This window comes from Neofelis nebulosa, chromosome 11 (assembly GCF_028018385.1).
Source record: "Neofelis nebulosa isolate mNeoNeb1 chromosome 11, mNeoNeb1.pri, whole genome shotgun sequence".
In the NCBI taxonomy this organism is placed as follows: Eukaryota; Metazoa; Chordata; class Mammalia; order Carnivora; family Felidae; genus Neofelis; species Neofelis nebulosa.
Window position 1 is genome coordinate 84,801,951 of NC_080792.1, and position 65,412 is coordinate 84,867,362.

Sequence of the window (65,412 nt, forward strand, 5' to 3'; positions counted from 1 at the left end):
CCTCATCCTCTCTGCCTTCCTACTGCCCGGAATGAGGATGTAATGGCCGGCCCCCCAGCATCCATCTGGGACTGTGAGGTGACCACGGCAACGGGATCCATTCACAGCTGAACCAAAAGCAAAGGAGCCTGGGTCTCTGACACCACCGAGACACTACACCAGCCCTTTTAAGTGAAAGAGAAATAAACTTCTATTTTGGTTAAGCCGCTTATTTCTGTGTTTTCTGAATTGCGACGCGGAACCTGATCCTAACTGATACACTCGTGTGCGTTTATTCATTCTGAAACGAACCAGCAACAACAAAAGAATGGAACTGAGTGTGTAATTCCGGGTTGGATCCTCCTTACCCTTCTGCACGGGACGCCGAGTGGCCAGTCTGCCCCAGAAAGCCCGAGAGGAGCCGGACTTTGAGATTAGGAATAAGTGGGGTCTACATCCTCGTGAGAACAGGCGCCCTACGAGAGCACTGTGAAAGCCCAGGTGTCCTGGAGGGAGTGGCTGCCCCTCTCTGGGCCTCGCCAACCTCCTGGTTCTCCCGGCAGCTAACAGTCCTGCCGGGCCTTCCAGGAAAGGTGGGCATGAGGCTCTAAGTCAGAGTGATGCTGGCTGCAGGTCCCGGGGGTGTATGGAAAATTAGGCAACCGTCTTCTTACAGGCTGGCGGCGTCTCTGGGTTCCACCAGCCCCAACACCACTCACACCGGCTACTTCCAAAAGAGACTCCTACCCTCTGATTTAAAACACCCTCCCAGGGCGCCTGGGTGGCGCAGTCGGTTAAGCGTCCGACTTCAGCCAGGTCACAATCTCGCGGTCCGTGAGTTCGAGCCCCGCGTCAGGCTCTGGGCTGATGGCTCGGAGCCTGGAGCCTGTTTCCGATTCTGTGTCTCCCTCTCTCTCTGCCCCTCCCCCGTTCATGCTCTGTCTCTCTCTGTCCCAAAAATAAATAAAAAACGTTGAAAAAAAAAATTTAAAACACCCTCCCAGCCTCACCAAACGCTGCCCCCCAACGTCATCAATATCACAGTGGGTTAGGCTTTGCTCTTCCCGTAAAGGCAGGTGGGATGAACCCCCACGCCCAGGAAGGAGAATGAAAAGTGCACCCAAAGACAGGCGGAGAGCGAAAGACAAACTGCCCAGACTGGCCTCATTTTTGCCAAGGGCCAACCGCAGGTCGGGCTCAAACCCAGGCAGCTCGAAGCAAGTGAGTGCAACTCGTGAGACGTGTGCTGTGTAGGCCATCAGTCAGGGCCCTTTCTGTCCCAAGTGACAGACATTGCAGGCCATAAAGGGGAATGCACTGGCTTGCATAAATGAACAGTCCATGGATGGCTCCCAGTTCCCTCCTAAAGTCCTGACCAGACACTCTGACTGGACAGCGTGGCTCCTGGGCCCAACGGGAACCAATCACTGTGGCCAGGGGACAAACAAGCCTCCAACTGGCTCAGGCTGGGGTCACGGGCTCCTCCGGACTCAGGGCAGTCACTTTCCTGCAGGACTTATCAGAGACTTTCCATGAAGACGTGGGCAAAGACACGTGGTGTTTCCTAAATTGCTTTGAATCTGGCCGAACGATCAGGAGATCTGTTGTACCGGGACCGTGGTTAGATGGGCTTGAGCAGCGGCTGCCTCCCTGAGACAGACCACAAGTTCTCGGTTTGCTCCAATCCCCACCATTCCCTAATGTATAGCCCCCAGCCCGCCTCCCTGTAGACACTGAAGTTTGAAATCTGCTTGTGGTTGGATAAGTCCCAAATGCAAAGATGTGAAGCACACTATGAGAGAAATCAAATAGCCTTCAAACATTTTTTTAATGTTTATTTTTGAGAGAGAGAGAGAGAGAGAGAGAGTGAGTGGGGCGGGGGCAGAGAGAGGGGGAGACACAGAATGGAAGCAGGCTCCAGGCTCTGAGCTGTCGGCACAGAGCCCGACGCGGGGCTCGAACTCACGAACCGTGAGATCGTGACCTGAGCCGAAGTCGGCCGCTCGACAACCCACTGAGCCACCCAGGTGGCCCTCAAATGGCCTTCAACTAACGGCAACACTCCCTCATAAATACCTGAGTGTGCGCCCTCGCCCACGTGCACACACACGTGGACCCAAACACGCAGGGGCACGCAGACGACCTGGGACACAGAGCCAGCCTGAGCCGTCACGTCCCCAGCACGGGGGTCAGGTCTTGCCCTGCAGGTGCTGGGGCACGTGCCCCGCCCTGCATGGGCTCCCGCTGGGGCTGGAGGAGGGGGATGTGTGTCTGCATGTATGACTCCGGTCCCCCCCTCCTCACATCCCGCCTCGTCTGGGTTCCAAGCCCCTGTGTCACCCCGGATTAAGGCTGGAACAAAGGACCGGATGGAGGGGAGGCATCGGGAAGCAGGGTGCCTGAGTCAGGCCGGCCAGGGGGCAGAGGAAGCCTCAGCTACTAGAACACATAGGGGGCCAAAGGGGCCCTGTGCCCCGCGCGGGGGCCCCGGTGGCGGCGGGGAGGCTGCGTGTACCCAGGGCAGGTACGCTCACCTGGCGGTGGCCCCGTTTGCTGCGCTCTCTGCACAGCCCTGGACAAACAAAACACAGAGAAGCTCTCGCTGCCAGGACCCTCCTCCAGGCTCCCCGTCTCCCCCCCGCAGCGGTCCGCGAGGGCACAGACAGATGGTGAGAGTCCCCGTGCCCGGTGCCCGTCCTGCTACACCCCCTCCCTGCGCCTCCACCCTGCCCTTGGCATTCCTGGGGTGTCAACCAGGAAGGGCTAAAGTAAGGTCGCTGCCGGGCGTTATCTGAGCGGGGCCACGGGCCCCTCGGCGTCTTATCTCTGGCTCGCCAGGACCGGTAGGTGAGCAAACAGCAGCTGACGAGTCTCCCAGGGGTGCGGCCGCGGCCCAGGCCTGACTGGGAGACGGGGCACCTGGGACTGAGGTGCGCCCTGCCCCTCGCCTGGACCAGCACGGGGCGGGGGGGTGGGGGGAGAGCATCGCTGGCTGAAGCAATCCCGTGGGGCTTCTGGGAGGAGGCTGCCCTGCCGATGCGCTTTGAAAGCACGTAGGATTTAGAAGCGCGGAGAAGCGTGGGAGCAGGAGCAGTCACACACACGCGCCTCGGGGGGTTACGCAGCGGGGTTCTGGTCGGGGTTCTGGTGTGGCCTGGAGGAAGCGCTCAACTCCTCTGTGTCTCAGTTTCCTCGTTCGCAAAAATGAAGGTAATGGTATCTACCCACGTGGGTGATCGCGGGATTCAATGACTGCTAAGGCCCATTTGCACACAGTAAGTACTCAGGACACGAATAAACTCTGGCCCCCGTGCACCCTCGTTGCTGGGGAGCACGCTCAGGAGGTAGTAAGAACCAACATTGATTGAAATAGGCCAGGCCCATAGCAAGAATCCGCAAACCACCCATTTTACAGATTAGGACGCTGAGGCTCTGAAGCCTGGCAGTGCTTGCTCAATGAGGAGGAACAGGGCCGGGCTCGGTTCTGGCTGAATCCGCAGCCGGGGCTCTCCGCGCCCCCTCTGTTCCGGGGAGCTCACACCGTAGGGTTCCCAGGAAACACCGCAGGGCCCAGTGGCTTCTGGAGGGGCAACTCTGGCAATCGAGGCCAACGTCAGGGTCAAAGAGAAAATGGGACACAGGCAGAGGGAGGTCACGGCAGGTCTCAAATTCTCTTGCGGGAAGGAGGAGGTTCCTGGAAGGGGGAAGCGCTCGGGGAAAGGAAAAGAGGCGGGAAGCCAGCACACTGGTGCAGGCTTTGAAGCCCAGAGAAGGGAGGGCACTTGCCCAAGCACACACAGCCCTCCTGAGGCAGCAGGGGGGACTCCGTGGGAGGGGAGCCAGGGGCTGTTGCCAGCTGGACCCCACACCCTCGGAGCCTTGTTTCCAGCAGGGTCGTGAGGGTGGGATAGGGCTTCCCGATTCCAAGACCTCATGGGCTCCGGCCATCTCTGGGACCTCAGCACCCCTAACTGGGGTGAAGGCCCCTGAGGGGCAGAGCCCAGGGAGGCTGGAGGGGCGGGTCCCGGCCTTCCCAGCCCAGAGCCAGGCTTCCCCATCAGAGACGCTTTGCTGCCCCCTGGTGGCTCCAAAAGATTCTAATTTCCCTTCCTAAGGGATGCTTCCCACAGGTCAGATCAGCACCCACCCTCCTTGTGACCCGCAGGTGTATCCGAACCAACCTGGAGGTCCTCCCTCCTTCCCCAATGTCCCGCCACCACCGACCTGCACACAAAGGTGTCATATTGAAAATCACAGGGTTTGAGCCTGGCTGGGCCACACTCCAGCTATGACCTTGAGTGGGTTCGGTCACCTTCCTGTGCCTCAGTTTCCCCATCTTTAGAACGGGGGTGATAATAATGGTTTCTGCTTCATAAGGACCTTTGTGAACATTAAAGAAGCAAATGCATAGAGAGCACTTGGTAAAGGGACGTCTGGGTGGCTCAGTCAGCTGAGCGTCTGCCTTCGGCTCAGGTCATGGTCTCACAATCCGTGGGTTCGAGCCCCGCGTCGGGCTCTGTGCTGACAGCTCAGGGCCTGGAGCTCCCTTCGGATTCTGGGTCTCCCTCTCTCTCTCTGCCTCTCACTCACTCACACTCTGTCTCTGTCCCTCAAAAATGAATAAAGGTTAAAACTTTTTGTTTTTTTTAACAAAAAGCACTCGGTAAAGACTGGTGATATTGTCCTTGCCTACCCAGGCCTGAGGTCCCCCTCCTCCCGAGCGGGTCCCCCAGGGAGGAAAGCCCTGAGGGGGTTCCGCATGACGGGATTCCCTTAGAGACCCAAGTTTTGCTTCCTTGCTATCATCACCATGTGATGTAGAAAGAGGCGCCTCACCGCAGAGCCAGCCTCGAGGAGAGACCGGACCAGCTGGAATCACAAATTCGACTCAGAAAGGGTTTATTGGCCAGGGCTGCGGGGAGTCACAGGGAGCAGGAGGGCTTCCTGTAGGAGGCGGCTGCGCCATCCACGAGCCCAGAGGCCCCTCGGCCACCTGCGGGTGTGTCCGTCCGGAGGAGGGGCCCTCAGCTCTGACCCAGCTGGGCTTTCAGGGCCTGCAGCTCTTGACTGTTGATGTTGTTGCCTCCACACACAATGACCACGACCGAGGCCAGGGAGGAGCTCAGGCGGCCCTCAGCCTGGAGCCTCCCCAGGAGGCCTGAGTAGATGACAGCCAGAGCTGCCCCGCAGGCAGGCTCCACCAACATGCGCTCGTCGTCTGCCCGGAGGAGGGGACGGGGGTGGATGAGAAGAGAGAAAGGGAGGAGGAACCAGTCAGTGCTCAGTAGGCTCTGGGCACTGCAAATCCATGAAGCCAGCCAGCCAGCCATCTCGCAATCCATCATTTGGCTGACCCCCTCTCCATCCATCAATCTGACCATCTATCCATCCATCCATCCACCTTTCATCTATCTATCCATCCATCCATCCCTCTATCCATCATGGGACTGTCTGTCTGTCCATCCATCAGCGTGTCCATCAATCAACGGATCCATCTATCTATCCATCCATTCATCCATCATCCCCTATCCATCACGGGACTGTCTGTCTGTCCATCCATTAGTGTATCTATCAATCAATGTATCCATCCATCCATCCGTCCGTCCATCTATCCATCCATGCATTCATCCATCCATCCCCTATCCATCATTGGACTGTCTGTCCATCCGTCAATGTGTCCATTAATCAACGTGTCCATCCATCCATCTATCCACCCACCCACCCATCCATCCATTATCTACCTTTCCACTCACTCATACATTCACCCATTCATTCAACAAATATTTATTGAGTGCCCACTCCCTGCCAGGCCCTATGCTAGGAAGGCTCTGGGGACACAACAGTACACAGGACACAGCAGGCCCCACCCTCACGGGGGCTACATCTAGTGCCGTGGATGAATAAGGACCAGGCAGGTATGAACAGACAAACTGATTCCTGGGACGTCTCTAACCCCGGCAGGATGTGGGTGGGAGACCGGAGGAGGCTGCCCGGAGCAGGTGCCATGATGACTGAGTAGCCCTGAGTCACACGAAATCGACAGGGGCCAGGGATGGGGGGCCGGAAGGAAGAAGGTACACATGGAAGCCTGGAGGCTAGAGACGGCCCGGCACACGCCCCTTCCGTGCACTCAACGTGCAGTTATTTGGTAAACACCGCATGCCCAGCCCCGTGGCAGGCACTGAGGATACAGACAAGAGAGAACACGCTACCTCTAGGGGCCCAGGGACCTCATGAGTCTCCGAGCCTGGGGAGGGAGGGCAAGGCTCACTCACCCAGGAACTTCTGCACAGCACTCACGGCCTGGGCATCGTCCACTACCTCAGAGAAGATCTCCAGCTCCTTCGTGCACTCCAGGGCCCTCCTGGCCACAGTCTTGGCACCCAGGCTCTTGGCCACACTGCAGGAGGGGGCAGGCAGGACAGGGAGCGCAGGGGTGTGGGGAAGAGCTGGTGAATCCTCGGACCCCCGCCTTCTCGGACCCAGCCCTCCAAGCCCCAGGGCCCCCTCCCATCCAGCCATGAGCCGCGGCTCAGCCCTGTAAGAGGCTAGCACAGCACTGGCCCAGAGGACGTGGTCAACGATCGGGTGTCCCACGAATGGTGGACAAATGCACCTCACTCCCTCCCACTCGATAACCATGAGTGTGCCCTTCCTTTGCACGGACCCCAGAAACCCAAGCACAGAAATGGGTTGTGTTTTTTTTTTGCATCTTATTCATTAATAACTATTTATCATGTCTGCACAACTAATACTTGCTGAGTATGTGCAGGGTGATAGATGCATTTTCTCTTTCAATTCTCATGATCCCCCCTTGAGTTAGAAATTTATGAACTCTTGGGGCGCCTGGGGGGCTCAGTCGGTTGAGCGTCCGCCTTCGGCTCGGGTCATGATCTCACGGCTTGTGAGTTCGAGCCCCGCGTCAGGCTCTGTGCTGCCAGCTCGGAGCCTGGAGCCCGCTTCAGATTCCGTGTCTCCCACTCTCTCTGCCCCTTCCCCTCTTGCACTCAGTCTCTTGCTCGCAAAAATAAATAAACATTAAAAAAAATTTTTTTTTAAAGAAAGAAATTTATGAACTCCCTTTTACAGAGAGGAAATTGAGGCTCAGGGGGAATAAGTAACTGATTCCAGGACACGCAGTGAGTCAGTAGTAGAACGTGGATTCAAATCCAGGCAGTCTGGCTCCAAGGTCCTTGCTTCTTATCTCTGTGCTTGGGATCACCTACCTGCTGGCACTTTCTGGAGCTGGGCAGTTTGCCTCAGGCCCAGGAGAGACTTTGCCGAGTCCATCACAGCTGGCTCTGCGTCCCGAGGGGCCCAGAGCATAGATTCGGGAGCCAGGCTGCCTGGTTTGAAACCTTGGCTCTGAGCTAGCAGTGTGACCTTGGGAAAGTCACTTCACCTCTCTGAGCCTCAGTATCCTCAATCTGAAAAATGCAGATAATCATGAGATTGTCCTGGGGACGGACTTCGAACATTTCAAGGGCCTAAAAGATTTGAGAGCCTGGCATTTCACTAAATGTGAGTTCTACAGAAGGCTTAGTGGTGGTTATTATCATCGCCATTGCCAAGAATAAAGCCAACAGCAACAAGAGAGAAACAGTCTCACAACTACAAAGACCCACTAGTGGTTGCCAGCGGGGAGGGGGCTGGGGGGATGGGCGATATAGGTGAAGAAGAGGAAGAGGTACAAACTTCCAGTTATGAAATTAACCAGCCAAGGGGATGAAAAGGACAGCATGGGGAACCGAGTCAACGATATGGTAATAGCTTTGTGTGGTGACAGATGGCGACAAAACTCATGGCGGCCAGCGCAGCGTAATGTATAGGCTTCCCGGGTCGCTATGAGGTACACCGGAAATGAATAGAGTATTATAGGTCAACTATATACTGGGTGGCAACTGCCTGGCTGAGCCACGGAGGATTTCATCAATGCAAGAAGGGCTGGTATTTCAGGTGGAAAGGACAAGAAAGGCTCAGAGATTAGAGGCACAAATAATTTCCAGGAAAAAAGCAGTACAGAGATGCTGGAGGGTGGGTGGGGCCAGAAAGGAGGAGAGATGGTAACCAGAAAGACAAGAAGGAGACTCATATATCCGCATAGAATTCTCTTTTTTTTTTTTAATTTAATTTAATTTTTTTAATGTTTATTTATTCTTGAGGGAGAGATCACAAGCCAGGGAGGGACAGAGGGAGAGGGAGACACAGAATCTGAAGCGGGCTCCAGGCTCCGAGCTGTCAGTCAACACAGAGCCCAATGCAGGACTCGAACTCATGAACTGTGAGATCCTGACCTGAGCTGAAGTCGGACATTTAACTGACTGACCCACCCAGGCATTCCTAATTTATTTTTTTTAATATGTTTTGTTTATTTATTTTTGAGAGAAAGAGAGAGAGAGAAGCAGGCTCCATGCTGTGCCAACAGCTCAGATCCTGAAGTGAGGCTCGAACTCACGGACCATGAGATCATGACCTGAGCCAAAGTCAGATGTTTAACTGACCGAGCCACATAGGTGCCCCCAGATAGAGTTCTTGAGGTAAGGACTGAGTTGTTTCTCTAACTGGCCACCCAGAACCTTACACAATAGGTGCTTAATACAGATGACTTAGGGGGCGCCTGGGTGGCTCAGTCAGTTAAGTGTCTGACTCTTGATCCCAGCTCAGGTCATGATCTCACAGTTCATGAATTCAAGCCCTGCATCGGGCTCTATGCTGAGGTGCAGAGCCTGTTTGGGATTCTCTCTCTCTCCTTCTCTCTGACCTTCCCCAGCTTGTGCTCGCTCTCGCTCTCGCTCTCTCTCACTCTTCCTCTCAAAATAAATAAATTTTATATATAAATAAATTATATATATATACATATATATGTACAAATACATATGCATATACAAATTCACTCATTCGTTTCACAAACATTTGTTGAGCACCTACTGTATATGCCAGGCACATTTTACTTGTGTGTAACTATGCATGCACAAGGGGAAAACAAAGACTAGGAAAATGTAGCCCATTGTTCATCTTTGGATGGTGGGATTGAAGGTGCCGTTTTGTTTTCTGTTGCTTATTGCTTGCCTACATTTTCTACCTTACCTGCAACACATTTAACTTCCTTTTTAACGGTACATACCAATGAAACTTGTTTTATTAATTCGTGAAACTTAAACAGATCATATCCTTCATCTACTTGTTTGGCATCACCTTCTAAGTGAGATCCACATTTCCATGGTCGGGGTCCCCAGGTGAAGTAGAACCTCTTGTGTACACCCTGCCTCCACCGGTTGGGACTGAGAAGCCCAGTGACACTAACACCCCCATCCTTCAGCCCCCCCCAAATGCCCCCAGCCCACACCTACCTGGTGATGTCTGGCAGTGTGACTAGCTTGCCTGCCTTGATGGCTGCATTGAAACAGTGTGCCCCTTGGGTCTCTGCTGTGATGATGGGCACACGTTGCCAGCCCACCTCTATGAGGCCAGCTGCCACGCCAGCTAGGAGCCCTCCACCGCCTACTGCCAGCACCAGGGCCCCCGGTGGGGTCCCCAGTGCTGCCTTCAGCTCTCGCACCAGGCTGGCATGGCCTTCCCTGGGGGAAGGAGGAAGCAGGTTGAGCAAGGTCCCCCCACATATACACAAACTCTCCTCCATTCCCAAAGGCTCACATATACACAAACTCTCCTCATCACCACCCCAATCCCCACCCGCATCAAGGGGAGAGGAGACCCAGGAACACTTAGTTCACTCAGCTTTCATTCATTCAATGTATTCATTCACTCATTCTTTCCAGGCACGTTCTCAGACACTGTCCTGTTTAATCCCCTCCACAACCTTGGAAATGGGTAGTTAGTGTGTGCTTAAGAGGAGACCAGCATGTCACTTGGAACCAGCTGACTCAAGTTCTGGGCCTGGGACCCCATGTCTTGGCCACGTACTAGCTGTGTGATCTCAGGCAAGTTCCTTGACCCCTCTGTGCCTGTGAAATGGGCATAAAACACTCACCTCTAGGGCTTTGGGGAGGATCAAATGGATTAAATGCATCCCAAAGTGCACGCCATAAACAGGATTTGTTATTAACATGTCCATTTTATACATGTGGAAACTGAGGCATGGGGTGGTGAGATACTTTGCCAAGTCCCACAACTCACAAGTGGCAGAAGCAGGGCCTGAACCCCAGTGTGCCTGGCTTCCAAGCATCTTCTCCTTTCTAGGCCTCAGTTTTCCCTTCTGTACATTGGGAGGACGCCAACGCAACGAGGGTCTGGGCTCTCAGCTCTATGAGGGAGGGACAGCAACCTTACCAGATCAGGGGGTGGTCAAACGGAGGGACGTTCACCCAACCGTCCCTCTTGGCCAACTCTCGCGCCTTCAGACTGGCCTCGTCCCAGACCTAAAGAGAAACCGAGGGTCTCAGAAGGCCCAGGCGTCAGACCGCTCGGAGGCTGGAGCAGAGCCTGAGGTCTCCTGGATGGCCCCAGTCCCGTGCTGGGGGACGCAGAGAAAGCAAAGAAATGGTCTCTGTCCACAAGGAATTTCTAATCTAACCGAAGAGATGGGCCTCATTCTCTTGAGTTATTGAAACAAAAATGAGATTCAAAACCATGTGGCCCTTGACTCACCTGGAGCAGCTGCCTCCTCACAGGCTTTCCTGCCTCCTGTCCGTTGCCCGAGTAAGGGTCCCATCGTGTCCCTCCCCTGCTCAAAATCCTGTCATGGCTCCCCATTGCCCTCAGATGAAAACCTGTGCTAGCCCCACCCGCAAGCTGCCCTGCTGCTGAGGAGGCCATCCCCACCCCCACTCTCGGGCCTCACCTGTCATCCCCCCCGCCCCCAGGGGAATGGAATGCACCAATGCTCATCCCCATCCATGCCTTTCCCTCGCTCTTTCTTCTGCCCACGACCCCCTCTGCCCTTTCTCCAATGGGAGGACTTGTATTCCCCTCTCAAGACCCAACCCAGGGGACCCTTCTTGGGGAGACTTTCCTGGGTCATCTCCCCAAATCTGAGGCACAGCCGGGCGGTAGTTTGGACCACTGCCCAGTTCCTTCCCTCCATTACATTCACACACCATGCCTTTTGCCACGTGACCACTGTTCTTCCCACTAGAGAGGGCAGAGGACATTCTCCACCACCAATTGATGTAGGTCCCAGTGTGGAACTTGCTTTGGCCAATGCCATGTGACAGAAGCGACAGCACAACAGTTCTGAGCCACGGCCTTGAGAGGCACTCTGCTCTCACTCTTCCTGACATTCACCTTGAGAAGAACAAGTCCCAGGTGGCCACTGGTCAAGACGGATGAGGGGCACGCGTGCACAGCTTAATCCCGTCTGCAGCCTGAAGCAGAGCCACCCTGGCCCACGCACAGGCCCATGAGCAAGACAGATCATGTTTCTCATAAGCCCCTGATACGTGGGGGCTGCTTGTTACACAGCATTATCCAGCAGCAATCACTGATTAAAACAATATACCTTCTCTGTTCTTCCTCAGGGCCCTGTGCTGCCCATCACAACACTTATCACATTCTCTTGTCACCATCTGCTTATCTGTGTGTCCCCCCAACATCAGGGAGTTTTGCAAGAGTAGAGACCGTGGCTTACTATCTCTATATCACTGGCTCTAACATACTACAGGCACATAGTAGAAGTTCAATGAATATTGGATGGATGGATGGATGGATGGATGGGAGGGAGGGAGAGAGGAAGGAAGGAAGGAGTAGAAAGGAGGGAGAAAGGAAGGGACAAAGGGAGGGAAGGTGATGAGGGATGGATGGATAAATGGATGGATGGATGGATGGATGGATGGGAGGGAGGGAGGGAGGGAGGAAGGAAGGAAGGAAGGAAGGAAGGAAGGAAGGAGTAGGAAGGAGGGAGAAAGGAAGGGACAAAGGGAGGGAAGGTGATGAGAGATGGATGGATAAATGGATGGATGGATGGATGGATGGGTGGATGGATGGGAGGGGGGAAGGAAGGAAGGAAGGAAGGAGTAGGAAGGAGGGAGAAAGGAAGGGACAAAGGGAGGGAAGGTGATGAGGGATGGATGGATAAATGGATGGATGGATGGATGGATGGGAGGGAGGAAGGAAGGAAGGAAGAAAGGAATAGAAAGGAGGGAGAAAGGAAGGGACAAAGGGAGGGAAGGTGATGAGGGATGGATGGATAAATGGATGGATGGATGGACGGATGGATGGGAGGGAGGGAGGAAGGAAGGAAGGAAGGAGTAGAAAGGAGGGAGAAAGGAAGGGACAAAGGGAGGAAAGGTGATGAGGGATGGATGGATAAATGGATGGATGGATGGATGGATGGATGGATGGATGGGAGGGAGGGAGGGAGAGAGGAAGGAAGGAAGGAGTAGAAAGGAGGGAGAAAGGAAGGGACAAAGGGAGGGAAGGTGATGAGGGATGGATGGATAAATGGATGGATGGATGGATGGATGGATGGATGGATGGGAGGGAGGGAGGGAGAGAGGAAGGAAGGAAGGAAGGAGTAGAAAGGAGGGAGAAAGGAAGGGACAAAGGGAGGGAAGGTGATGAGGGATGGATGGATAAATGGATGGATGGATGGATGGATGGATGGGAGGGAGGGAGGGAGGGAGGAAGGAAGGAAGGAAGGAAGGAAGGAGTAGGAAGGAGGGAGAAAGGAAGGGACAAAGGGAGGGAAGGTGATGAGAGATGGATGGATAAATGGATGGATGGATGGATGGATGGGTGGATGGATGGGAGGGGGGAAGGAAGGAAGGAAGGAAGGAGTAGGAAGGAGGGAGAAAGGAAGGGACAAAGGGAGGGAAGGTGATGAGGGATGGATGGATAAATGGATGGATGGATGGATGGATGGATGGATGGATGGATGGGAGGGAGGGAGGGAGAGAGGAAGGAAGGAAGGAAGGAGTAGAAAGGAGGGAGAAAGGAAGGGACAAAGGGAGGAAAGGTGATGAGGGATGGATGGATAAATGGATGGATGGATGGACGGATGGATGGGAGGGAGGGAGGAAGGAAGGAAGGAAGGAGTAGGAAGGAGGGAGAAAGGAAGGGACAAAGGGAGGGAAGGTGATGAGGGATGGATGGATAAATGGATGGATGGATGGATGGATGGATGGGAGGGAGGGAGGGAGAGAGGAAGGAAGGAAGGAGTAGAAAGGAGGGAGAAAGGAAGGGACAAAGGGAGGGAAGGTGATGAGGGATGGATGGATAAATGGATGGATGGATGGATGGATGGATGGATGGATGGGAGGGAGGGAGGGAGAGAGGAAGGAAGGAAGGAAGGAGTAGAAAGGAGGGAGAAAGGAAGGGACAAAGGGAGGGAAGGTGATGAGGGATGGATGGATAAATGGGTGGATGGATGGATGGATGGATGGATGGGAGGGAGGGAGGGAGAGAGGAAGGAAGGAAGGAAGGAGTAGAAAGGAGGGAGAAAGGAAGGGACAAAGGGAGGGAAGGTGATGAGGGATGGATGGATAAATGGATGGATGGATGGATGGATGGATGGATGGATGGATGGGAGGGAGGGAGGGAAAGAGGGTAATGGATGGGAGGATGGTTGAACGGATGAATAAATGGAAGAAAGAAGGAAGAAAGGAAGGAAGGAAACTGGACACTGAATATTTGGACACCAGGTCTCAGGTACCATGGTATGGTTTTTAGTTTTAATTCTGATGCTTTAAAAAATTCTCTTTTCCAAGGATGCTTTTTTTCCTTCTTTCCAGGAAGGTAGAAGGATTACACAGTTGCATCTCTGTTTCTTCAGTAACGAGATGAGCCAGCGATATCCTTGACGGCGGGCCCCTCTCTCACTGGGGTGGTCTCAGAATGAGAAATGATGCCACCGTGATCTTTCTCTACGCTTTTTGTCTCATCAAATGCCAACAATTTTCGGACGAATAAGGCCAAGTGTCAGTGAGGATGTGAGGACACGGGCACACTCCTGGCCCATTAGCTTCCTGTTTCTCCTGGGCCCACGCAGGGCAAGTAGGGGTAGGTAGAGGCGGGAAGCGCTAGCCCTCAATATACATCATGCCTCGCTCCCGCCCCTTGGCTCAGCCATCCTAAGAGAAGGCTGGGCTCCAGGCCAGCCTTTAAAAGTGTGTATGGATGGCGGGGGGGGGGGGGGGCAGATACCTTCTCTTAGGGGTGAGTGGAGGGTAAAGGGGGACAGCCCACTCCAGCCGGCTTCTCCTTCCTGGGGTCCTTACCTTTCCAGCCAGCTGGACTTCAGCCCCCTCCCCCTGCAGCCTCCTCACCACGTGCAGGGAGGTGCCCTCAGGGAGCACAATGGTGGCAGGGACGCCCAGCTTCCGAGCGGCATAAGCAGCAGCAAAGCCTGCGTTGCCCCCTGTGGAAGAATTGGAAGGGTGGTCAGCGTGGTGTTGGCTCGGTAACACACTCTCCCCCCTCCCCGCTACTTCCCTTTGTGAGCCACTCCTTCCCCACGCTCGTATGCCCCACCTTCTGTGCTCTTTCTGGTCCCAGAGGTGGATATGTGACCTAGAATGAGTCAATCAGAGAACTCAGTCCCCCAACCTGTGACTGTTTCAGGGATGAGAACATGACCCAAGACGGGTGCAAAAGACCACTTCATGGATTGAGGAGAACCAGCCAGAAGGGGTGCTCCCTTTTCACTAGGGCTGATAGGATGACAGGAGGCAAGCCTGGAACTCCTGATGGCCATCTTGCTGCTCTGAGGTCTGCGTGAGATTAAAGCTAGTACAGAGGAAAGACAAGCCAAGAGAAGGAGAAATACAAAGGGGAGCTCCTGGATCCAGCTGTACCTGAAAGCCACTTATCCCAAGAATTTTCCATTCTTGGAACCTGTAGCTTAAGCCTGTATAAATTGGGTTTTGGTCACTTCTGCCACGAGTCCTGAATGACGGGAAGAGGGCGGGCAGAGGACAGTGGCCACCTGACCATGACCTTGATGAGGCGGGACCTTCGGGAGGAGGCTGATCCCCGGACATCTACTGCTGCTGCTCCAGCTCTTCCTCCCCCCCACCCAGAGCTGAGGACCCAGCCCTGACGGTCACCTGAGGAGCACACCAAGTGTCTGCATCCCTTCTTGACCGCCTGGGAAGAGAAGGAATGAGCTTAGGGGCTGACCCAAGCAGATGTCACAGAGCCTATGCGGGATGGACTCAGTCCGTCCCCAGCCCTCTCCTCACCCCTCGTCCTGCCCCTCCCATCTGTACAAGTCTGCTTCTCCCCTCCTGCCCTTGCCCCCCACCCAGCCGGCATCCATCCCCCGCCTCCTCCTCCTTCCCCTCCGCCCTCACTTCTCCTCTCCTGCCAACACCTCACCTCCTGGCAGAAATGCCCAATGCCCCGGATCTTGAAGGAGCCGGCCGGCTGCACGTTCTCCCACTTGAGGAAGACGGTCGTGCCTGCCACCTGGGATAGTGCCCGGCTCTCCAGCAGAGGAGTGACCACATGGAAATGCCCACCCTGAGCACGGTCTGCCAGGGGGCTCTCCATTCCAGCAGCCTGCAGAAGAACGCGACGGTCATAGCCCAGGCTGCTCCAGTAGGAGACCCCTTAACCGGGACAGAGGAGGGAAAGAGGGAGAAGAGCCTCGGCTCGGCCCCTCAGCCCTATCTGGCTGCCGAGCTGTGACACTCCAGGCAACTGGCTGCTCAGTGTCCCCGTCTGGACCACCAGGTTTCACTCTGTAACGGGCGTTGCCCACAGTGCTGGGGATGTAGAACGTGGCCGGTACCTGGGGATGAATGAATGAGAGTAGAATTCATTCATTCATTCACTCATCATTCATTCATTCAAGCAGGCTGCAAAAAAAAAAAAAACCCTTTTCTTGAGCACCTACTATGTGCCAGGCAGTTCCAGGTTTGGCGACCCAGGAGTGCCCAAGTCAGAAGCAGCCCCTGCTTGGCCAGAGCTCACATTCTAGCTGTGGAGACAGGATCGCAAAATGTCAAACAGGGGTGACAGGGGCAGGAGGCAGTATTTTAAATTTTTTTAAATCTATTTATTTTTGAGAGAGAGAGAGAGAGAGAGAGAGAGAGAGAGAGAGAGACAGAATGTGAGCAGGGGAGGGGCAGAGAGAGAGGAGAAACCGAGAATCCCAAGCAGGCTCCCCACTGCCAGCGGTGGCCGGACGTGGGGCTTGAATCCATGAACCGCGAGATCATGACCGGAGCGGAAATCAAGAGTCAGAGGCTTATCCGACTGAGCCACCCAGGCGCCCCTATTTATCATTATTATTATTATTACATTTCCCTCCTGTATTATTTCATCTGCAAATACTTCAGCACACATCTCTGAAAGTGAAGAACTCTTTTCCAACAAGGTAGCCACATGGTTTCATAACTGTATACGTTTGGGCAAACTCACTGAATTCTAACTCAAAGTGGGCTCATTTTATTTTATGGAAATTACACCTCAAGGATGCTAAGGTTTTTTTTAATCGTCAAATACCATTATCATTTCCAAAAATATTATTAATCATCTCTTATTATCATCAAATACCTGGTAAATGTTCACCTTTCCCTCCCTCTCATTAAGCTGGATAAATGGCCGGTTTTGCTGTCAGTGATTTGGGGTTTCTAACAGTTTGAACCAGGATGCAGATCGGATCTGCGCGTGTGCGTTGGTTGAGAGGTCTTTGAATTCTCTTTCGATCTGCAGGTTCTCCAACGGGGATGTTGGAGATGAGGGACAACAGGGAGCCCAGGGAAAAGCATTCCTGCAGAGGGAACAGGGGTGGAAACCCCTTGAGAGACAAATGAACTTGGGGAGATTCCAGTGCAGGGATAAGGGGGTTGGGCGCAGGAGGCGAGCAAGGAGGGCTGGGCAGGGACTTCTGGAAGGGCCTACCAGACCACGGGGAGGAACTGGAATGTTCTTCTAATTCTGCTTGCAGTGGGAAGCCATCGGCAGGTTTTGAGCAAAGGCCCCGTTAGTGCAAAAGCAACCCCTCTTTTTCACTGGGGGCAGAAAAGCATTGGGCCAACCCCTGCAGTTCCGCTGTTGGCCAGTAGGAGGAGCGCTGCAGCTTTGCCCACCCTCCACCGCCGGGGGGGGGGGGGGGGGGGGAGAGGGGCTCTTGTCCACCCTTACTTGGTCACATTGCGCCCCTGCCCCACCAGAGTTCCAGGGCTCCTGCCCCTGGAGTTGACCTGGGGCCCTTGCTGGGATGGCCCTGGGATTCCCTGGTTAGAGCAGAGTCTGAGGCACCTCCACCCAGTTCCATCAGGGGCACTTCTCAAACTGGACATGGCATTGAGGAAGACGGCCCCGTGGGTCACCCAAGCTCAGCATACCTCAGCCTGGGCCTCACCTTGGCCCCGGGCTCTGGGCTGAATCAGAGACCAAAGTTAGAAACCAGCTCTGCCTTCCTAGCTGTGTGACTCCAACAAGTGTCTCAACTTCTCTGTGCCGTATTCTCTTTTGTAAAATGAGACTAATAACAGTCCCCAGACTCGCAGGGTATGGTGTGCATTCACAATAATAATAGCCCCCTTTGTTGAGTCCCCAGTATATGCCAGACATCAGGGGAGTCCTCTAGAGGCATTTCCTCACTGGGGCCTTGTCACAGGGCGGGCGTGCTTACCCTCACTGTAGTATGTCTGTAGGGCACCCACGAGGTGCAGGCCCTGACCTAGGAACTGGGGAGACCACGGTGAGCAGGACAGACATCTACTCTTGGAGCTGATGGGGGAGATCGGCGATCAACAAATAACTGTATAGACAAACAAAATAATCGGAAATGGTGAAAGTCGCTAGGAGGAAGACACACACCTAGGGAGTCTGAAAGAGAAGAACCCATTGCCAGCCAGGCACCGTGCCGGGAACCTTATATGCCGTCGTATATAATCATCGCAACAACCCCGAGGTAGGTTCACCCCCTAGCTCCGTGGTACAGACAACGAGACTGAGGCCCAAAGAGGTTAGGTTATCGACCCAAAGTCACACAGCTGGAAATGGCAAGGCCAGGCTTCAGACTCAGGCAGGGCACTTGGGCATCTGTGTTCTTAACACGGTGCCATGCTTTCTCTATTAGATGGCGACGATGGGGACGGTTAGGGTTGTGAGCATTTCATACTAATCGCCAGTTGTCCTTAGGCGCCAAATGCTCCTGGCTCAGTTCCCAGGCCCGCCTAGTGCTGTCAGTTACACTATCGGCCCACCGAAGGACGGCAAGCATCAGTCAAATGGACAAGCCTCAAACCGTCAACAGCCTTATCAGGCCCAGATGCCCATAAGGACACAGGCCTCCCAGACTGAGGTCTGGGGCCAAGGTGAGACCTTGGCCTAGGGACGCATGGCTCTGACCAAATGTGGCAACCACTGGGGCTGAGGTGGGAGCCCCGGGCCCTCTCGGCTGTGGGGCAATGCAGTGGGAAGCCCGGGGCTTGGGTTCAGGTCCCAGCAAGCACGACTTTGGCCACGTCCCTCTTCCTCACTGGGCCTCACCTGCCACATCTATGAATTAGGGTAACAGTCATCTGCTGTTTCTGCCTCCTTTGTCCCTCAGGCTTTCCCAGAGGCCACCTGGGTGGCATAGCCAAATCCCTGGGACGAGCGCCGGGAAGCTTTGCCTGGCAGGAAGCCCCTCTGGCAAGAAGGGCCTGCTCCCCAGCCATCAGAGTCCCCGGCACCCCGCCTTCTTTTCCAAGGCAGTCCAGACCACAGAGCACCCCGAGTTAAATGAGCGTTCCTGGGAAGGTTTCGCACCCGTACCCTCTCAGTTTGTGTCCACTCATCATGGACTTTGCTCCAGAACCTTCCAGACTATCCTACGCGCACATGCACACACAGCCCCAGGGGCAGCATTCGGGCCCCAGGCCCCATTACCTTCCAGCCGAACAGTCCTCAGACCCAGCTTGGCTCCAGTCTGCGGCCCCGGGCTGGGAGCACCAGCTCTGCACAGTTTCCTGCAACTTCCTGTAGCCTTGGCCCCTCCTCCCCCGTTAAAGGAACACCTCCCCGCCGGAGGAAGAAAGGGGACTAGATTCAATTCAACCTTCACTGCCCCGCTGTGCGCTGTGCGCTGTCCAGGGTCCCATTGGACAGATGAAGAAATGGAGGCTCAGAGAGGGAGACTCTCTTGGCCAAGGCCACTCAGCTAGACTCTCCTTGGCCAAGGACCAGCTCTCCTGTAACACCGACATCTCCGAATCCTCTTACCCAGGGTCCAGTGTCTGCTCTGTGTGCCAAGCCACCATCCCTGGGCCACTGGCAGGTCAGCTTAGGTCAAAGGACAAAGAGACAATTGTTATCTGTCACACGAGAAGGCATAATTTTTTTCTGAAGCCCCTCCTCACCTCTAATATTTCACACCCAACACAGGCACCCAAATAATTATTATGGTTCAAATGAATGACTCTGACCATTGATTCAGTCAACAAATAGGTACTGAACGCCTACTATGTGTCGAGCGCTGGGACTTTAGCCTCAAAGGACACAGCAAGTCCACTGCCCTCATGAAGCCCCAAGGGGCCACCAGAGAGCAGTTACCGTCGGTGTGCTATCAGATGTTATCAGGCAGAGGTGGGGGAGGGCTGTGGACGCCCAGAGCAGGTACCTCACCTGGCCCCGGGGGGGCTGGGAAATTTCTTGGAGGACGGCAGGTTTGGGGCTGGAGATGTGGGCAAGGAACCACAGTCTGCAGGATGCCTATGCCACTCCAGAATCTGGAACTTACCCAGGGGTACTGGGGACCCATAGAAGACTATAGGCGGAGGAATAACACGAACAAATTTATATCTTGTCACCATCACGCTGGGTGAAACCGAGCTAGTCATATCCATCTCTGAGCCTCAGTTTCCCTATATACAAAACGGGAGGTGAGCTCCAGGAAGGACCTGGCAGCCGAGATGTCCTTTGCCCTCCTAGGACTACGCGTGACCTCCCCAGGCTTGATGATTAACTCCTGGCTGCTCGCGGTCAAGTTGAGCTGCTTGGCCATGACCCTTGATGAGGGTTCTGGCAGCTTCCTTGCCATCCTCCCACGAAACATGTACCCGTCCTCGTCAAATGTCCTGTCCTGGATGGGGCACTGGGGACGCAGAGGTGGCAAAACCCAGTTCGTGCCCCGAGGTGGCCTCCGGCCTGGAGGGGAGAGGAAGACATCCAATTCAGAGAGCAGAAGGTCCGCATAGGGCAGCTGGGGGTGGGGGAGAATCAGGGAGGGCTTCCTGGAGGAGTGGGGCCTTAGCAAACAGCTTAGACTTGAACAAGAAGCATGATAGCCTTCGAACCACACGGATGTGAACTGCACAGGTCCACTTATATGTGGGTTTTTTAAATACTATACACGTCTTTTCTCTTCTTTACGATGTTCTTAAGGTTTTGTTTTGTGTTTTGTTTGTTTGACTAGTAAGTGGGAGCCATGGCAGCGGTTTCTGGAACGCAGACCACGGAACCAGCCTCTGGCACAAACACCAGCTCTGCCACTTCCTCGCTGTGCAAACTCGGGTCAGTCCCTCCGCCTCTCTGTGCTTTGTTCCTTCAACTGTAAGAGGGGGCTAGAACACCACCTCTCTGGTGGAGTTACAGGGAGGATCACGTGAGTTAAGACGTGTAAAACATTTAGAACAGCAGACAGTGGCGGCATGCGAGGGTGGGAAGTGTGGCGACACGACGTCGTCGGATCACGGAATACTCGCTGCGTGTCAGCATCCAGACCGAGCTCAGAAAGGTCAAGCCGCTGTCCCGAGGTCACACAGCACTGGCAGAGCCAGAGCTCAGAAGCAGAGGGGCCAGGCTCCAGAGCACCTGTCTTAGAAGCACACCCAGTGGGGACGCCAGGATGGCTGCATCAGAGGGCAGATAAGACTGGAGGGGTGGCCCGGGTCACTGACCCGTGCCCTCCCGGAGCCCAGAGCTACGTTCGTCAGCCAGCCGCTGTCCCTGACGCCCACAGCCGCCAAACACTCACGCTGGCCAGTCCCCCGGGTTATTCATTAAGCTTCCTCTTACCAGCTTCACCCCAGCTGTCGCCAGGGCGAGGAGGGATGGAACCTCGGACACAGGAGACTGGCCTTCCCGATTCCCGTTTAACCCCGGACTCTGTGTCATTCACTTTCCAGGCCGCGGGGGCAGCATTGCACCGACCGGGGCTAGCCTAGCCCGCCAGTAACCCAGCTGGGATGTGGACCCGGGTCTTCTGATGTCCGAGGCAACACGGCATCTCAGCTGAGGTCTCGGATCCCTCGACTCTCGCCAAGACGCTAAATCCTTCTAGCGCAGAGGGGGTCTCAAACCCGGGGGCCGCATTTCCACTGACTGGAGCTAACCCACCATGCCCTCTAAACAGTATATGTGGCTCTCCACCCGCCACCGTCCCCACCCCTCCCTGTGGCATCCTCAACACCCAACAGGCCCCCGCCCGGCCCCTGAGATTTCTGAGTTTGAGAGCCTTGGACACCGGAACTCTCCCTCTCTCTCTCGCCCTTGAAAAGAAGGAGTCAGTTATCAAGGGAGAAGCAGAGGGCACAGAAAGGTCGAGCGACTTGGCCCAAGTTGCCCAGCAAACAGGCCACAGGGCCAGTCTTCAAGGGAGCCCACATCCAACCTGGATGCTCTTGTCCTCAGAGACTTACAAACCCACAGCCATCATGTCTGAGCTGAAAGAATCTATGTGGGCCTAATCCAACCTCTTTCTGGATGGAGAAGCTGAAGCCAGCGGTGGGGGGGGGGGGGGGCGGTGGGGGAGAAAAAAGGGAACAGCTTAACATCTGCCCTCAAGCAAGACCAAGGGAAATTCTTGCCAGACTTTCAGAATCAAGCCTTTCCTTTAGGCATTCAGCAAACATCACCCCAAACCACCAAAACCTAGACCCTAGGGAAGGAGAGATGAAAACAAATAGACATTCCTGGCCCTCAAGGGGCTTAGAGTCGACATATCAGTGCATAGATGCCATAAAGTGTTAGGGATGAAAATTGGAGCAACCATAAAATGCCATTAAAAAAAGCTTTGGGTGGGTGGGGGGGGGGGGTCCTGACTGGCTTAGGCTGGCAGCATGGAGCCTGCTTGGGATTCCCTCTCTCTCCCTCTCGCTCTGACCCTTTCCCACACTCTCTCTCTCCCTCCCTCCCCCTCTCTCTCAAAAATAAATAAACTTAGGGGGAAAAAAAAACAATGGGGTTGGCAAAAACTCTTCAAAAGCATGAAAACGACAACAACCAGGGCTGGTGAGCATGAGGGAAAATGGGCTCTCTCGTACGTGGCTGGGGCGACCAGAAATTGCTACAGCCTTTCGGAAAATAGATCTGTCGATACTGATTACCATTTAATCTGTACCCATTCCTTTGACCAAGAAACAAGTAAAAAGTGCCAGAGGGTAGGGATATGAGTATGAGAAGGTTTCTTAGAATCCTGTTCGGAACAGCAAACAAAGAAACAAAAAGCTGGAAGCTTGGACGCCCTTGAATCCGGAAATGGTTGTTAAGTCGTATTACGCTCTCAGCACGCAATTTTGTGCAGTCATCGCAGAGAATAAATTAGCTCTAACTCTATTGGGCCCAAAGAGACAGTCACAACGCATTGTAAGTGAGAAGAGGAGAACATATATACGTACAGTGGATAAGAGCTTCTTTTCTTTTTACGAAGAACCGTGACCCAAAGTGCGTCATATACCAGCCTGCGGTTGTATAAATACCTGTAGGCTCGTGGAGAACAATGCCGATCACGTTGGTTGTCCTTGGGGGACCTGGGAACTGGGGACGAGGGAGGAGAGGGGTGAGGAGACACGGGGGCCGTAATGAAACCGGGGATGGAAATGTCCCCTCACCTGCACTGTCCAGTGTGTTAGCCCCTCATCACCACCTACGGCTGCTGCCCGCGTGACATGTGTCTGCACAACTCGGGAGCTGAACTGTAAGTCTTGTTCGATCTTCATTAAACCTAAATACTGCGAGTGGCCCCCGGCGACTGGATTGGGCAGCAAAATTCTGAAGCATCTAAGAGACAGTGCGGACCCAACAGGAGACATATCACTGTCACCAGGAAAGCAAGGAGCATCGGGAAATCCTTAGGCTTTGCGTAACGATGCCCTCGCCCCAAGCCAGACAGATTTGAGTGGCCTGCAGACAGAAAGACAACGACCCAACAGGGACGTAAGTCCCCAAAACAAACACTCGGTCCGTGTGGCATACAGATGGATGCAACTTTTTTTTTTTTTCAGACGGACACAACTTTTAAAACTCCCACACCTGGGGCGCCTGGGTGGCTCAGTTGGTGAGCGCCCAGCTCTTGACTTCGGCTCAGGTCATGATCCCAGGGTCGTGGGATCGAGCCCGGTGTCAGGCCCTGTACTGGGCACGGAGTCTGCCTAAGATTTTCTCTCTCCCTCTCCCATTCGCTCTCTGACTCTCCTAAAAAAAAAAAAAAAAAAAAAACCCCACACCCGGAAAAAAGAGGGAACTTTACACGAAGACACCTGACAAAGACCAGTTCAACCGGGCAGTGAAGGTTAGTATCAGCAGTGATAAGTCACGTTGGTATTTGACATGGCCTTCTCGTGATGCGAGAACACTGAGAGGACCGCGTCACCTCCACGGTCTTCCTCCCCGGATCCCTGAACCCCATCCTACTCATGAGAACAAAACAAAACACAACACAAAATCCACGACCCGTACTATTTGAAACTGCCAAGGGCATGGAAAGCAAGGAAAAGTCTGGGGAATGTCACAGCCAAGAGGGACTTAAGGAGACATAAGGACAAAACGTAGTGCGTGCCCCTGGATGGGACTGCGGGGCAAAGGAAGGACGTTAGGGAAGAACCAGGAGGTCTGAATAGAGCACAGACTTCAGGGAGTAACAGGGTATCGATATCGGATCAATAATCTTTTTGTTTTTATTTAAAAAAATTTTTTTAACGTTTTTATTTATTTTTTTTTTAATTTTTTTTTCAACGTTTTTTATTTATTTTTGGGACAGAGAGAGACAGAGCATGAACGGGGGAGGGGCAGAGAGAGAGGGAGACAGAATCGGAAACAGGCTCCAGGCTCCGAGCCATCAGCCCAGAGCCTGACGCGGGGCTCGAACTCACGGACCGCGAGATCGTGACCTGGCTGAAGTCGGACGCTTAACCGACTGCGCCACCCAGGCGCCCCACGTTTTTATTTTTTTTTGAGACAGAGAGAGACAGAGCATGAACAGGGAGGGTCAGAGAGAGAGGGAGACACAGAATCCGAAGCAGGCTCCAGGCTCCGAGCTGTCAGCACAGAGCCCGACGCGGGGCTCGAACTCGCGAACCGCGAGGTCATGACCCGAGCCGAAGTCGGACGCCCAACTGACTGAGCCCCCCACGCGCCCGTCCTGGATCCGTAACTGTGACACATGTACCACAGTAATGTAAGTCGTTAATAACAGGGGACACTGGAAGCCGGGTATCCGGGAAGTCCCTGCACTGTCTACACAGTTTTAGAGTTCCTTTTCGGTCCGTCTAACCCTGTTCTAAAATTTAAAAAGGGGCTTTTCAAAGTCCCTACCCCCAGACCTACAAAAGTAGCGGGAAATAAACAATACGCCTTACAAGCAGATTCTGTGCAGAAAGCTTCTCCTCCGAGAGGGCTTACATAATGGGGCTGTTTTTACTCCCGTTAACATAGAGCTTCTGTCACAGAAGTCCTGTGTTTCACAGCGAAGACAGAAACAGGCCCAGCCCTGGGACAGAGATGTCGAGAAGCTAGCAGATGACAGAGAAGAAGCTGGAAAAGAGATCGGTTGCAAGCCTCAGATAAAGAAGGGGCAGCGAACGGGAGCTATCCGGGATCATCAGCACAGTTTTTCCCTTCTGCTGGTTATTTGTCTGCATGGCCGGGAAAATGCATGCGGTGAGGCGTGTGTGAGGGAGGAATAATCTTTTGAGCTTATGAACTTATCACTCCCTCCCCCTTACTTCCCTCCCCGGGGAGGAGAGAGAGACAGAGACAAAGACACATGGAGAAAGCAAGCAAGCAAGCAAGCAAGGGAAGAAGAGTCCTGACTGACGGCATCGGCTGATGTCCGTGGTGTCACCACTCCCTCGGTGGACAGTTGCAAGCTACCAAAGCTTGGCTCACGAATGTCCCGCAAAGTTGAGAGTTGGAAGGAACCTACTCCCCAGCTCCACTGCTGGGGGAGGCGGGGGGGGGGGCGTCCTACAAGCAGGGGGTGCTCTTTGCCTCTGGGAAAGGAGGGAACAACAAGAGAAAGGGTTTGTGGCAGTGGCTACAACTCGGGGAAGACACCTTGAGTTTCCAAGCGTTCTCTGGAACAGTTGCCACGGGCCCCAGACTATAGGACAAGGGCCCACGTGGCTGGGAAGGAGGAAGGGCCCCCAGGCGAGCTGGGGTCAGGGGGCAGACAGCTGAGAACCACCCGGCACCCCACCTTGTACCGCCTTGGCCCCTGAATGTCCCTGCCGTCTCTGGTGAGCAGGAGAAACCCCTCACTGCCTCCAGCTAATTATCTGCATGAAATAAATAAAAATTAGCCTTGGGGGCACCTGGGTGGCTCAGTCGGTTAAGCGTCCGACTTGGGCCCAGGTCACGATGTCACGGTTCGTGGGTTCGAGCCCCGCGTCGGGCTCTGTGCTGACAGCTCAGAGCCTGGAGCTCCCTTCGGATTCTGTGTCTCCCGCTCTCTCTCTGCCCCTTCCCCGCTCGCACTCTGTCTCTGTCTCTCTCTCTCTCTCAAAAATAAATAAAATAAACATTCAAAAAAATAATTAAAATAAAAAATTAAGCAGGGTTAGGGGAAAATAAAGAAGTCTCCATTTGTTGCACATGGAGTTTGTGGTCTGAGATTTAATCCTGCTGCGAATATCTTGATTTTTCTATGAACTTTGGACAAAATCCCTCAGAGGCCATCTGGACCTAGCCAACTCCACCCATCACATGTTGATTGATGGGTGATGATAAGCCCAAGGGGGAGGCCCAGTGTGGCCCTGGGGTCCTGACCTTGGCCGTGGCCAGTGTTAGCCATAAAGGCCCACAAAGAGACTGTTGTCACATTTTCGGATGACGCAAAGCCGGGAGGCGTCCCTACAGACGGCTCTGCCCGATGACCGAAGGAGGGGTCACAAAGTCTCAATCGAATCAAATGATGGACTGAAGCCAGGCGAGTGAACACGAAGAGGACTGAATGCCAAGCCCCACAGTAGAAATCACAGAGGTTAAGTGCATCACGTCCAAAACAAGATAGGCCTTATCTGATTGGGTTAATTTCACCAAGAAAAAAAAAAATCTTTTAACTTCTCTGGAGGTCGATTGGGAAGTAGTTGGATACAGAACAACAGCTTTTTAGATAAAGCACATGTCACCCGGGTGGGATTAATTCATTTCTCCTGGTCATATTAATAGAAGTAGAGAAGGGAGAATGAGGGAGGTATGGGTCTCATTCCATATTACCCTTACGCAGGTTTCCTTAACCTTGGCACTACTGATATTTGGGGCCAGATAACCCTTTGTGTTTTTTTGGTGGGGGGCTGTCCTGTGCCCGACAGGATGTTGGGCGGATAGAGGATAGAGAGGGGAATCCAGCAGGGAAGGGGTCCGTACAGACCTGCCCTAAGGCTGCTTCTGAGCTCCCAGGGAGAGACTCCAGGGGCCGCCAGGCTGCAGAATCCCCAAGAGGCACTAAGCCACGACTGGCCGGGGAGGGAACATGAATGAGGAAGGGAGATTCAGGGCCAGGGGACCAGCAAGTGTGGGAAGGTGCTGGATTACGACAATGAGATCGAAGACGATCAGAACGGCAGCTACCATTCACAAATCCCTTCCTCTGTGCCCAGCCCGAGGCTGCAATACGCAGACCCGGGAGGCATCATCGTCCCCATTTCTGGGGGCAAGAAACTGAGGCTCAGGGAAGTTAAGTGACTTCTCTGAGGTCACACCCGGGTGTCAGTTTCAACCCAGGTCTGACGGGCTCGGGGAGCCGGAGACCTTAACCAATCAGCAGACTCCAGGGCTGGCGGCTCCAGCCAGGGCGGGCAAACAGAGAGGGGAGCTGCCCGTTCCTCTCTGAGCTGTGAAAACAATCGTCAGAACCCCCGCCTCCCGCGGCCAAGGACACGCTGATTTGGCCATCCTCGGGGACGCTTCTGGAAAAGGTGTGATGTAATAGAAGCAGCAGGCCCGGGAGAGGGAGGCAGCTTGCCCAAGGTTCCCCAGCCAGACTCCCATCCCTCCTCCCGGGACGGGGACTGCGCTGCCCCCTCGCCTTCCGACGTTGGATAGATCCAGGCCTCAGTTTGCCCATCTGCTAAATGGGAGAGGGTGAGTTGCACTTTCTGCCCCCTACTTCTGAAGCCCTTTCAAAGGAGGACTAGATGGAAGAGAAGAGCCCTTGTTCCCCATCACCCAGAGCTAAGAACTCAAACGCCTTCTTGGGTACCAGAAAATAAGGATGACCATCACCTCTCAAGGGTCCACCACTCGTCGGACACTATCCTTATAACTTTACGCCAGTTCGGTTTCAATCCTCGTAACAAATCTACAAAGCGGACACTACTATCAGTTAAAAAAAAAAAAAACAACCGAGGCACAGAGAGGTTAAGTAACCCGTCCAAGGTCACACGGCAAGTCGATGACCAAAGTTGGATTTGAACATGGGCCTGTCAGAAAAGTGACTCACTTGCTGTATGAAAGCTGCCACACCTCGGGACGGGAGAGTCACAGGCCCGAACTGATCCCGCTGAGGTCTGCACAGGGACGGCTGCCCCTCCTCCCCCCAGACCTTCCAGGGAGGGGGCACAGGGGAGCCAGTGGCGGATGTCCACAACAGGGGCGTACGTGTGGCCTTTGTTCCTCTTTCGGGCGCTCACACGGTTGGCTGTCTTAACGGGATGGTTTTCAAATCACAGCAGTGACACATTCTGGCTGAAGGGAATGAAACAAAGGGGAAAAGGCTCCGGAAAGACAGACTCGACTTGCCCCACCCCTGGCAGCTCCCGGCCGCCCTCCCCCACCCCCCAGTCCTGCGTCTGCCGAGAACTCCGACTTCCTGAGCCCGTCTGCTCACCTGTGACAGGGGGCTCAACATGCCCAGTCGCCTGGCGGTTCCAGAGTTAAGCGAGACCCCACACGGCCGCACTCGGAACGGGATGGGCCGCAGGCAGCGGCTTGGGCGTCGTGAGCGCCGGCTGTATACGCTCAGATGCACACAGGGAGGCTGTGCCCACCGCGTGGGAGCTTCGCGATGCCCACGCGTCTTCAGCTCTGCTGCACCCCGTGAGAGGGACGGCTGGGCGGGCTGTCTGTGCCCTCGCGGCCCTCCGTCTCATTGCTATTCTCGTCCTGGCCAGCGGGACAAGAGGGCTTTGTTGAAGGGGCCGGAAAAGACGAGCCGGACGTGTGTGCGCGCAGCACCCCTGGGGGCCTACGGACCCCTGCCCACGGCCAGAGACAGACGGGGACAGGAGGCTCGGCACGGGGCAGGGAGTTGGCACACCCACTCCGGTCCGGGCCCCGCAGGTCCACACGTTATTGGGTCATCTAATCCGCGGAGGGAGGTTCCATTTTCAACCTCCCCCCCCCCCCCCCCATCTTCCGGATGAGCAGAGGGAGGCTCCAGGAGGCAAACGGACCTGCCCGGGGCAACACAGCTAGTAACCGGCAGAGCCAGGACTTGAGCCCCGACCCGCCAGGGTGGTCCCCAGAAGGCCATCTGCCCCTTCGAGACGAAAGCGTCACCGAGAACGCCAGAGGAACGCAACGGAGACCTGTGCTCACACTGCAGCCCACTGGGGTCCGGGGCCCGCTCATCTCTGTCACCACGTGGGTCTCCGCTTCCCTTGTCGTCAAATGAGGGTAGTGACAGTACCCACTTTCCCCGGGGGGGCCCACTAGGTGCCAAGCACCTGCTAGTGACTAAGTGCACCGTCTCACGCCATCCTCCCGCCGGCCCTGGGGGAGGGTGGGGGTGGGGAAGGGAGGTGGCCACCGAGGACAGAGACCCGAGGGAGCGGCAGGCAGGACAAGCCCGGCCAGCTTCCCCCTCCCCTCCCGGAAGCCCCCGGGCCAGCGGCCAGGGGCGGGGCCTGGCGGGGGGCGTGGCCAGCCCCGGGGCTCCATTGGCTGCCGGGAGGCGCCCGGGGAATAAAGCCTGGGACCGAAGGCCCAGACCGGTAGTCCCTGGGACAAATCGGGAGACCCTCTACCTGCCCCGCTACCCTCCATCTGTCCGAGGCCCATCTACCCAGTCCATCCATCTAGATCACCTCCTGGCCGTCCCTTCCCGGCTTGCTCGCTCCGTCCAGCCGCCTTGGCCAGGTAAGTACCCCTCCTCAGCCCCACCCCAGACTGGAGTGCCTGCGGCCCAGCGAGGGGGCAGGTTCCAGGCCAAGGCGAGGAGGTAGAGTCCGTGGAGCGTAAAAACCCATGCTCTGAAGCCAGACCGGCTGCGTTGGCATCTAGCTCTGGGCCTCGGTGGTCTCTTCTCCAAAATGGGGGTCATGACGGACCCTTCCTCATCAGGCAGTGGGAAGGGTGAGATGAGATCATGCGCTCAAAATGAGAGTTCGTTTTTATTGAGCTCTTGCTATGAGAGGGGGAGTGACTTCTTCTTCTTCTCCTTCTTAATTTATTTTTGAGAGACGGAATGCGAGTGGGTTACGGACAGAGAGAGAGGGAGACACAGAATCCGAAGTGGGGTCCAGGCTCTGAGCTGTCAGCACAGAGCCCGACGCGGGGCTTGAACCCACGAACTGGGAGATCATGACCTGAGCCGAAAGTCGTGATGCTCAGCCGACTGAGCCGCCCAGGCGCCCCGAGGGGGAGTGACTTCTGAGCGAGAGGGGACACATAGACAGCAGCTTCCAGCCCCCTCCCTCCTCCATGTTTGGCAACCGCCCCCCAGGATGTTGTGCTGGCGGGTCCCTGCCCCTCATCTGAAGGCATCCGTGGTGCAACCAGACCCAGGTGGGGGCAGAGGCTTCCCAAATCCGCCCGAAAGCAGTCTTGGGGGGATGCCCCCCACTGCCAACCCGGAGAGCTCCCTGAGGCCAGAGCTTGGCGACACGCACAAGGGGTCCCGTCAGCCAGAAGGGGGGGGTGCCGTTGTTTCAGGAATAACCTCCAGGAGGGTAATAATCAAATAGATATGGGGACGCTTCTGTAATGGGGTGCATCTAGTCTCCAGCTTTTGTTCAGGAGACCTAGGGGAGAAGTGATATCCGTTCAGGGCCTCCCGCTCCCAGGCCCTGGATGTTAGTTAATTCACACAGACATCAGTTGTCCGTATGTGGGGGAGCTAAGGCTGGGGAGGTGGTCAGGAACCCCATCCCTCGCTTTTCTTCTGAGCCAGGCATATATGGCCCTCTCTGGGAGCCAGAGGCCTGAGCTGGAGGCCGTGGCCAGAGCGGGCTGCACCGGGTGGGTCACTGGAAATGGGGCAGGGGTGGGTGGGGAGAGGCAGCCAGCCTTGTGTGGGATGGAGAAGGACATGGGGAGGGCCAGACAGGCTCCCCGAGCAACCACCCGCTGATCAGTTCTGGCTCAGCCCGAGTTGGGGAGACTCCGGGAGGAGAAGGGACGTGTGTGGTGGCCAGACTCTGGGCCACTTCAGCTTCTCGATCACCCAGAGCCCGTGCAGAAGGGGAGCCCTGAGCCGCGCCCACAGCCTGCAGCCCGGGTGCTAGACTGTCTCATCCAGTCCTGCCTCCCCCACTAACTAGCTGTGTGGCCTTGGGCAAGTCACATTAATATTCCGGTCCCTGTTGCCGTGTGACCAACTGCCCCAAGGTCAACAGCGTTCATCGTATTGTTGTCTGTCATGGCCCTGGGGCTTATTGGGGCAGTTCGCACTGGGGTCTCTCAGATGGCTGCAGGGTGACATCTCAAGGTCACCCCGCCATGTCTGGCCATCAGCTGTCAGGTGGGGCACCTACATGTGGCCTCTGCATGCGGCCTGGGCTTACTCCCATCCTGGCAGCTGGGTTTCGACAGGGGAGCTGCCCCAGAGAGACGGCCAGGCGGAGGCTGTGTCCCCTTCTGTGACTTAGCCTGGGGAGCAGGGCTGCACTGGAGCCAGCAGATTGTGCCGTCTCTTCCCAGCTCCACAGGCAATGACGTCATGTTGGTAGCTCGAGAGTGGCCTTGCAGAAGGTTACGTACAGTACAGAAGTGCGCCCGCTACAAATCGGGGCTTTGTCTTGGGAGAGTCCATTGCTGAACATTTACAAGCACACCACCGCTTGGAAATCGCATCGTGTCTTTTCCAACTGCGGCCACAGACCACCCCCCTCCTCCAGGGTTCACGGGGAGGAAACACAGAGCCCGCCTCTCACTGAGAAAAGCATCTGTGTCCCATCATGAAGGGATGGGAAGGGCTTGCAGGGGCCATCCTGGGAAACACAATCCGAGCCTTTGTCCTCATCAGGAGAATGGGATAATGATGGCACCTCCCAGGATTGGTCAAAGGAATAAGTGAATTGATATTGGTAAAGCTTACGGGCGCCCGGATGGCTCAGTCGGTTAAGCGTCTGACTCTTGATTTTGGCTCAGGTCATGATCTCACCGCTCATGAGACTGAGCCCCGCATCGGGCTCTGTGCTGACAGCCCAGAGCCTGCTTGGGATTCTCTCTCTCCTTCTCTCTCTCTGCCCCTCTCCTGCTCATGTTCTCTCTCTCTCTCAAAATAAATAAGTAAACTTAAACTATATATATCTGTCAAGTTTAAAATAGTGCCTGGCACATGGTAATCGCTTTATAAGCAATTAATAAACAATATAGTAATTATTATAAAATAATAATAATAATAATAATAAAAAGCTTTCCCTGATTGGGTACAGGGCTTTCCAAAGGTTAGTATAAAAAAAATACACGTGTTTAAATAAAGAGGCAATACCTCTTTGTAGCAAAATAGTTAAATAGCACGAAAGGGGATGCCGAGTGCCCGCTCTCCCCAGAGAGAGTTTCTCACCCTAGCGAGTTTCTTGTGTGTTTCCTGCGATGTTCTATGCCCGCAGAAGCCTATGGATTGTGTGTGTGTGTGTGTGTGTGTGTGCGTGTGTCCCCATGTCCTCGCACAGACTGTACACACCCGCCGTCCTGCCCCTTCTTTAGCACGTAACCGTCTCGCAGCTCGCTCTGCATCCGCCCCTGCGAATCCATCTGAGTCACGCCCCTTGACAGGTGCCAGGTCCCAATGCTATTTCTGAGTTCACAGCTTCCCAGCACAGTGTGCCCTGGTGGGGGGGGGGGGCTTCCCCCCCCCCTTTTTACAGACGAGGCAGCTGGAGCTGAGGGGGCCTCGCTCGTCTGATGTCACCTGGTGAGTAGGTGGCTCAGTTGAGATGGGAATCCAGGCGTCCGGGATGCTTCTCATGTGGGCGTTTCCCTCGGCCTCGTGGGAGGGGAGGGCAGGGCCCGCTGGCAGGCGCGCCGAGGGTCCCGGGGCCGGCTCTCCCGACCATCTGGGTCTCCTTCCCGCCTCCCAGCAATGACGTCTGGAGAGCCCCTGCACGTGCGGACCCCCGTCCGTGACAGCATGTCCCTGTCCAAAGTGGCGGGCACCAGCGTCTATCTCAAGATGGACAGCGTCCAACCTTCAGGCTCCTTCAAGATCCGGGGCATCGGACATCTCTGCAGGATGGTATGGGATGGGCTCCGCGTCGTCTGAGGGAGGGGGGCAGGCCCTCTCCCCTTGACAGGGCGAGGCCAGAGCTGTGTGAAGTCCCACGAAGCATCCGCGGTTAGCACTCCCCCCAAAGAGGCGGTGCCCGCGCGGGAGGGTCTGCCCGTGGACTCGTCCCAGAGCCGTCATTTGCTTGCCTTTCCCCCGCACCCTTCCCTGAGCCAGGCCCTTTGGGGAGGGGCGATGTCCGCGGAGAGGCAAGGCCAATACGAAGTCCTACTCCCTGGGGGAGGGGAGAGCCCGGGGAAAGCCTGGGACGTGGGCCTGACCCTCCCCCCTTGTCTCCACAGTGGGCTGAGCAAGGCTGTGAACACTTCGTCTGCTCCTCGGGTCAGTGGCGGCGTGCCTCCTCCTGTGTGTCCCAGGGCCGGGCGCTCTACCTCTCTGGGCCCTGGTTTCCCCAGCGACGAGCCATTACAAACGCCCGCGGCAGCCCCCGTTCGGAATTCCAGGGGGGGAGGCGGGAACTGACTCGTGGGGGGGGGGGGGTGTTCGGAGCCCCGAGGCTGGGGACGACAGTCCCAGCTGGGCTCCCAGGCCATCCTTCACTGACACTCTCCACCCCATCCCCGGCAGCGGGCAACGCAGGCATGGCAGCCGCCTATGCCGCCAGGAAGCTGGGCATCCCTGCCACCATCGTCGTGCCCAGCACCACACCTGCCCTCACCATCGAGCGGCTCAAGAATGAGGGCGCCGTGGTCAAGGTGGTGGGTGAGGTGAGCACCAACCCGGGGCAGGGACCACGGAGGGGGGGCACCTGGTGGCAGGGCAGGGTCCCCCCAGCCCCTCACCCTCTCCAACCTCCCCTGTGGTCTTGCAGATGTTGGATGAGGCCTTTGAGCTGGCCAAGGCCCTGGCAAAGAACAACCCGGGCTGGGTCTACATTCCTCCCTTTGACGACCCCCTCATCTGGTATGTGGAGCCCCGAGGCACCCGGTGCAGGGGGCGACAGAGGGCTCTCGTGGGCAGGTGACTGATGCGGGCAGCCGGAAACCCGGGTGGAGGTGGGGAGGAGGCGACTGGCCCAGAGCCCGTCAGCCGCCTGGGTTGAGGACGAGCGTCTCCAGGATCGCCCCCAGCCCCCGTGGGGTCTCCAGGGAGCCCAGCCCTGACCCGGCCCCCCCCCCCCCCCCGTCCCTAACTCTCCAGGGAAGGCCACACTTCCATCGTGAAAGAACTGAAGGAGACGCTGAGTGCAAAGCCGGGGGCCATCGCGCTGTCGGTGGGTGGCGGGGGCCTGCTGTGCGGAGTGGTCCAGGGGCTGCAGGAGGTGGGCTGGGCGGACGTGCCCGTCATCGCCATGGAGACCGCCGGAGCCCACAGCTTCCACGCCGCCACCACCGCGGGCAAGCTCGTCTCCCTGCCCCAGGTTACCAGGTGAGCAGCGGGGCCCCCTCCGGCGGATGTTCAGCAGGCCTTGGGAAGCCCACCTCGGTGCCCGCTGCGAGGCAGATCCCCGCTACCCGTCCCATTTTACAGATGGGGAAACTGAGGCTTTCCACTTGCCCAGAGTCACACGGCCAGAGAGTGGGTCTGCTGGGACCGAGCCCAGGTCTGTGTGACTCTGTAGGAGGAACGTCACGTTTCCTCACATGAAGAGTTCACTGTTAATCACTGATCGAGGCCCCTGCCACGGGGTTTTACACCCCTCGTTAATCTGCCAACCATTTCCTGAGCCCCTAACAGGTGCAAGCATTGCTGATCCCGGGGACAGGGTGGTGAACAAACACAGCCCCTGCTCCTAAGGAGTTCATATTCCAGCCCCGAACCTTTGACAGATGGTATGTAATTAGGATTAGGTTTGGCACGTTATACAGGAGGCCCACGTAACAGTGACTTAAACAAGATGGAGCTTTACTTCCTCTCTGTAAAGTGAAACACATGTCTAGAGGTACACGGTCTCGGGGCAGGGAGCTCCCTGAAGCCAGGGGTCCAGGTTCCTCGAGTTTGTTCTCCATCATCCTCATCATGTAGCCTTACGGCCCAAAAGGGCTGCCTAAGGGCCAACTGTCACACCCACAGTCCACCTGGCCAGAAAGAGCCATGCCCCCTGCCTTTAAAGACACAGTACTTCCACTGACCTCTCCCTGGCCAGCATTTAGTCACATGGCCACAACTACTGCAGGGAATGTCTTCCTATCGGGTCGCCACGTGTGTAGCTAGAATAGACATTGGGTAGACAGGTCCCTACCTCAGATAGGGAATACTGAGTCCAGGTGAGACCTCCTTGTGGATTCCTGAGCCTGGTACCCAGCAGCCACCATGTTGGCCTCTGATCCTGCGCCGTGGGCATTGAAATAATGGCGGAGTGCCTACCCCGAGTCACGTGCCAGGGCTCAGGGCTCAGGGGGTTCAGGCTGCAGGTGCTCATGGGCGAGGTGAGCTGGGAATGAAGCCGACGATGACTCCAGGGAGGGCGGGGAGAAAGACAAGGCACCGATTACGCGTGCAGGTCCCAGGGTTACGTGGATCCTGCTCCGGGTGCCCACACCACCACCACCCCCTGAACACATAACCGTGGGCCAGTGACCCGCGTGCTCTCTGCCTGGGTTTCCTCTTCCACGGAATCGAACCAGTGGAACGGCAAACACAGCCGTGAGGATTTAAAAACGCGCGTAAAACGGGTGGTACCTCATACTCCCTCCAGAAGGGGTCGCTGTGTCTGTTTAGGGGGGAGGACCGACCGTTCGAGAGTTCCGTCCGGAGACACGGGCACTGGAGTCCCTGGGGGACTCCTTGGAGGAGGTGGCCTGAATCCTGAGCCTTGAAGGACGGGACGGGACTTGGACGGGCAGAGTGGTGCCCAGCTTAGGGAGGGTCGAGCAGGTGGCGTCCTTTCAGGGAACCGCAAGGGGGTTTTTTCCGTCCGCGTGGATCAGGATAGGCTATTTACCCCACTCACGCCTCCGCGTCTTATGAGGAGACCTCACTCTGGCGGGGAGCCTCTGGGGCCTTTCAGTGCCTTACAGCCACAGAGGGCATGCCCCGCGCCCCCGCCCGTGGACCCCACTTCCCTCCTCCCTCTCAAATCCATTTTTCTCTTTCTATCCCTCCTCGTCCCGATCTCTGCCGCCTTCCTCCCTCCTGTTTTCCCCCGTTCCGGCCTTCTTCTCCATCACCACCTCTCCCAGCGTGGCCAAGGCCCTGTGCGTGAAGACCGTGGGGGCTCAGGCCCTGAAGCTGTTTCAGGAGCACCCCATTTTCTCTGAGGTGATCTCGGACCAGGAGGCTGTGGCCGCCATTGAGAAGTTTGTGGGTATGTGCCAAGTCCTTCCAAGCCCTGCTGGCTCAGGGACTACCTGGTGTCCTAACAGATCCCATTCACGACAAATTTTCCTCACAGTTCTGTCTCCCACCCCTTGCTCGAACTTCCCGTTAATGAAAGATAATACAAGGCAGCAGTATAACTAGAAAGGCCAAAGCCACAAGTGAAGAGGACTGATAACCATGATAGCAGGGAGCTTCCTGGTAGCCAGGGTGAAAAAGGAAAGCCAACCCCAGGGTCGGCTTCAGAAGTGGGTCTGTGATGCGGTTGGACTCTTTCTGGGTTCAGCCTAGGACAGGGACCGCGCACATACACACACACACACACACACGAAAGGGAGCACTTAATCCTCCTGTACCAGCCGTCAGTTTGGCTAATCAACCACGGCAATCTTGCTCAAGTGATGACCCAAGCCTTCTCAACGCAGTGCTCGGGCAGTTAACATTCATCGGTGGGAGCGCTCCGGATGAGACCTAGCCCTGCCTCAGGGCTCCGAAGGTCAACTAGGATAACGATGGGAGGTTTGGTGCCCAGACTCCCAGCCCCGAGTCTTCCCCTTGCCCCCCCCCCCAGGCCCCACCCTCATCACCCCCTCCTCTGGCAGATGACGAGAAGATCCTGGTGGAGCCCGCCTGCGGGGCGGCCCTGGCCGCCGTGTACAGCCGCGTGGTTCAGAAGCTGCAAGCGGAGGGGAAGCTCCGTGTCCCGCTGTCCTCCCTCGTGGTCATCGTCTGTGGCGGCAGCAACATCAGTCTGGGCCAGCTGCGGGCCCTCAAGGAACAGCTGGGCATGAAGAACGGGCTGCCCGAGTGAGGGCCTTTCTCCGCCGCCGGCCTCCCCTACCCGGGGCGGGGGTGGGGGGTAGGTACCCCCGGGGGGAGCTGGAGTTTCATCCAGCGTCTCACTGTAAATATTATTCTTGCGTCTGCCGGCGAGCCTGCGGCCCCGACCGGCGGTTCCTTCGGTTCCTTCGGTTCCTTCTGGGCCGAGGGGCCGAAGCCCCAAGGTGGGGGGCGGGTCGGCCGCCAGCGAGGCTGGATCTGAACCTCTCCGGCGTCTCCGCGCGACTATCCTGGCCACCCCTGCTAGGCGACGGCTGCCCGCGTGTCCCCTACCAGGTCCCCAGGGCGGGGTGGGCCCCCTCCCTGGAAGGGGCCATGGTCGGGGCCAGGGGCCAGAACTGAGAACCAGCTGCCCCCCCCCCCAAGCCCCGCCCAGCCCCGCCCTCAGGCGTTTTTCTAATTGCAGACTTTTTCGTTGAAAAAGAAAACAATATATTTATGGACTGAAGGTCCTTTGGGCTCCTCCTCCATCGCAGTCGGCCTCCCTCCCCTCCCCCACCCCACCCGCCCGCTCGCGGCGCCGGCTCTCAACAGCGAGCTCCCTGCACCCTCACCCCTGGAGGACACGGAGGCCAGGACCCTGCGCGCAGCTGGGCTCGCGCGCCGGGAGACAGCGAGCAGGAAGCAAGGAAGGGCGCTGGACCAGAGCTGGGGCAAGGCTGCCTCCACTGGAGGCGGAACCAGCCGGAGAGGCGGACGAGGCCAGGAGGGCCTCCTGGGAGCCGAATGACTTAGCACAGAACCGCTGGGAGCAGAGCAGCGAGCCCCCTACCGGTGGGGGTGGGCAAAGCTACACGGGCTGGACTTGAAGAGAAGGTCACTCAAACCACGACACCCGTCTTCCGAGGAAAGCCACCCGTCTTCCGAGGAAAGCGTGGGCGGAAGCCAGCGAACGAAAACAGACCGAGGAAGGCCTGCCAGGGCTCCCCGAGGTCCGAGAGGGGCACCCACGCTGCTCACGGGCATCCCTGCGCCTCCGGCAGCAGCCTCAGGCAATTCATTGAATCCCCAAGGTCAGGGTGAAGCTTGAGACCCCCCGGAGCCCCTCAGGACACGATGCGGCTCCCTCCGCAGAGTCCCACCCAGCCGAGCAAACAGCAGGGGCTGTGAGATTCAGGGGAGAGTGGGGACCCTACCCCAAGCCCGCCAGGAACACAGGCCCATCCCCCGATTTCCAGCCAGGAGGGGCACACATGTATCTTACAGGGGACGGAATACCAAGGAAGGGCTGGAAGGAACAGCATAGCAACAGCCCCTGGGCCCCAAAATTCTTCCCTGGGGCCAGACTGCGACTAAAATAGCGCTCAGTTTAAGAAAACCTGCCCAGAACATTGGATTGCTTCCAGCCTCCACTGTCCCACCTGTGTCGGCACAAAGCCCCCAAAAGAGGTGAGGCAGACCCCTCCGCCCACTACGAGAGCTGAAGGCTGGGGTCGACCAGCCGGCTAAGGTCAGACGGTGACAGGCTCTGTTTCGTCTTGTGTAGTACCCCACAGTGGAACTTGGGAAAGTCTTGTTGGCTCAGAAGGCCCCAGGACAGGACCCAGAACAAAGTAGGTGCTCAGTGAACATCTGGATGGATGGATGGATGGATGGATGGATGGATGGATGGATGGAAAATGGATGGATCTATGGATGGCTGGATGGGTGGTGAGTAGATACAGATAGGAGGGTTGGCAAATGAATAAATGGATAGGTGGATAGACAGAAGAATGGACAACAGAATGCAAGAGTGGATGGTCTAGAACCCAAACCAGAGAGGAGAAAAGGCAGCAACCCAGCTTTCCCCACTGCCCCAAAAAGCACAGCACAGGGGCCACGGGCAGCACAGCCTGCGATTTGGTTCCTACAGCAGGGGAGCTGTGGGCACGGCCCAGAGGCCAAGGGCAGGCCCAAGTCGGGGGGCAAGGGGCACGAGGCTACAGCCAACGAGGCCAACACTCTCGTCTGCCCCTCAAGAGAAGGACACACACCCCTGCAGCCACAAGTCACCAGAAACTTTGGTTTTTGTTTGTTTTCAAGTTTCTGTCCTCAGGGAAGCCGCCCAGGAGGGAAACCAGGGGGCTGCTTCCCAAGGGGGGCAGGGGCGGGAGGTGGCAGGACGGATGCCAACCAGAGGCAACGCCCAGGTCTCGGGGCCGAAACCCCACAAGCTCCAGAGCCACTGGCAGGAATGACACTGGGAGGCAGGGACCCAGACAGTCCCCCACTGCCCCAGCAGGGGCCCCGAACCCCATCCGAGGACCCCTCCCAAGCCCTGAGGAGAGGGCAGCATGAGGACAGGGCCCCAGGCCGGGGGAGAGAGAGAAGCAGACGGGGCAGAGAGAGAGGTGCAGAGGCAGGGGACAAGGGCGGCACTCGCCCACTTACGGGGAGCGAACGAGTCAGTGCTGGGCCCTGGCGGGCCCCGTGTCCCACCTAGGAGACGACCCAGATGAGAGTAACCCTGGCAGACCCGGGTCCCAGATCTGGGCACAGCAGGTGACAAAGTCCACGGAGCGGGCGGGTGGGAGGTAGGGGCAGTGGCCCGTGGTGGCCCCGCGGGGGTCAGTGGGGCCGAGACGGAGGCTCAGTCCCACCGCACCTCGATGGGCGAGAACTTCCAGAGGTCGGGCTGGCCCATGTGCAGCAGGCCGCTGAAGGGCGAGGAGCTCCACTGGAACGGGGGCAGCTGGTCCCACGTGGGGCCACTGGCCGCCACAAGCTGAAAGGCCTTGGCCAGGGCCATGCTGGTCACCTGGGGGCCAGGGCAGAGGCCGCTGAGCACCAGCCCAGGCCGGGCCCCGAGCCGCCCCAATCCAGAGGGCCCCGACCCCCAGCCCTATCTTGACCCCGACCGCAGCCCAGCGCCGACCCTGCCTCCTGTCCTGCCATCCGCTTTGACCTGAGCCGTCACCGCCCCCCCCCCCTTCCTCCCCAAGCCCACCCCCAGCCCCCAGGCCCAGGGCGGGGCCGTACCTTCACATCTATGCCCCCGTGGGAGCGCTGCTGCAGGGCCTGGAAAGGGTAGGAGCCGTTGGCCGGGTTCAGGTCGGAGCGGGCCGAGATGGCATTCTCTGCGTTGGCCTGCGGGCTGCACGCTTTGCACAGTGACAGTGGGTCGTGCAGGAAGTCGTTGTACCTGGATGAGGGAAGGGAGGGGGCATCAGTCGCGCCGGGGAGAGGGGGCCGAGGAGGGGGCTGGGCTCCCCGTGGCGGCAGAGCCCCGGGACAAGCCACCCGCCCTCAGGTGCCCGCTCCCGCCCCCCAACCCCGCCGCCCGGGCCTCCCTCACCCCTGCACCTGCCCGTGCCTTGCTCAGCGTCTCGTCTCTGCTCAGGCCGCCCCCAACCCCAAGCCGGGCTAGATGCCCCATCCTGCCCCCTTCTGGCATCTCTCGGGGCTCCGCCAGCCTGAGCTCATGCCCACATCGGTGCGCGCGCCTGACGGGCTCCGCGCCTCCCACGGCCAGGGCGCCCCTGCTGGGTGCGGGTTCTCTGGCACCGGGCACGGTGCCCGGCACGGGATGGCCCACCCCACAGCTGCCCGGCACCCTCGCCCGGAACAGGAGGACAGCGCCACGGGGCTCCCGCACCCGCGGCTACAGCTGGCCGCCGCCCCGCGGCCCCCCGGCTCGCCGTGAGGGTCACACGAGGGCCAGGAAAGCGCACAGAAAGCCCCCACGGGACTCGGGGCTCCCGCTGCCCCACGCACCGCATAAGCCGGATCATGGAGTCCAAGTCGTGCACCAGCGACTGGTTCCGCCCGAAGATCTGGGCCCGGGGGCTCCTGTCATAGGAGAACCAGTCCCCGTACTGGGCCACGAGGGCCTGCATCCCGCTGGCGTTGAACACGCTCTCAAAGTACCTACGGGGCACAAGGAGGGTCACTCCCGGCCTCTGACCGCGCTGGCTGTGGCCCGGGAGGCGGGGGGCGGGGGGAGGGGGGGGCGGTCACTCCAGAACATGATCACTAACAACCACGACAGGACAGCAACAACGTCTTCCGTTGAGGCCGGGGGGGGGGGGGGGGGGGGCGGCTTGGTGAGGTGACCAAGCTTAGGCTCTGCAGTCCCAGAGACATGGGTTCAGACGCTGACTTCGCCACTGAACAGCTGTGGAAGGCACCTCAGGGAAGGCAGGCATTCGCGCAAGGCCTCAGTTTCCTCATCTGTGACATGGGAACAGTGGCCGTGGCTGCCGGGAGGGGGTCGTAAGCGTCAAATCTCTCGTCTGGCAGAGGACAGAGGGCCAAGAGGTTGCGGCTGCGCAGCCTAGTTACAGGACACACGGCGAGGGAGCCACGGCAGGGGTGGGCACCTGAGCCGGGCCAACCCCCACCACCCTGCCGTGGGTGCAGACCTAAGCCCCCAGACCGGCAGGGCTTTTCTGGCCAAAGAAAGGGCAGAGCGGTTTCTCTGCTCCACGGGTTGAAAAGATCACGCACGGAAGGACCCCTGGCCAGCCCGGAGAGCTGAGCAAGGGTGAGGCGGGTATGGGGCAGGGGTGGGGACATACGGGATGTTGTAGCTGGCCCAGTAGGTCTTCTGGTAGAGTTCCGAGGTCTTATCGGCCACCACCACCATGCCCCTGGGACCGAGAAGACAGACGGGGCAAGACTGGTGAGAAAAGGAGCACCTGTGGGCGCTGCCCTGCTCCAGAACCCCTGATGGCTCCCCGCTGCCCCGGGGTAGATTGCGTCCCGAATCTTCCCCTCTCCCACCTGGCCTTCCTCAGATGCTCGCCTTCCCACACACATTCCAGCATGCCTCCAGACCTTTGCCTGGGCAGTTCCCTCTGCCTGGAACACCCTTCCGTCCTTCCCACAGTACTCACGGGATCTGCTCCAGGACGGTGAGCACCCTGCTCCGAGGGCTGGGCCCGCCGGGGACAAACGCCTTGTAGTCCACAATCATCCACTGGTTGTTGTACCTGCCGTGCCCAAGGAAGGGGGACTGAACACACCCTGGGGACACTGCCCCAGTGGCCCGCGGAGTCAGGACTCATGGGGTGGGGGTGGGGAGGGGGATGTCCGGCTGTCTGATTGTCACCCTGACGTTGCAGCTTGAACAGGTGTCGTCAGCTCTCATCATACTGTCTGCCTGCTCCAGAGGAGTCTATGGCTCCCCAGTGCTTATTGGAACAGAAGTCAATTTTTCTGCCCAACCTTCCAAGGCCCTGCAACGTCCAGCTCCAGTGTCCCTGGCTCACAGGCCCTCATCCACGCATGCCCCCTTCCTCACACAGCCCTCCCCTGTCCCCAGAGCTCTCATATTCCAGGTTCTCTTCCTGGCCTCCCTCTTAGAGCCTGTCCCTGGATAGAAGAGCCTGCAGGAGAGGGGCAAAGCCCTTCCTTTCCTGAGCCTCAGTTTCCCTAAATATAAGACAAGGGAGAAGACTTTAAGGCACTTTCCAACTCCAGGAAGAACCATGAGGTATGTGGCCCTGGTGCCACGTCAGGTCCCCGGGGGCGTGACTGTTGGGGGGGGTTGGTCCATTTCGGGGATGAGGAGGCCACAGTGCCAGAAGCCCACTCACGTGCCACTGTTGAACTTCTGGAAGATGTCCGCCCAGGCGTCCCCGTCCAGGGCCAAGCGGTTGGCCACGACATTGCGGACCCACTCCAGCACAGAGTCCTTGGGCTGCACGTACTTCCACAGGGCCGGGTTCCTGTTGCCAATGGTGGTCTCCAGTGTCACCTGTGGGAGAGCAGAAGGGACGCTGCACTGAAGGGCCACCTGACTTACGACCGGAGCACGCTGCCACCAAGTGGCAACGCTGCCCCAATCGTGGTCCGCACACTGGTTATTCACAGCTTTTGGAAACCCCGGGTCCTGGTTTGGGTGCGCGTTCCTCACTGGTTCCTTGGCTGAGCGCCGAGGGGGCTTCACAATCACCCATCCAGCTTTGTCCCGGAGAACAGCCCCCGACAGAGCCCACGGTGCTGCTCCTCTGGACCCGTTCTCCCGACCAAGTCGGTCAAATCTTTCCCCAGAGAGACGGCATCCCATTTCTACACCTGCCTTGCAGTTCTGTAGGGCAAGTCGGGGGGGGGCTTGAGGAAAACGCGGCAGGACCTCTGATGCCCCTCTTTACTGAAAGGTAAAGTGAGGCCCGAAACAGCCAGGGGACGTGCCAAAGGTCACGGCCGGTAAGCGGATGGGCCGAGATTCGATCACCGAACTTCCGGCTCTCACACCAATCCGTGATAGCAACGCCCGGGTGGGAACACCTTCTTCCACTCCTTCCACCCCGTCCCTTCCTTGTCCCTCGCTCTACCGCTCTTAGCACCCAAAGCCACTGCCAGAACTCGGACCGGCGTGGCCCGGAAAGCCCCGGAGGGCGGTTTCCCCTCTCGGGGCAGGGGGGCTCTGAGCCGGGAGCGGGACAAGGGGAGGCCGCAGACTGGGAGGGGAAAACAGTGCCTCTCTGTTCCCACCTCCACCGAACTGAAACTCGGCATCTCCTTCCACTGGCAGCTCCCCGCGGCACGAGTGGCACCCGAGACCGTCACCAAGAGAGGTCACAGATGTCTGCCCCGCATGCGACAGGGCGGCACCTCGCTCAGGATATCATTTCTGCTCCCCGTTCCTTCTACGTCACGGTGGTCAGGCCTTCAGTGCGTTCAGTAAGCAGCAGGTGTACAACGTGCAAAGGTTCCTTACGTGGTATTGCGAGCAACGCGTTTCAGTATAATTGGTTCCCTTTGTGATCCCTTATATTCTGGCTTATGCATTTAAAAACGTTACTCTGAGAAGGGGGTCCACAATCCCCTCACCTGCCAAAGGCATCTGTGGCACAGAAACAGTTAAGGACCCTGCTGGAAGGTTAATTTCCTGCCGGGGCACCTGCCAGGGAACTGGATGAAACCTTCTCAGTTGTCCTTCCCCAGACTGTACCCTCCTTTCCCCACCAGGACCGCAGCAAGGGGGTCCCCGCCCCCACGACCTGGCCCTCTCGCGCTTCCTTCCACATTTAAGGGAGCTAAGCCCCACGCTTCTCTCAGAAAGCAACAGGGAAGGAAGGAGCCCCTCCCCGCCGCCCCCCACCCCACCCCGGGAACTGGCACCTTCTGCGAGGAGGGTATTATTTTAAAGCGATGTTTTTTCTCCTCCGCATGTTGCAATCTCAGGGCTCAATGCCCCGGCTCGGGGATGCCAGGAACAGATTTCTAAACGAGTCTGGACCCCGGCCAGGAAAACCGATTAAAAACAACACATTGGAAACAACATTTATTCAGAAAACCTGGCCGGGCTAGAGGGAGTGTGCGGAAGGCAAGAGGGGAGGCAGCACGAGAAACAGCAAGGTCACGGTGGAGGGAGGGACGGCGTATGCTAAAGACACACGAACAAAACCGCAAACGGGCCCCCAAACCAGCGACGGATCGCTGAGGGGGTGATCGCGGAGCAGACAATGTGCAGCCCCGGCAGGGACTGGGGATCGGCAGCCCCGGGGAGAAAGGCGACACGAGAGGGACACTCACCAGCCCGCTGCCCACGATGTAGAAGTCGTCACAGGAGAAGAGGGTGCCAGGGTAGGATGAGAAGACCAGCTTGTTGCCAGGAGCCAGCGGAGAGTTCACTGTGGGGGGGGGGGGGGGGGAGAGTAAGCCCAGCGGGGGATAGGGGTGCAGGTCAGATAAGCCCATCCGGGGACCCCTGCGCCCCCCGCCCAAGACACAGAGCCTCCAGGTGGGGAGCAGCAGGCCTCAGGGGGGGCCTCCATCCGTTCTGATGTGTAGCAAACCATGCCTTTGCTGTGTGTGTGTGTGTGTGTGCGCGTCTGTGTGTGCATGTGTAAAAAGGAAAGCCAGTAGCAAAAAAAAAAAAAGAAGAAAAAGAGATATATATGGGGCGCCTGGGTGGCGCAGTCGGTTAAGCGTCCGACTTCAGCCAGGTCACGATCTCACGGTCCGTGAGTTCGAGCCCCACGTCGGGCTCTGGGCTGACGGCTCAGAGCCTGGAGCCTGTTTCCGATTCTGTGTCTCCCTCTCTCTCTGTCCCTCCCCCGTTCATGCTCTGTCTCTCTCTGTCCCAAAAATAAATAAACGTTGAAAAAAAAAAATTAAAAAAAAAAAAAAAGATATACATACACACACATTTCTTTAAAAATATATTTCGTTTACTAGAACACTTTGGCTTTCCTTTTTAAATTTTTTTAGTAACAGTTTAGTTTTGAGAGAGAGAGAGGGAGAGCAAGGGAGGGGCAGAGGGGGAGGGAGAGAGAGAATCCCAAGCAAGCCCCACGCTCAGCACAGGGCCCAATCTCACCATCGTGACATCATGACCTGAGCCGAAATCGAGTCCGACGCTTGACTGACTGAGCCACCCAGGCACCCGGCACACACACACACACACACACACACACACACACACTGTGAAGTGATGCCCACGGTCAAGCTCTCAAGGGCGCCCATCACCTCACATAGTTACCATCTCATGTGGGTTAAAGTACTTACAGTCTATTCTCCTACCAAATTTCAAGTGTCACAACCCAGTTGTTAACCTCGAATCCCCAGAACTTACTCATCTCAGAACAGAAACTTTGTGCCCTCGGCCAACGTCCCCCTGCTTCACCCTCCCCCTGCCTCTCTCTGTATTTGTCTCTCTGTGTCCGACGTATTTTACTTCACACAATGCCCTCCAGGTTCGTCCATGTTGTCGAAAGTGGCAGGGATTCCCTTTTCTTTAAGGATTTAACTTCCAAGAGTGCCAAGGTGAAGAGCGTCTAGCCCACGGCAGTACACAGTAGGCCTCCAATCAGGGGGGGGTGTATATGAAGTTCTAGAACAGGCAAAACTAATGTAATGGAAAGGCGATCAGGGGTGTGGTTGCCGGAAGGATAACTACAAAGGGCACAAGGACCTTCCAAGGGGACGGAAGTGTTCTCTGCTTTTACTGAGTGGCGGTTACATGACGGCCTGTGTTTGTCCAAACCCATCAATATATACATCCTACACGTGTGTTTAAACTAACCATCAGTAAAGTTAATACAAAAAAAAAAAAAAAAAAAAAAAAAGCTCAGTCCGGGATGTCATTTATGACCCATCAGAATGTCAAAAATGGAAAAAAACCATAACACCCAGTGCTGGCAAGGTTGAGGGGAAAGCTGATACCTCCCAGCCTTGTGGACAAGTGTAAACTGGCCCAGCCACTTTTGGAGGCAGTTTGGCTGTGTGCATCTTGAGACTAAAATGTTTAATTATCCCGTCTTTTAACCTAGTGTTTCTACCTGGGGGCCCACTTGTCTTGCAAACACCAAAGACCTGGAAATGGCCCAAGTCCTCAACTAAGACCTAGTTTAAAGTTTCACATCGGTGGACTGAACATGGCAATTATCAAAACTTCTCCAAGGCCAGGGGCGTCTGGGTGGCTCAGTCAGTTAAACGTCCGACTTCAGCTCAGGTCACGATCTCGCAGGCTCCGTGCTGACAGCTCAGAGCCTGGAGCCTGCTTCCGATTCTGTGTCTTACCTCATTCTGCCCCTCCCCCCCAAAAAATAAACATTAAAAAAAAATTAAGAAAAAAATTCTCCAAGGCCAGCTGTTGCGCAAAGGGAACAAGCTGCAGACAATCCATATGGTATGATCTCATTTAAGTTTAAAAAAAAAAAAAACAGACAGAAAACAAACTTTTTAGGGCAGTGAAACTCTTCTGTATAATACCATAAAGGCGGATACGCATCATCGTGCATTCACCAAAATCCGTACGACCATACTTTTCAGACTGAACTTGAATGTAGGCTAAGGACTTCGGTTGATAGTAACATACAGATATTGGTAGACCAACTGTTAACCAATGCACCACACCAATGCAACATGTTTATAATAGGAGAAAGGAGTGGGAAGGTATACTGGAATTCTCTGTGACAGCCACTCAATTTATCGGTAAACCTAAAGCTTTTCTAAAAAATAAAGACTTCCCAACGGGTGCCATCCTCAATAAATTATATTTAATATAAACAAACAAATTAATTAAATAAAATAAAAATAAAAATAAAAAATAAAGACTTAACCAAAAAAAAAAAAAGGTTCATACATACACATTATAAAGGCATCCAAAAAATCTAGACGCTCCAAACCAAAGTGGCAACAGGTGTCCTTTTAGGAGGGGTCTGGAATTTGGGAGAAGGGTTTCACGGGAGAGATGTATTTCTTCATCGACATTGCTAGAATTTGTGTCCGCACGAATGTATTCACGTTACTAGCATAATACAAATCAGTTAAAGCAAATGGAAAAATAAAGTATATTTCAGTCTCGGAAAAAACATAACGAAATAGTCTCCGAAACGATCTCCCAGGGGTCGTGCGGCATTCAAAGTGATTGTGATTCTATGTGAATGTTTTATTGTATTTTCCAATTTTCTGTAACATGTGTATAACTTATGTAGGTTTTTGTTGAAGTAAACTCTGCTCCCAGCGTGGGGCTCGAACTCACGACCCTGAGATCAAGCGTCGCAGGCTCTCCTGACTGAGCCAGCCAGGCATCCCCTTACGTACGTTTTTTAAAAAGACATTACAGTGTTCACGGATCTACAGCAACGGAAAGGAGAGACCTATGGCTGCAGGTGACAATATGGACGAGCCCGACAGGCATCACGCTAAGCGGGAGAATTCAGACACAGGCAAGCACATGCCGCGTGTTTCCACTCGCGTGACGTTCGAGATCAGGCAAACCTCGTCTGTGCTGTAAGAAGTCAGAGGGAGCTCATGCTGGGGTGAGGCCAAATGTGGGTGCTGCACCCGGGGCCGTTCAAGCCGCAAACATCCCAGCTCCACACGAATGAAGCTCACACTTCTCTGTACACGTGTCAGTCAATTCAGAAATTTACTTGAAATTAACGGGCATTAGGTTGTTTCCAAACCATTATGGTAGTTGACATCCTTGTACCCGGGCTCTGTGCAGGAAGTCGCAATGTTTCTCTAGGGACAGACCCGAGCCAAGAACTGCTGGACCATGGGAGAGACAGGTTTTGAATCTTATTAGAGGCCGGCTGGGCTCGTCTTCAAAGAGGCAGCACCAAGCCCCAGTCCCGTAAGCAGAGGAGGAGGGTGTATGTTTCCCCACCGCCTCGCCTCCTCCTGGCAACATTTGATTTTTAAGGGTCGCCAAGAGGGAGGCACTGCGAACATGTGACAGTGGCTACCTCGGGGCGGGGGGGCGGGGGGGGGGGTTGCAGCGCTGGGGCCAGGAATCGGTGGGCGGGGAGCCACTCTGGGGCACTTGGGCCTTAGTTGCAAACTTTTCACATTGGACAGGAAGAACGTACTCGCACGCTCCTCACGCAGCTGAGCATTTGCGCAAATGGCCATCATTCTTCCCGATCTCGCACCCATACCGTCTGCAGTGGGACCCTCCAATTCCTCACCTCAGACAGCAGGCTCTGCTTCCCCACCTCTCAAACCTGAGCGGGTCACCTGACTTGCTTTGAGCAACGGTTTCAATCAGCCTTCGAGAGGCCTCCCACGCTTCCCTGCCCAGATGTCACACGAAGGAGCCTGGGCCGGCCCGGCCACCCCAACACCCAGCTGACGGCCAAGCCCCAGACGGGCAAATGCGGCCGTCCCACCTCCGCTGACCGCAGAAGCATCAGGGACCCGGCCACCATCAGCCGGGCCTGCCTGGCCCCGGATGACAAAACCACCCGGCCGACCCACAGGCACGCGAGCACAAGTGAATGGCTGGGTCTCAAGCTTCGGTTGTTTTACACTGGGGTTGACTTGTTACACAGCAGCGGGTGACTGACACACCTTGTGAAGTACGAACCAAAAGGAAACAGACGTGTTAAAAATGAGACGAACTCTGAGGGCGGCCCCGCGGCGCGCGTGGGGCCGAGGCCCGCACCTTCCGCCCACCCTCCAGCCCACCCCGCGCGCCCACACGCGCCCACGCGCGCAGATACACCCGCATCCACCCACCTTGGGGGTCTTCCCGGAACTGGAACCAATACTTCTTGATGATGCGCAGCATGTTCTGGTAGGAGCTCCAGGTGTTGTGGGCGATCAGGAGGTCACTCTGGCCAGGCAACAGCTTGATGAGGGCGGAGCACGAACCAGAGCCCATGACGTGCTTGCTCTTGGTCTTGTTCAGGGCTGGCTCTAGGTCTCCCAGGTCCCCAGCAAGCTGCAACAGGCTGGGCAGGGCCGGGCACCAGAGGGTCACCGTGCCTGCCGGGAGTGCACTTACACACCCCTTTCCCAGAGGAGGAAGCTGCGGCTCTGGAAGGTGAGCCGAGCGGTGCGAGGCCAGGCCAGGCAGCGGCAGAACGGGCACTGGAACCCAGGTCTGTCTGACTATAAGGCGCGGGGCCCTTTCCCCTACCCTGTCCACTCCGGGGGTGGCACTTACAGGAACCCCAAGGGTTTGATGGTGAACCTCCCAGTCGGAAAGGTCACACTGCTTTCATAGCTGTCCTCCAGACCCTTCAGCTGCAGGAGGGTCAGCCGCACCTGAGGGAGGGGCAGAGGGAGGGTGAGGCGGTGGGAGGGGCTCTGGTCTGGGGATCCAGACAGAGCAGGAGCGGCCCAGGTGCACCCTCATGGCTCCAGCCAGCCCTGACCCCCCTCTTACCCAGCACCCACCCTTCCTGCCATTACTTACTTAATTATATGTCTCTTCCCTGCGCCAACCTAAATCACTCCCACTTAAGAGCCCAGTTCAAAGCCACCTCCTCCAGGAAGCCTCCCAGCCAGCCCTGACCCATTGTCAACTGCTCCCAATTCTGAGTTTAGCTACTGGCTGCGCTGCTGCCTCAGGGCATGTGTCTTGTAACTGACTTCTCCCCATTGTCACTGTCACTGTTCTATAACCAGGGAGATCATCACTGTGTCCCCCGTAGGGCCTTGACCATACACCTAGCATCTGTAAGATGGATGGACAGATGGGCAAAAGGCTAAGCTACACAGACAGACAGGCAGGCAGGACTGAAAGATGGATGGGTGGCCACTGAGTTATGTAGAAGGAAAGGAAAGAGAAGCAATCGTCCAGATGGATGGCAGGGTGGACAGAAGGACAGATGTCTAATCAGGTGCATAGACTGGATGGGCAGACAGGACAAGACAGACCCATTCCTTCATCTATAAATATTCAGCAATCCCTTACATATAAAGCACCCACTATGTGCCGGCCCTTGTGCTGGGCACTGGGAGTATTTTGGTGAACGAAGTAGATGTGATCCCTGCCTGTCCTCACGGGCGGTGGAAGACAGACTCTGAGTCCCTCACTAGAGCACCACAGGGAAGTGTGAGGACCGGACAGAGGTGAGGGGTGGGGGGCGAGCCAGGCAGAGGAAGTGCTCTTGGCAGAGGGAGCAGCGGGCCACAAGCCCTGAGGGAAGAGGAGGGTTCAAGGAACCAGGAGGTCAGGGAGGCTGGAGCACAGAGCGTGGTCAGCAAGAGACGAAGCTGGGGACAGAGAAGGTGCAAAAGGTGTGTGGGCATGATCCCCAGGGAACAGGGCAGCCCCTGGCAAGATTTAAGATGGGGAGAGAGGGCAGGCATGACGGAGCTACAGATGGACAGACTCACACTGACAGGTGCTTCAAGGACCGATGGCCAGGAAGAAGGTGAGGAATAAAGCAGACAAGGTGGTTGGTCAGACAGACAGCTGGGCAAGTGAATGGGAGGGGGTGTAGGGGGGAAGTGTGCAGATGGGTAGACGGTGCACAAGGACACAGACAGACCACCCAATGGGGCACATCAATGGCGGGAAGGGTGGGGTATAATGGGTGGGGGTAACAGATGGGTGAGAGGAAGAGAGTGAAAGATGGGAGAAGCTTGTGGGTGGTAAATGTGTGGACAAACCAGACATACAGAGGGCGGGGTGGGAGGGAAGGATGGACAGGGAGGGAAGGATGAATGGAAGATGGACAGATGGGTAGACAGGTGAAAGGGAGAGAAGGAAGGATTGAGGGAAAAGGAAGACAGAAGGGAGGGAGGGAAGTATGGCGGGAGGGAAGACTGGATGGCTGGATGGAGAAGTGGATGGGTGGGTGGGTAGATGGGTGGATGGCTGGATGGGTAGGTGGATGGATAAACGGATGGGTGGGTGGGGAGATGGCTGGAAGGACAGATGGGAGGGAGGGATAGAGGGAAAGGGAAGAAGAGAGGGAAGGAGGGAAGACTGGATGGATGGACAGACAAATGGAGGAGTGGACGGGTGGCTGGAGAGGGAGGGAAGGAAAGAGGAAGGCCTGACTGATGGAGGGGAGGATGAAGGAGAGAGTGAGGGGAAAGGGCCGGCGAAGAGGGGTGGGAGGCCGGCGGTCAGAGCAACAGCACCCACAGCAGAGTCAGGTCCCCAAAGCAGCACCGCCCACCGCCCCGCCCAATGGGCACGGGGGCCACGCCCACCTGATGCCAATAAGCGGAGCCCTTGTTCCGCTGCATCTGCTCCTGCATCCACTCCAGGTTGGTCTCCAGGAAGTTCTTGAGCTTCTCGCAGTAACCGACTTCGTACTCGAAGGGGCCACAGTAATTCACCACCGTGTTCACCCAGTGCATATAGATGAGCTGCGGCGCAGACGAGGTGGGTGGGGGCAGGGGTGGCGCAGCCGGGCCGCTCCCCTCGCGGAGGACCCAGCCGGCCCCCCACTCGGGCTCCGATGCCTCGCCCCCACGCGAGCCGCCAAAGAGCCCAGGCGCCCTGGGAGGCCCCCTCCGCACCTTTGCTCTCCTCCCCCCACCCCGCTCTCGTCCCTTCGGGGGCCCAGAGCCTCGGGCTGCCTCCCTCCTTTGAAAGCCTTCACCGTTCAAAGTCTGTTCAGACTGGGCCTCCTCCGTTACCGGAGACGCCCAGTCTACGTCCCCATTCAGTCAGCTGGTGCGTTCACGCACCTACTGTGTCCCCATCCTAAGCCCCGAGGACACAGCAAGGAACTCACAACCGACATGTGGGCAAGAGAACGCGTGCCCGTTCAACCGGCCCTCAAGAGGCCCTCCACACCCCCGCTGCTCTGATGTCACACGAGCAAGCCTGGACCACCTTCCTGGGAGGCTAAAGACCACGCCGCCCCATCACCCCAGCTGGCAGACAGCCCATCCCCAGGCACAGGAATGAGGCCATTCTAGGTCACCCGGCTGCCCCGGCTGACCTGTCAGCTGACTGCAGAAGCCCGGGGGAGGCCGGCCAAGATCAGCCAGACCTGACCTGGAATCCCAAATCCACCCAGTGACATTCCAGCAGGGGGAGGGAAGTCCCCTAACTTGCAGCGCGACGGAGAAGTGGCCGGTTGCCCGTAGCCAGCATTAACAGCACTCTGTCAGCACATCCCTACTTCATAGCTGCAGAAACTGAGGCACAGGCGTGCGAGGACCTTACCCGAGGTCCTCTAGGTAATGAATCAAAGAGTCAAGACTCGAACCATGGGAAGGTGTAGATGTGTCATTTCCCAAAGCACGGACCTCACTGGGCCACGCCCCTCACACCGGAAATATTCCCAAGACAGACAGGTCAGTGAGGGGACCGTGGCGGCACCCAGTCCCCCGAGACTGATCGCTTAGGGACCCCCACTCTGCCTTCATCTCCCTGAAACACCCTCACATTCTACTCAGCCCTCGAGGCCTCGGTAAGATGCCCCCTCGACCATGCAGCCTTCCCCTACTTCCAGAAGCATTTGCCAAGTGCCTGGCCTACACCAGTCTCTGGCCTGGGCGCAGGGGACACAGCCTGGGATAGGACGCAGTGGCCAGTCACGGGAAGCCCCCCGGGGCCAGTAGGGGAGGCAGCAGAACCTCTGGGCGGACAGAGGCGGGTCTGAGTGCTGGCTTCCCTGCTGATGGGCTGTGTGACCCTGGGTGAGTAATCTCCCCTCTCTGGGCCTCGGTGGGGTGAGCAGGATCAGGGAGAGAACGCGGGCAAAGCTCCGGGCACACGTGTTGGGGATTCCTTACAGGGGAGCCCTGTGGCCCTGCCCCGCTGCTCCTGGAAGGCTACGGGCCCCCTGAGAGATGGAATCAGGTCTCGTTCACCACCGAGCGCCCCAAGCAGCACAGGCCCGACCCAGCGTCTGAGCAGCTCCCTGGACATTGGGATCCCAGGAGGGCGTCCCAAAGTGCTGCTGGGGTATCACGACAAGGAGCGTGAGTTTCATAAAGGAGCATCCCACTGCGTGCTGTCGTCTGTCGCATGCTCTTCCCTCTCGCCCCCGAGCACCTGGACGCAGCTCGGCGGCTCACTCCTTGTCAAGGCCCTGTCATCGGCTCCCTGCCACCGTAGCACCATCTGGGCACTCACGCGCCAGGGGCGTTCGGCTGTTGCCACCTTAAGGCAGTTCTGAGCCCCTCAAGCGCGTCCTCGGGTCGCCCCGGGCACACCCGACGACTGGGGCCGCTGGAACCCCGGGCGTGGGCAGCCTCCGCTCTTTACTGACCGACGATTTTCCAAAGCGGGCTTCATACCTCCACCCACGCGGGGGGCGGGGAGAATGGCTGTCACTCCACAGCCTCACCTACTTGTGACCCGGGCTGACTTCCGAAATTTATGAGATCCCTTTCACAGCGCCCCAAATCAAGTAAAGCAGATTAGTAGGTATGTTGCCTGGGGATTCATCACATGAAGTACAAGTAGGTCACCAGAAGTAAGAGAGGGGAGATAATTCGGGTGTCCGTCCACGGGCGACCGAATGAATGAAATGGGCTCTATCCACACGATACAGAATCACGTGGCCACGAGAAGGAGCGAGGCTCGATATACTTTAGAACGTGGATGCGTCTTGAAAACATGACACCGCGTAAAAGGAGCCAGACACAGGCGACCACTCGTTCATATGAAACCTTGCTAACAATACGCGAATCTACACAGGAGGGTTGCCCGGGGCTGGGGTGAGGGAGAGAAGGGAGGTAGGGGCACACGCCTCACCACCAGAGCCCTTCAAAGCTCCCTGGGGGACACGCTGGGTGGGACGGGAGGCAGGAGCCCCGGGTCCCCCCCTCCCCGCCCCCCAGTCCGGTCTTACCTCCTCAGACACGGCGGCCTCCACCACGCCCGCCGCGTAGGCCTGCAGGCTGTCGTTATAGCGGCCGTTCGTGCGCAGCTCCAGAAAGGCCCATCTAGACGGGGAGGAGAGGGGACACCTGGTCAGCGCGGGGACAGATGCAAAGCCAGCCCCCGGCTGGGCACACGGCCATCTCTAGCGGTAAACCCTGAAAAACATAGTGAGGAACGGCCATTCGCGCGAATGTCCATCAAGAGGAGTGCTGGGTCAAAGGGCACATGTTTTTGTCACTTCAATAAACACTGACAAACATCCGTCCCCCACAAAGCCGTACCAATCCACGTCCCACCCCCCACAATCACGTCAGCCAGCATCCGGTGAGGGCTTCCGCTGTGCCAGACGCTGTTCTAGTCACTTCTTAGGTACGGACTCATTTATCCTTGCGACCCTCCTACAACCCTACCAGGTCGGCATGGTTACCCCCACCCCCCATCACACAAGAGGAGGAAATTAAGGCACAGAGTTATGTCACTGCTGCGGGAGCCTGTGCTACTGCCCTCGCCCCCCCGTATCTGTGCCCTCTGCTGTGCGACTTTGTGGTCCCTCCCACCAACGGCCAAGCGCTTCCTCGCCCCATTGATTTGGGCTCGGTCACATCACAGGACTTGCTCTGGCCAACAGAACATGGGTGGAAATGACCGTGTGCCAGTTATAAGATCAGCCCTCAAGAGGCCTCCTTTGGGGCGCCCGGGTGGCTCAGTCGGTTGAGCGTCCGACTTCGGCTCAGGTCGTGATGTCGCGGTTCATGAGTTGGAGCCCCGCGTCGGGCTCTGTTGCTGACAGCTCAGAGCCTGGGGCCTGCTTCAGATTCCGCGTCTCCCTCTCTCTCTCTCCCCCTCCCCAGCTCATACTCTGGTTCTCTTTCTCAAAAAATAAATAACATTAAAAAAAAATGCCTCTGCTATTGACTTGAGAACATGCCCCAGCCAGCCCGCTGCTCCCAGAAACATGGAGCGGACCAGGTCCGCAGACCCACAGCGTGAAACAGAGCCGGCAAAGGGCAGAACCGAAATTCAATTCCAGGCAGGCTGGCTCCCAATCCCCCTGGGAAGCAGCATTTCCAAACTCTGATGTGCATCCGTGTCGCTAAAAGGCCTTGTTCAGAAGCAGATTCTGATCAGGAGGTCTGGGGCAGGGCTAACTAACAGGCTGCCTCGTCACAAGGTACACACTCCTGGCTGGGAATGATTCCTATCAATCTTTCCCACCTTTGCTCGGGCAATGGTGGAAAAATTCCATCGTGTTGTTTTCATTGTAATCCTTTCCTCGGTTAAATTGCACTTGTCTTTACATTTTTATTGGTCATTTGTAGCTCTTTGGTTCACGCGCTTTACTCTTTTCTCCCTTGTGTTTATCTTTGCTTATTGATCTGCGAAATTCTCTACGTCCACATTAGCCCTCCGCTTGTCACTAACGCTGAAAATATGTTTGCGTTTTCATTGATTTTTCGCTTTTGTTTTTGCCACACAGAGGTTTTCGTGTGTGTGCGGCCAAATCTATCCATCTTTTCCCGTGTGGTTCCGGATTTCATCCTTGCTCCAAGGACACCAAACTATTCACCCAGGTGACTTCTGTACCTAGGGGAGAAACGCTGGTTAAGGCAATTCCTGCGAAGAAAATGAGGGCTACGGGAAGGCACTAATGAGAGTGTGAGGCAAAACAGGGCACAGCCAGGCTCAGCCAGGACAGCCTCATGGGGAGGCGGCTAAAAAGCCCCCGGAAGGGCTCCAGGCCCGGAACAGCTCAGCCCCAGAGAGGGCTCTGGAGAGGAAAAGACGATCAAAATGTGCACGCCTGATACTTTGGGCAAGCAAGCCTCGTTGAGAGCCTACTGGGTACCAGGCGCCAAGAAATGAATGACAAGCAGGCTCGGCCTTCCAAAGGCCAATGCAGGGGAGGGGGGGAGGGGTCGGCATGTAAACAGGTAATGACATAACAGGGAGACTGCTCTGATGGGAAGAGAGTGCCATGTGATGACAAGATGTCAGAGGCAACGTTAAAAAAAAAAAAAAATTAGCTGGGGCGCCCGGGTGGCTCAGTCAGTTGAGCGTCCAACTTCGGCTCAGGTCATGATCTCGCGGTCCGTGAGTTCGAGCCCCGCATCGGGCTCTGGGCGGACGGCTCAGAGCCCGGAGCCTGTTTCCGATTCTGTGTCTCCCTCTCTCTCTGCCCCTCCCCCACTTGCACTCTGTCTCTCTCTGTCTCAAAAATAAATAAACATTTTAAAAAAAGAATTTCCTTTAAAAAAAAAAAAAGTTAGGGGAGCCTGGGTGGCTCAGTCGGTTAAGCGTCTGACTGTCAGTTTCGGCTCAGGACATGATCTCATGGCTTCGTGAGTTCAAGCCCAGCGTTGGGCTCTGTGCTGACAGTGCGGGGTCTGCTTGGGATTCTCTCTCTCTCTCTCTCTCTCTCTCTCTCTCTCTCTCTCTCTCCCTACCCCTCCCCCGCTCATGCTGTCTCTGTCTCTCCCAAAATAAGCAAATAAACCTTAAAAAAGATTTTTTTTAATTAGAGAAGCGCAATTGGTCTGTGTGAAAGCGTTTTACACACACACACACACACACACACACACACACACATACACGGGCACACGCACATACCTATGCTTATACATAGGCATACATACTTAGGCCTATTTATGCACAGAAAGTTCTGGAAGAAAGAGCTAACACTGGTTATCTATGGGGCTATATATTTACTTCATGCATCCTGTCTTAACTTCCTAGACTGCTGGGATTTTTACCACAAGAATTGCTTGTATAATAATTAATTACCTGTCTAATACAATTGACTACTTGCATAATAATTCCAAAAACTTAAAAGAGAACGGAAACGAGGAAGAAGCAGCAGGAAGCGATAGCCCCACCACCCTCCCCCCCCCCATCTCCTGGTGTGCGGCCTTGTTCCAAAGGGCAACTGAGGTGACTCCATTTAGGTGGGTTGTATTCACTTTGCCCTCAGAAAACCCAGGTTGATGGGTTTCCGCCTATTTCCAGAACACTTTGCATGGAGGGAGTTCCCATTCAAGGGGCTTTGTTCTAAGTCACCAGATTTCAGGGCTGGAGCCCCTGAGGCTGATCTCTGAGGATCCCTCTGTTGCCACAGGCCCTGGGCCTAATCAAATGATTTTTTTTTTAATATGTATTTGTTTATGGGGGGGGGGGTGGCGGGCAGGGAGAAAAGGAGACAGAGAATCCCCAGCAGGCTCAGCGATGTCAGCCCGAGCCCAATGCAGGCTCCACCTCACGGACTGTGAGACCAGGACCTAAGCGGAAATCGAGGGTCAGCCTCTTAACCGACTGGGCCACCCGGGCACCCATCAAATGATTTCTTTTCCAAGGTTGTCACCACAGAGATGAGGCAGGCGAAGGGCCCCAAATGTCTCTGACAGTAAGGCAGACACTCGGCCTCATACCACACGTCCTTGCCCTTCCAGCCCCAGCTTCCCCATCGGTAAAACGGGGAAGCTTGAATTTGGGCAAACAGCCTCTAGGTTCCCTGTTGTGCTGACCACTTTGCCAAACTCTACCCCGGTCCCCGGTCAAGAGAAAACCACTGATAAGAGCATTTCTGAAGCTTAATGTACCCATTAGACTGCTCTCTATTAAAGAACACGTCCTTTCTGCTTATTTGGCTCTAAAAGAGCTGATCTGTTAGGAGATAAAACTGACAGAGGTCAATAAATGCTTCTCTGTTTTGTTCTTAATGCACTCCTTCGACAAAAATAAAAAGTTGGCACACTGATCTGTTCCCTCCGGTTTTTTTTTGTTTTTTCTGTAAAGTCTATGGGCCACACTGTGATTTTACGCTGTCGGTGCCTAATGCCTGACGATTCCAGGGTCTAAAGAGGCCACGTTTGAGAAAAACCAGCCCATTCCTGTGAGATGAGCTGGGGGTCACAAATCTCCCCTGGCCACCATGCCCCGCTTCGGGGTATAGGGTACCCTGGGCACCCTCGGTATGTAGGCCACCCTACCTCATCTGGGGCTATCACTCCTTCCTCATTCTCAATGGAATATGATTATCTTTTCTGACTTCCAAGAACAGTTGGATGGTATTTATCCACTTCACAAGCTTCTGCTTGTTGGCTGGTGGATTTGGGCTGGTTCTCTGCCTCTTAACAGGTTAATTCCCTCTTATTGGTATTCTCTTCCTTTCCTGACTCCAAGGTGATCTGTGATTTGTATCAAGCAGCTGGTTGACGGAGGGGGGTGTCAAGGAAGGGGGAAAAGGTAAGGCTGGAGGGTTCAGCCTCCCCAGCACCAAGGTCAGAGCCAAACTGGCGAAGGCTCTGCCTCCTGAGGCAGCTCAGATGCCCACGCACCCAATCCTAACTGTTTCAGACTTCACGGAGAGTATCGGTCCAAGGTCAGATACAGCACAACTGAGAGAGGGCAGACTATGTGGGAAGAGGAAATGGAATTTAGCCAGACAATCCTGTGGCGAAATCTGGGGGACAGAAGGAGGAGAGATCCCGAGTCCAGGTAAACAAAAGACGAGTCAAATTCCTGGCCTCCATCCTTGGAAAAATGAGACAGTCACCCACAGTTCGGTGGTTCTGCTGATCAGGGACCAGGAAACCCCCACATGTAGTTCGTCTTACCTCTGAGTTCTAAGAGGTTGTTCTGAAGGGCCTCAGTTTCCCTGCTTCTGGTACAGTTCTCCCTACATCATGGTCCCAAGTGCTAAATGGGAAGACTGGACCGAAAGGATGCTGGAAAGGGGAGGTGAGAGCGAGAAGTACAGAAGAGACCTGGCCTCTTGCCTTAGGCCTCAGTTTCCCCAACTGTAAAATGGGGCAGAGGGCACCTGCTCCTTTCTTTCACTCATTCCTTCTTTCAGTAAACAGAGATGCTTTCTGTGACCCCACTGAAATCCCCCCCCCTTCCTTTCAGAGGAGGGAATGGGTTCAGAGAGGTGAAGGGATTTACCCTTCACAGAGCAAAGGTCGCAGAGCAAAGGAGCTGGGCCTGAAAGACCTTTCCATCCGGCACAATCAAGGAAGTCCTCTCTCCACCTCTGTTTTCCAGAATTCAGAGCAACACAGCCCAGTGGGGGCCTCCTGAAGACAAAGCCCCTGCCCTATGCGGGGCCTCACCTCTGTGCCTCCTTCCTAGCCAGCACTCAGGCAGAGATTTGTCAGGCCCTCTTGGCTTTGTTAGGGCCCAAAACACGTATGAGTCAGCAGAGAAAGGGTAACCAGATTCCAGAGTCACAGAGCCACAGAGCCCTAGTTCCTGCCATAGACTCTAGCCCACCCTGTGGCCTCCTCTCCCTGGGAGCCTTCCCAGATTAGCCCCACCCGCTGTGTCTGCAGCAAACCCTTCCTCACAATGTCCCCTCTGTCTACCTGATACCCTCCCAAGTCCCACAAAGCACCAGAATGGGGGTGTCTCCCACGTTCTGTATCTCCCACGTTCTGTATCTCCCCAACACCTGCAGGAATTAATGCATGCCAGCAAAGTGGATGGAGGCAGTGGGAGGGCAGTAGAGGGGAACTTAGGGTTCACTAGGATCCCCAACACAGCCTTGATCCAGGGCCTGAGCCCTGCTGACAAGGCTTTTAGGCAATTCTCCCCACGCCCACGGGCTCAGGTTTCCCTCCTGGCACTGTCTGCCTCCCCACTGAATCGGGACCCTCACCTTGCTCAGCTCTGTGTCCCCAAAGCCAAGTACATCAGGTGAGTGAATGAATGAATGAATGGGCACAAGCCCTGGTACAGGGCCTGAGAGGGTACCACTCAACCTCCCGATGGAGCACATCCAAAATCTGAATCACAGAAATGGGAGCCCAGACAAGCAAGGGAGTCAGAACGACAGCCGGGGGCCCAGCGATAAGGACAGCAATCGTGACTACCAAGGACCGAGCACTTGGCTCCATACTATCTGGCCAAGCAAGAGAGCACCAGGAGAGAGGAGAGAGGATCAGGAGAGAGGACCGGGAGAGAGGAGAGAAAGGAGAAGAGCCCAAGCAAACACACTATCTGGGTCTATGTGAATTTAGGGACCTCGCGCTTTTCCCACTGGCCTACAATCTAGGCTCAGTCCCGCTGCCCTGGTTCTAGAACAGAGGCAGGAAGCTGGCACCCATGGGGTAAGTCACCACAACCAAGGAAGTGAGATGAGAGTTTCTCTCTTGAAGAGCTATCACCAGCCTTCGGGCCCAAGATGGGGGGAGGGGGGCGGCGCTCCGCGGACCTGATCCAGATGGAGTCACTGGGGCCTGGGTGGCAGGGATCTGGTCTCTAGGGTAACAGAGGTACTGTCACCTTTGGCTCAAGGCCAGGGACTGGTCCCCATGAGCTGAGAGATGCTGCATTAGCCCCAGGGATCCGGTCCGGATGGCTGTGCTGCAGTCTCAGGGGCGGGAAAAGTGACCCTCGGGGAGACAGGGGCCCCGTTCTAGGGGCAGGCGAGAGGCCCGGTGTCCATGCAACCTCCTCCCTCAGCGGGTCCCGCGCGGAGTCAGACCAACCCTCACCCGGTCTCGCGGATGGCGTTGGTGAGGTTGGCCCAGGCCACGGCGTCAGGGTGGCGGCCATCCACCAGTCGGAGCTGGCCGGTCTCGGCGTCCAGGAGCACCGAGCGGCTGCGGGAGGCGGGTGGGACCGGCCCGTCGGGCCCCCACTGGCGCCCCGAGATCGGGATCGCGCCCGTCAGGCCGCTCAGGAACAGCCCGACCAGCAGGGCCAGCACCAGGGCCAGCGCCAGGGCCCGCGTCAGCGCCCGGGCCAGGCGGCCGCCGGGGGAGCCGTACATCGGGGCCACCATGACGGCGCGGACCGGGGCACCGCAGCCCGGCTCACGTGACTGCACTCGGCCGCGGAGGGCTAGGCCGGCGCAGGCGGGGAGAAGGCGGAGCGCGGCGGGAGGCGGGGCTTGGACGAGCTCTTCCGGGGTGGGCGGGGCCCGTCTTAAAGGGCCCCGGCGCCCCTGTCCACCTAAGCCAACTGCCTCGCTCGCTTTGCCCCCTGTTTATCTTTCAAATTGTCAAACCTTGAGAAAAGGTGCAAGCGTGGCAAATACCCGTGTGCCTGCCATCTATGGCTAATATTTTGTTCTATGTACTTATCTGACCCAGGATCCACTCCTCCCACCATACACAAACACAAAGTCCTAAATGATGAGAACGTGATGTAAATGACAAAACCAGAAGTGGTGAAAAAAATATGGGTGAATTCCTCCATAGCTTGTGTGTGGGGGCGGGGGGGGGGAGGCCTTCCAACTATGACTTAAAATCCAGATGTGAAAAAAGATCAATACATTTGAGTCCATAAAATCTTCTGTAACTTTTACACGTGGAAAACGCCATAAGCAAAGTCAAAAGACAGCTAACTGACAAAGAGAAAATACGTGCAACATATGTTATAGATAAAGGCTAATACCATTAATGTATGAAGAACTCTTTAAATGTGAAAGGGGGAAAATGTGGAAACCAGGTAGAAAAATGGACAAAAATGTGAACAATTGATGAAAAAAGATGTAAAAATGATCCTTAAACTTATGAAAAATGCTCACTTCATTGGCCATAAGAGACACCCAAATTATAGCTACATTGAGGATAAAATTTCAATGAAATATACACCAGAAGTTTTGAGTGCGTGTAAAAACTGGGGAGATCAGAATAAGGTCTGTGATTTAGTGAAAAGTGATGTATGTGTTCATGTCAAATTCCTGGCGCTGATCATTGCACGTTGGTTAAGTGGCACGTTATCCTTGGGAGAAGCCGGATAAGCTGTACTACTTTTCAAAAAAACTTAAAAAAAAAAACAAACTACTTCTCACCCTTCAGATTAGAAACACATGAAGAAGCTTGACAGCTTACGCTCTTGATGACTCTGGGGAAATGGACAAGCCTACTTTGCTGGTAGATGTGTTAAATGGAGGAGAAATAGGTAATGTCTCAAAAAACTTCACTTGCGTTTACCTCCTGACCCAGCAATTCCACTTCTAAATATCTATGCATAAGGTCGTTCACTGCAGCCTTGTTCATAATTTTAAAATATTGGAAACACCTGGGACTCCTGGGTGGCTCAGTCACTTAGGCATCTGACTCCTGATTTTGGCTCAGGTCGTGATGTCAAGTTTCATTAGATCAAGCACCACATCAAGCTCTGCGCTGACTGTGGGGAGCTTGCCTGGGATTCTCACTCTCTCTCTCCGCCTCTACCCTTACCACCCCCTCCCCCACCCCTGCCCCCGCCATGCAGGCCCCTTCTCTCTCAAAATAAATAATAAACTTAAAAAAATATTGAAAACACCCTAACGCCCATACACATGAAATTCATTTAGTAACTGGATCAGCTCCAAGATGAAGTACTATGCAGCTGTAAAAAAAAAAAAAAAAGAATAAGGAAATTTTCTATGGATTACTAACACATAGTGTTCATTGAAAAAAACAAAGTGTGAAAAAGCGTATGTAATATGCGGTGTTTTGTGTAAGAAAGAAGGGCAAATAACATTTACTTGAAGCTTCTAATTTTTGCAAAAGAAACACAGGAGGGATAAACCGAAAACCAATGAAATTAGTTTCCCAAGGAGGTAGGTGAGAAACGGGTGGAAGGGTTAGGAGAGAGAATGACATGTCCGTGAAGACAACTTTTTGTAGTTTTCTTTTTTTTTAATTCCAATAAAACGAAAATACAGTGTTCTCTTTTTGCATAGTTTTGACTTTGGGAAGTGTGTTGATATTTTGTGTACTTTAAAAAAATCCAAGTCTGGGGCGCCTGGGTGGCTCAGTCGGTTGAGCGCCAACTTCGGCTCGGGTCACGATCTCGCGGTCCGTGAGTTCGAGCCCCGCGTCGGGCTCCGTGCTGACGGCTCAGAGCCTGGAGCCTGCTTCGGATTCTGTGTCTCCCTCTCTCTCTGCCCCTTCCCAATCATGCTCTGTCTCTCTCAAAGATAAAAAAAAATATTTTTTTAGAAATCCACGTCAGCAATATGGGGAAAATCCATAAAAATGAATACAAGCAGAAACAAAGAAACCTGACTTATTTTTTTAAATTTTTTTCAATGTTTAGTTATTTTTGAGAGACAGAGAGAGACAGAGCATGAGCAGGGGAGGGGCAGAGAGAGAGGGAGACACAGAATCCGAAGCCGGCTCCAGGCTCCGAGCCGTCAGCACAGAGCCCGACGCGGGGCTCGAACCCATGAACGGTGAGATCGTGACCTGAGCCGAAGCTGGACGCTTAACCGACTGAGCCACCCAGGTGCCCCCACACCTGACTTATTTCAAATAAATCACATAACTGCACTGAATGAGTCTCGAACTCTGTGTCACAAATTTGGTTTTCCAAAGAGGTATTCTGAAACTCTTCTCCGGGTATTATAGGACTGAGCAAATGAATAAATATAATGCCGGTTCGGGATCCGGGTTTGTCACTGCGGGAGGAGAGAAATACAAATATGGAAAGCTAGAAAGAGGCCTCAGAAGATTATCATGGCATTGGGCTGGATTGGAGGTATTAGCATGAACTCCTGGTTTGTCACTATACCTAGAAATCCACATACATATGTCCTTGCTCTGTCCAATTAAGATGTCCCAGGGGCAATGCCACCCTGGGGGCACCAAAGAGAGTCAGGGCTCCGTGAAGAAAAGGCTAACTCCAGGGCTGGGCCAGGGAAAGTACAAGACGAGCCTGGAACATCTTGTGCCCGAAACCACGAAAGTACACAAAGAAGGAGGGAACTGTGTCCACGGGGCAGGACCCCGGCTGGCAGAGAGATTCCCACTGGTGAAAACCGGGACAGTTTGAGCATCCTTGATAATGACAGCGATGTGTTCAGCAACAATGAATTAAATAAAATTCACGGGGCCAAAGCTAAGAACACTGGCACCTTGATCTTGGACTTCCCAGGCTTCAGAACTGTGGGAAGTAAAATGTGTGTGGTCTAAGCCACACAATTTGTGGTATTTTGATGTGGCGCCCGAGTTGACCCACGCGTGGACTCACGTGGCGATTCTGGATTTAGCATTTGGAAGATCTGCCAACCCGTTTTCCAAAGCACCTGTGCCATTTTGCATTCTCACCACTGGCCGGGGGGGGTGGGGGGGGTGGCATCGTCTCCACATCCTCACTGGCACCTGTTGCCTCTCTTTTTAAGTCACGGCCACCCTTGGGGCTGTGAAGACGTATCTGAGTGTTGACTCGCGTTTCTGCAACTGACATGGGGCACATCTCCCATGCCCATTGGCCCCTTGTGTGTCTATTCGGAGAGATGTCGATCAGACCCTTTGCCTAGTTTTTGGCGGGTTATTTGCCCTTTGCAGGTGGAGTCTTCGTTTTTTACACATGCCACGTCCAAGTCCCTTATCAGAGAAATGATTTGCAAAACTGTTCTCCTCAGGGGGGAGGTTTGGAGCAGAGGAAAACGTGATCTGATTTCGTATTTTGGCAGAGTCCCTCTGACAGCAGAGGGTGATAAGGGACACCCTTATCACAGGGACACAGAAACAGGGACACAGTGAGGAAGGTCCTGCAGCCGACCCAGCACTCTGACCGGGGGCGACGGCCATATCGGCGACGTGTGGTTTTTGTCACTCTCGGGGTGTGGTTTTGTCATTCTCAGGAAAGGATTTGCCGAGGGAAGGGCCAGCGTGGGCTGAGAAGGAATCCAGGGCGACTCGCGTTTTCCCTGGCCAAAACGCCTGGAGAATGGAGCGGCCGCAGGGAGGGGGACGATTGTTGGGGTAGCAGGACAGGGTGGAGGGGAGCTCCTTGTGAGAATCCAGAGCTGTGGCAAATGTGTCTGTCAGATGTCTTCTGAGCATGCGAAAGCATGTCTGCGTGAGGCCATTCCTCCCCCAGCCTCCACCCACACGCCTTCATCATGCACAGGGCAGGTGCGGGGCAGGGAGAGGTCACACACATACACAATGGCAAGTATGTGAGGTGACAGGCAGGTAAGTTAGCTTGATGTGGTGATCATTCCACAATGTATATGCATATCAAAGCATCATGTTGTACATCTTCAATACAGACCATTTTTATTTGTCAAATATACTTCAATAAAGCTGGAAAGAAAGAAAGAAAGAAAGAAAGAAAGAAAGAAAGAAAGAAAGAAAGAGAGAGAGAGAGAGGGAAAGAAAGAAAGAAAGAAAGAAGAAAGGAAAGAAAGAAAGAAAGAAGAAAGAAGGGAGGAAGGAAGGAAAGAGAAAGAAAGGAAAGAAAAGAGAGAAAGAAAGAAAGAAAAAAGAAAGAAGGGAGGAAGGAAGGAAGGAAGGAAAGAAAGAAAGAAAGAAAGAGAGAGAGAGAGAGAGAGAAAGAAAGAAAGAAAGAAAGAAAGAAAGGAGAAAGGAAAGAAAGAAAGAAAGAAAGAAGAAAGAAGGGAGGAAGGAAGGAAAGAGAAAGAAAGGAAAGAAAAGAGAGAAAGAAAGAAAGAAAAAAGAAAGAAGGGAGGAAGGAAGGAAGGAAAGAAAGAAAGAAAGAAAGAAAGAAAGAAAGAAAGAAAGAAAGAAAGAAAGAAAGAAGAAAGGAAAGAAGAAAGAGGAAAGAGGAAAGAAGAAAGAAGAAAGGAAAGGAAAGGAAAGGAAAGGAAAGGAAAGGAAAGGAAAGGAAAGGAAAGGAAAGGAAAGGAAAGGAAAGGAAAGGAAAGGAAAGGAAAAGCAAACACACCTTCCAAGGCCTTTCCTAGAGGGAAAGGAAACCAGATTCTCCCAGACAAGGGACACCCAAGGGTCCTCAGCCCCACTGGTGGTCAAGAACAGCCCTGTCCCCAAGAGTGGCAATTGAGACCTAAATTATTTTCTTATTTGATTCTAAATTTGCTTGGGACAAATTTTGCAGAGCTGGCCCTTGGAGA

General features: G+C 55.6%; 3 protein-coding genes across 6 annotated transcripts; 1 reads left to right on the top strand and 2 right to left on the bottom strand.

Moving 5' to 3' along the window:
* Positions 1-4,856: 4,856 nt before the first annotated feature.
* Positions 4,857-18,816, bottom strand: SDSL (serine dehydratase like). 4 transcript variants are annotated; one of them, XM_058691203.1, is made up of 10 exons: positions 18,763-18,816; positions 16,435-16,651; positions 15,773-15,856; positions 15,253-15,435; positions 14,982-15,021; positions 14,154-14,293; positions 10,270-10,358; positions 9,330-9,557; positions 6,255-6,379; positions 4,857-5,197 (listed from the first exon to the last, which is right to left on the bottom strand). In XM_058691203.1, the coding sequence occupies exons 4-10, from the start codon at positions 15,424-15,426 to the stop codon at positions 5,004-5,006; spliced, it is 990 nt and encodes a 329-aa protein (XP_058547186.1). In that variant the 5' UTR covers positions 15,427-15,435; positions 15,773-15,856; positions 16,435-16,651; positions 18,763-18,816; the 3' UTR covers positions 4,857-5,003. The 4 variants fall into 4 exon arrangements, with proteins under 4 accessions (XP_058547186.1, XP_058547184.1, XP_058547187.1 ...); XM_058691201.1 differs by lacking the exon at positions 15,773-15,856; XM_058691204.1 differs by lacking the exons at positions 16,435-16,651; positions 18,763-18,816 and adding an exon at positions 17,519-18,727.
* A 10,143-nt stretch (positions 18,817-28,959) lies between these two features.
* Positions 28,960-37,044, top strand: SDS (serine dehydratase). The gene is made up of 8 exons (XM_058691205.1): positions 28,960-29,169; positions 32,337-32,491; positions 32,824-32,863; positions 33,110-33,249; positions 33,354-33,445; positions 33,683-33,910; positions 35,665-35,789; positions 36,403-37,044. Exons 2-8 carry the CDS (start codon positions 32,339-32,341, stop codon positions 36,609-36,611), a joined length of 987 nt encoding a protein of 328 aa, XP_058547188.1. The 5' UTR covers positions 28,960-29,169; positions 32,337-32,338; the 3' UTR covers positions 36,612-37,044.
* A 1,584-nt stretch (positions 37,045-38,628) lies between these two features.
* Positions 38,629-60,439, bottom strand: PLBD2 (phospholipase B domain containing 2). The gene is made up of 12 exons (XM_058691198.1): positions 60,092-60,439; positions 53,572-53,665; positions 50,969-51,127; positions 48,966-49,066; positions 48,536-48,750; positions 44,102-44,199; positions 42,157-42,317; positions 41,455-41,550; positions 41,137-41,208; positions 40,334-40,486; positions 39,599-39,761; positions 38,629-39,377 (listed from the first exon to the last, which is right to left on the bottom strand). Exons 1-12 carry the CDS (start codon positions 60,379-60,381, stop codon positions 39,210-39,212), a joined length of 1,770 nt encoding a protein of 589 aa, XP_058547181.1. The 5' UTR covers positions 60,382-60,439; the 3' UTR covers positions 38,629-39,209.
* Positions 60,440-65,412: the final 4,973 nt, after the last annotated feature.

Excerpts from the sequence above, each read along its gene's own strand:
- SDSL (XM_058691201.1), bottom strand. The coding sequence starts at position 15,426 with ATGGAGAGCCCCCTGGCAGACCGTGCTCAGGGTGGGCATTTCCATGTG. Across the intron at positions 14,294-14,981 it reads ACACTTGGTGTGCTCCTCAG|GGGGCAACGCAGGCTTTGCT; the intron begins GTGACCGTCAGG and ends ATTCTTCCACAG. Across the intron at positions 5,198-6,254 it reads TGCTGTGCAGAAGTTCCTGG|ACGACGAGCGCATGTTGGTG; the intron begins GTGAGTGAGCCT and ends TCCTCCGGGCAG.
- SDS (XM_058691205.1), top strand. The coding sequence starts at position 32,339 with ATGACGTCTGGAGAGCCCCTGCACGTGCGGACCCCCGTCCGTGACAGC. Across the intron at positions 32,492-32,823 it reads TCGGACATCTCTGCAGGATG|TGGGCTGAGCAAGGCTGTGA; the intron begins GTATGGGATGGG and ends TTGTCTCCACAG. Across the intron at positions 35,790-36,402 it reads CGCCATTGAGAAGTTTGTGG|ATGACGAGAAGATCCTGGTG; the intron begins GTATGTGCCAAG and ends CTCCTCTGGCAG.
- PLBD2 (XM_058691198.1), bottom strand. The coding sequence starts at position 60,381 with ATGGTGGCCCCGATGTACGGCTCCCCCGGCGGCCGCCTGGCCCGGGCG. Across the intron at positions 48,751-48,965 it reads ATCAAACCCTTGGGGTTCCT|CCTGTTGCAGCTTGCTGGGG; the intron begins GTAAGTGCCACC and ends GGCCCTGCCCAG. Across the intron at positions 44,200-48,535 it reads GTTCCGGGAAGACCCCCAAG|TGAACTCTCCGCTGGCTCCT; the intron begins GTGGGTGGATGC and ends CCCCCCCCACAG.